Below are 72,089 nucleotides of genomic sequence, written 5' to 3' on the forward strand. Positions count from 1 at the left end.
TGCATGGTTATTCTCCAAGGGAGCTGCTTTAAAAATGTCTCAAGAAACATTCCTAGCAGTGCAAAATTTTCCTAAGTGGAGGAGAATTAACAAACCATAAAACCTTTTATTAAAAAAAATAATAATAAAAAATAACTGAGGTACTACAGGTGACTCAGGAGTGATTCAGCTGATTAAACGATTCCACTCCCAAAGGATCTCATGTCAGTCAAGCCAAGGTGTGCTCATTGGAGATAAACATATTTTATTCTGGAACAGCTGAGAGTGTTGGAAGATGTGCTCATTAAAACTCCATGCACAGATTGGATTACCTTGGAGGAACTTTAATGAGTCAACAGTAAAGGTTTTGTTAAAGAACTATTTCATCAAATGGAGGAAGCATCAGCAAAAAGTCAGCAATGGTTGTCACCAGGAGTACTAAACAAGAGTGTTTCAGTGGAGGAGGAAGCCCTCTTTCCTAAACTGTTGTAAACACTTGTCCCAGGGAGCCTGGAGTTTTGGATAGCCATAGCACTGATCTTCCTGAGTTTATGGTATCCAACAACCTAGAGGGCCTGGTGCCTTATTTTTCTATTTTTCATTTTTTTTTTTTTGGAATTTATAATGAGATCATCAGCCACAAGAAGCCAGAGTCTGGGGTGCCTCTGGCGTTTCTTATGTCTCTATTTCCTGTACTATAGGCCAACTTGTGCACCAATATGTCTTACCTGTGGAAGATGATCTCAGCTGTCCAGATAATCTCTTTTCCAAGATACTCAGGTTGCTATAAAAAGTGTGCTACATGAATATCTTGAGCATAAACCTTTGAAAGACTGTCTGATTATTTCTTTGGGATAAATTCTGAAAGAGGAATATCTGGTTAAAGGGCATTTACTGTTTGTTGCATAATTATGCCTGTATTTAAGACTCGTCATGCTGATGGTCAGATTATATTTGAGAAGCTATTCTAAGGGAGTTGGAGGGTGAGAGGTGAAGTGACCAGACTGACTTGGGAGTTAGTGGCAGTCAGATATGGAACACAGCCCTTAAAACTCCCATCCCAGCAGTCTTTGCTCTCCTGTCCCTTTGCTTCCTGTGGAAGCTGACAGCATGCTCAAGTTCCTTGTAGGAAAAAAACAGGCAGCTTATTGCATCCAGGGCTCAAAGTGGTTGGCAGTAATATAAGACATGGTTTCACAGGGTTCATATTTTCCCTTGTGATTAAAACATTTGCTGAGTGGCTGTTCAAGTCAGGACACTAAATACAGCGTGGTCTGAATGAGGACGGAATATGTCTTAAGCACACAGGTATGACATGGCAAGTACTGTGCCAGGTGCTCGTAGGGTATAAGATTGGTAGGATATAGATTGGGAGGAAATCTACAAAAAGAATGCTGATAGGAAGTAGACTGATGAAATGGCGTACACATAAACTGCTATTATATAGGTTTGCTAGGGAGGGAGACAACCTCTTCCTGGCAGTCTCAAGGAGGTCTATCATTTAGGATTTGGTTTGGCTGCATGTAACAGAACACACAGCTCAATGAAGGATTAAATAAGATAAAACTTATTCCTCTTGCACATAAAGTAGGTTCAGAGGCTGTGAGTAGAGTGCCTTACTGAAGTAATTTATTTTTGAAGAAGATTGATCTGGTAGTGGTGACAGATAGGTTCCAGCAGGGGAAACAGAGTTAGGGAGATTTCCTGAGGAAGCAGCTATTCAGTGAGATGTCAAGGGACTGAAATGAAAAAGACAGGATGAATGGGAGAGATAGTGGAGGGAAGAATCAGAAAATTGGTGTCAGAGTGGATAAGTAGGGCACGAGCAGAAAGGAGGCAAAGATGGTATCAAGGTTTGGGAAGGCCACATCTTGGAGGAAAGAAGTTTCCTTCAGTAAATTTCCTTTCAGGCACATATTGATTGTAGAGATGGCTTCCATCAGTGCCTTGTGAACTAAGCCTGGGCTGCTGGAGAAGTCACTCCAGGACAGTGTGGACTTTGTCTGATGTTCTAAAGTGTCAGCCTGATTATGCCACTCATGAAATGGTGTGTTGGTTCCCTTGGGAGGGCAAATATCTCAGCATTGATAAGATCAGTGGAATCAGGATGAGAAAGGTTGACCGAAAGATACTGAAACCTAAAACACTGATACTAAGAACCTGGTAGAGAGGCCTAGAAAGGTCGTTATGTGAGGATCGCTGAGGCCTGGAACAGGAACTGCTGGGTATTCTGCTCCAAGACCCAGTCAATGTACATTCATTACAAAAAAACAAAAACTGTTTTCTTCTTTTTAAATCAATGATGTTCCCTGTAAAAATAAAAGAGAAAAAAATATAAAAGTAGAAAAAATATAATACAGCAAAGCAGCAGCAGCAACTTCCTCATCTAGAGATAACACATTGATATATAATTTTCTATAACTTTGTGTGTGTATACTTATATATATAGATATGTATACATATATAATGTGAAAATTTAATATAGTATTATATAATTTTACATATCATATATATAAAATTATGCCAAACTGGGTATGATAATATTTTGTAACTTTTTTTTTCAATTTTTAAATACCATAGAAAAAAAACATTGTGAACATCGTTCCAGGTCATTCAGTATTTTTCTTTAATAGCATTTATAAAGATTGTATAATGTGCCATTACATATTTATAGCCTTATGATATTTAACGTGTTTGGGAAGTTCCCATTTTTTTTCTGTGATAAGCAACACTATCATATTCATTCCTGAAGTTAAATATGCACAAACTTTCCTCTCTAATGATTTCATTATCATAAATTCCTACAAATGGAATTGTTAGGTCAAAAGACACATACATTTTTAAGGTTTTTGATAAATATAACCAAATTTACCTCTAACGGCTTTTTCTTAAATGATAGTCCCACCAGGATCCTATGATAGTATCCATTTCTTTGCATCTTCACTAATATTAGGTATTATTAGTATTAAAACGTGTTGTCTATTTGTAAAATTAAAAATGGTATCTTGCTAACATTTAATTTTCCTATTTCTATGACTACTGAAAATATTTTTTTTACACTATTGGCTTTTTGGTTTTCTGTGAGGCCAATTGTTTACTAATAGCCCTGTCCCTTTATCTATGTGGATGTTTTAAAATAATTTATAAGAGCTTTTTATATATATGTATATTCCCTTTCTGCCTGTCCCAAATATCACAATTTTTTCCCCATTTTGCATTTACTATTTGTCTTGCTTCTGGTGATTTTATATATATATATATATATATATATATATATATATATTGATGTATATATGTATATATATGTGTGTATATATATATATATGCACACACACACACACACACCATATATATTAAACATATATACACATTTTAAAACATTTTAAGTGTGTTTTTTCTTTTATGATTTCTGCCTTTCGTGTAATGCTCAAAAGTCCTTTGCCAACAATAATATTGAGTACATAGTCACCTCTATGTTCTATTAGGTTGGTGCAAAAGTAATTGTGGTTTAGAAGATTAAAAATAATTGCAAAAACTGCAAGTACTTTTGCACCAACCTAATAGTAGTGCTTTTATGGAGTAGAGGAAATGCAGTGTAAGATAGACTCAGAGGACTCAGTCTGATGGGAAGTGTGGGTGATAAAGAGGGAGGAGTCAAGTAAGACTGAGTTTTCGGGCTCGGTAGACTTTGGTGAGGGTGGAACCACTGACTAAAACCAGGAATACAGGAAAAGGAACAAGTCTGTTAGGGTAGATAATGAGTTTAGTTTTGCACACTTTGCATTTGAAATGTCTGCCAGAAAGCCTGGTAGAAATGCCCAAAAGGCAGTTGGAACAAGGGTATAGAATGTGGCAGTAGGTTGGAGTTTTAAATACAGATACAGAAACATTCAGCAGACATTTGATAATGTAACATTTTCTTTTCAGTACAGGTCCTGGGCCAAACACTATTCTATAATAATAAGCACTTCCCTGCATTACGTCACTTAGGCTTCCTGACAACTTGAGAAGGTAGAATTATTATCTTCATTTTATACATGAAGAGACACGCTTACAGAAGTTAAATTCCTTTAGTAGGGTCTTACAGCTTATTAGTGGTGAAACTCAAAAGTGAAATCAAATAAGTCTGCCTGATTCCAAACTGGACTCTGTGGCCCAGTTTGTTCTGTTGCCACAGGAGTGGATGAGCTCAAGCAGGGAAAGTCAGAGTCTCCCAGGAAGGAGACTAGCACATTTTAGTGGTTGGGCAGCAGAGAAGGGAAGCGGCCAGTGAAGGGATCTGAAAGGAGGTAGCAGGGGAAGTAGAGGGCCATATGTATACATGCTGACTGATGCTTTAACCAGAAAGCAAACATTTTGATGGTAGAGGTTTATGCCTTATACATTGTTTTTCTGTTTTTTCCCCCTTCTTCCGCCTTCCCCTGCCTGACTCCAGTTCAAGCCATTGTTTCTCAGTCTAGTTGTGTAGGACACAGCTCCTTGGCCCATGCTGATATTATGAGCCTTGTGCACCCCCTAGCTGAGGCAGTCAGTCACCAGTTGATGGTTGGCTGCTCACAGCAGCCCACAGCAGTTCTCGCTGGCCACCGGCTGCTCATGGAAGTACACGGTAACCCACAGCAGCACACAGTAGCCCTTGCGCAGCTCACGCTGGCCTCTGGCTGCTCATGGCAGCCCAGCTCCAGGGAGAGCTGTTGTTCACAGTCTTAGCTGGAGAGGGGGTAGCTCACTGGCCCATGTGGGAATCAAACAAGTGACCTCGGCATTAGAACAGCGCTCCAACCACCTGAGCCACCGGGCCAGCCCATCTTGTACATTCTTGTAGCTAAATCCAAGACCCCACTCTTGACCTTGTTCCTCAAAAAAATTCTGTCACAGTGCTTAAATATTGCCCTTAAATATTTCTTGACTGATACCCTGTTGGTCTGTCAGTAATTTTCTTGAACTAGCCTCTGAGCTAAACCATACCAGTCCCTGTGTCTCCACTTTTTAGGGATTAGGGGCTCATTCACAGGAGAGCCTGAGTATATTGTTATTTTCTTCTCTGAGAGCAACAGAGTTAACTTCCTTGGTTTATGCTCTCTGCATATTAGGGTTAGATCACTCCCACAGATGAGCACCATGCCGTTTTTCCTTGCATTACCTTTTTGCCTGAGTTCTTGAGTGAATGTGCGATATTCTCTTTTATCTTTGAATCATAAAGTTTTCTTTTTTTCCTTTATTGGATGTTTCCCTATATCCTTAGGACTTTGTAAAATAGAAACATAATCAACCCCTTTTCTTTACAGGCTAAATATCTAGTAGAATAGTGGAAGCAAAGCTGGATTTTACCACATGCTAAAAGAGAGTGGCATAGTAGGAAAAGCATGGAATTAGGAATTAAGAGTTATAACTTTCCTTCTGTCATTTTGGGCAAATTACCAAAATTCTTTGAGCCCCATTCCCCTCATTATAAATTGGGGGTACCAACTAACAGGGTGGCTATGAGGGTTAAACTAATTAACCAAGATATAGGGCTTAGCCCATTGTAGGCACCTAATCTAAAGAAGTTGAAACTCTGAGTTCATAAAGAATCATTTTATTCCAATGTTCTCAGATGCTTGACTCTTGGCCATTCCATAGCTCATTTGCACTCATCCATGTTGGTGGGTTAGGAGGAAAATGAGTCCCAACTCAGCCATGTCTGTCTAATGCAAGTCTGATGTGTGAAGCTATGGCATATGATTTTAATTGGTAATAAATCTGCTGAAAATGGTTTAGGGCATAATCTGATTTTCTTGATCCAGACTAATGGTGGGTTCAAGAACTTACTTGCAATCAGGTTCTGATGATAATCAGTAAATATCCTATTACTGCTTTTCTTTCTGGGGAAGAAAATCCAACATCAAAATTCTCATGGACTGAAATGTGTTCATGTGAAATACTTCCCATTCAGGATTTACCTGGGCCTCTCTCCAAATATTCTAAAAATTGTTGCCTACTTCCAGACAATTATTGTTGTCCTGAATCAGTACTGGCTGTAACTCCCATTGCAAGTTAGCACAGGTTTCAGACAAGCCTGGTAGATAAAAGGGAAACTCTTTGAAGACAACAGAGAAAAGAGCCTTAGCCTTAACTTGACAGAACTATTTATTAAAATGGTGGTTTAGAAGATTTTTCAAATGCCACTCTTAGTTGTAGATCTCACTTGAGAACTCTAACCCTCTGCTTCAGCAATGAACAATCTTTAGGATAGCCCTGGCCCGTTCCTTGGTTTGATGTAATTATTAATAGCTCCCTCTTTCACTCTCAAGAGTCCCTGTTTGTATGATAAATTCTATGGTCATCCCTTACAGTCATTTAAGTATTTCTTCAGAGCAATAATGGAAAGCCACATAAGCTAATGACTTGTGCCCTATGGCTCTCTTACCGGTGAAAGCAAATAAGATAACATCATAGGGACTGACCTAATACAGCAGCCTTGGCAGGGAAACATGAGGGTTTCACGTTTATGTTTACAAAGCAATTTCCAATCATTTTAATTTAATTTCCAGTCATTTATAAGTACAAGAATATATACCCACATTGGACAGCAAAGGAATGGCGACTTAGGGAACTCAAGGGAATGGAGACTGGAATACTGTTCCACACTTGAATTCGGAGCACTTTGTGGTCTCACACCTTTTACAGACTCGAGTCTTCTGTCTCCCTGTTCTATAGGAGAAGCTGTGCTGTGGTTTAACAATGTGAGGGCAGTAAGATTGTCCGAACATCACCACAGATGCTCTGAGAGTTACTGTAGAAAACAGGCTTCCATGGTGTGACATGGCTGCCGTGCGGAGGAGCCTCATGGCACAACCCCAGCCATTGTCTCTGGAAGGAGGGAGAGCTGGCTTGTCAGGATAAAGCCAGGCATCCTCTTGGATAAGCCCAAGGAGTCTGAAGCAGATGTATTCACAGGTTGGGACAGATGGGTTCTTATGAAGCCTTATAATCTGGGGCAGAGAGAGAAAAGGAGGAAAGATACTCTACCTGTTTGCAAATGCCTTTTCATCTAAACAGCTCTAGCCTGAATGGAGTTTGTATTTTGTCCCCAGCTGCCTGGCTTCCTGTCTGCAGCCTAGTTCTGAGAGAATGAAAGAAGTTCAAAGCAACACAAGGGAGCACAGAAAGGTTTGCCCTCCAAAAAATTGTGCTTGCAGAGCCCTTCTCTTGTGGGAAAATGTACAGCAGCTGAGAAGCGAATGGAGCCACGAAAACAGAGGAGAACTATGGCATGTGTGTTTTGAAATGGCACTTTCACGGCCTTTCTCCAAAATCTCCTGCTGGGGGGCTGGGGGTGGAGGAATAGATGGAGTTCAGGATAGAAAACACCACCACTTAGGTAATGGTGCCACAGTGAGGGTGGATAGAATGGGCTGAGGTGTCACTCCTTCCAGAAGATGTCTAGAAGAGCCAGAATTCTGCAATTTTAGTTGAAAGTACTCCCCAGAGATCTTGCAACCCAACTCCCACATTTTACTCAGAGGATTTTCAGGTTCAGAAACCTTGAGTGACCTTTACAAAGATTTCACTGAACTACTAACCTGGGGTGTTCATCAAGCCACTGAAGTCTAAAAGATTTTAAAAACACAAACCAAAAATAATTTCTTCCTACTGTGAGTAATTGTCATGAGACCTAAAGGAATGACTCTGGAAACAAACTGCACATACATCCTGCCTAGCCAGGGAGCATGCTTGCCGTGGTTGCCTGCTGTCCCTGACAGAGGCAATGAGCTGAAGCTTCAGGACCCATTCCTTAAGGTTGTATTTTTTGCTTAAAGAGTCCTCCTCCCACCTTTTATAATCGTGAGGTCCCAGAAAACCTGGATCTTGGCAGGTTGATCTCACACAATTAATCTAACATCTGATGCTCCAATGTTCTGCTGATCAGAAGAGGAGACCAGGTGAGGCCGAGGATGACTCAGCCTGGACCTGCTGGGAAAACAGGCTGGGGCCTGTGAAGAAGTTGGGTCAGGTATAACATCGGAGGTTGGCTCACATTATGTCTCAAACGTCCTGCCACCCCCACCTTGTTTCTACCACCATTATCTCTTTGCCCAGACCAGACTTGTCTCTCAGCTCTCCAGAACCAGGATTTTCTATCTGGCAAGGGTCTTATTTTCTCATCATCCCTCATTTTGCAGGCTCTTATAATGGCTTAAGCACCTCAGGTTCCTGAATTCCCCTCCCTGCAAAGCCAAGCCACAGTGTTGGTCAATACTTTAAGCGTGTGGAAAGGTTGGCTCACTTGTTAGATATAATCTGCCTGGTGTGTCCCTGTGTGAGTAGCAATCAAAGGATGATGTCTACCTATTTAAGTACTCAATAAATACAAGCCAGTGCAACTCTAAACACCATCACTTAGTGCCTATTATGAGCAATGCTTCTGAGTAACCCTCCAAGGGAACAGAAAGCTGATAAGATATAATGCCTGTCCACAGTGTTTATATCAGAGAACATGGTATAAAAAGCTGTTCCCTTATTTGATATTAATAGCTGCCATTTATTCAGACCTACATAGGCTCCACACTTTATTATATGTATTATCTCTAGTCTTCTCAACAACTCTATAAGGCAGATATTACTCTCATTTTGTTGATGTGGAAACTGAGGCTCAAAGTGGTTATGTGATTTGTCCAGGTCAGGCATCTCAGGAACTCTTCTGCTTGTTGGTGGCTTGTGCAGGCTAAATGTCGGAGGAAGTCAGAAAGACAGTGGGTGCACCAAACCTTCCATTCTTAGTTTTACATGGGCCTGGATTTAAACCGAGTTCCAACACTTGTGTGGCCTTGGGAAAGCTGCTTTCTTTCTGTTCCTCATCTATAGATTAAACAAAATACTCCACTTCATAAGACAATTGGAAAGATGAAATGAGATAACGTGGACGTTGCTCATTCCCCAGCACATTCAGGCACAAAATGACTCATGTTGGTATAGAACGCTCATGCCCTAGATCCTCATGCCACTTCCTCACCAAATTCAGGTTTTTACCAAATTGTTACCTTCTCAGTGAGGCCTTCCTGAGTCACCTCATCTAAAAGCCAACCCCATTCCAACTTGTCTTATCCCTTCTGTACTTTATCACCAACTAATATATTAGAGATTATACTTACTTATTTTTGTTTGTCTTGTCTCTCTCCACCCATAACAAGGTTAAAGTTTTTGAGATCAGGAATCTTTGACTTATTTCTTTATCACCCCAAGTACAAATATATATTGGTTAAAAGAATGAATGAAAAAACATAAAACAAAACTCTTTGGCACCAAAAGATTTAGAGTTGAATTTGGCTTTTTCCTCACTACCTGTTTGACCCTGAGTACATTACTTACAATGCGTAGGCCTTGATTTCCTCATTTGTAAAATGTGAAGAATAATGATTTCTGTTTTTGAGACTGCAGAGATGATTAAGTGACATATGTACAAAAACTGGCACATAGCAAGTCATGGATAATAGCAAGGCTGCTATTATCATCACTTAAAATAATCTGACCAGTTGTTTAACCTCAATGCTGCAGCTCAGAGCTTTTAAGATACAAGGAGGCTAAAAACCAAGGATGCCCTCAGCAGTTTCAGCCCAATTATCCTCCTTGTTAGACTATTAACAGTTGACTAAGTATGAAATTGCTCAGTATTCACACTCCAACGATGCTGATAGGTCTGGATTACCACTACCAGGTCCCTGAGGAAGAAAGGAGGCTGGGGCAGCTCAAATGACTTGCCCAGAGTCACTGGCATCAAAAACCAGGGCATGCTGGAACTACACCTGCATGTCCTCCCTCCTGAAATTGTGTTATAAGCTGCCTCTCTTCCAAGTTCTGCGTGTGGGACGGTGGCATGTTCCCTGACCTCGGGAACCCAGCCTTCAGCTAGGCTTGTCAACGTCATCTCTTGCAATTCACATAAATTTTTTGACACTCAGTACTCTCGCGCTCAAGCATGGAAAATAAAAACACAACCCCTTACAGCTTTATGGCCAGTATTACAGGCGAGAAAAGCTCTTTGGAAGCTGTAAAGCACAGTATGCAGAATCTGTGCAACAGGCATTCACACGCGAGCCGCCTACTTCCCAGTCCCCAGGAATGGTTCCTATCTGCGCTCCGCTTTCAGGCCGCACCGTGCGGGGTAGGGAGGAGGATTAACCCCTGCTCGCCCGTCTGGGCGTTTCTCCAGGCGGCGGGGTGGAGTCCCGCCCCTCGGCTCCCGCCCCGCCGCCTTCTCTCCCCGGCGCCTTCACTCGTGCTCCCCGAGCCTCTTTCCCTCCCAGGCCTCGGCTGCGCTTCCCGGCCAGGCAGGCACCGCGCAGCACGACGGGCTGGCAATCAGGATGCAGATGCCTAACAAGGAGCACCTGTACAAACTGCTGGTGATCGGCGACCTGGGCGTGGGCAAGACCAGCATCATTAAGCGCTACGTGCACCAGAACTTCTCCTCGCACTACCGGGCCACCATCGGCGTGGACTTCGCGCTCAAGGTGCTCCACTGGGACCCAGAGACAGTGGTGCGCCTGCAGCTCTGGGACATTGCAGGTGAGCACCTCGGGAGGGGCCGCGGGAGCGCCTCGCAGCCGGTCTCCAGTCCTGGAGCGGAGGGTTGCGGCCAAATGGGAGAGCCTGGTGTTCCCCGGCGCTGCGCCGAATGAGACTTTTCCTGGTGCATTGGAAACTTGGTTTCAAAGAAAACAAAACAAAACAAAAGTTTCTCTCCCTCGCTGAAACTTCCAGCGCTTGGGGCTGTTGCTTTAACTCCCTTCCCTGGGATCTCTACACAGCATGGGCCTTCCCGGGGACTCAGAGGGAGACCCATCTGGAGTTGCATTCAGTTTTCGGCCTCCAGCTCATTTTCCGGGCGCGGACCATCCTGCTGGTGACGCGACCCTGAGTGTCGTGCCCGCCCTTCCGTGCCTCCGCCGACCGAGGGGAACCCGGTAGACGGGTTCACAGCGGGAACCGGGAGAGTTCCTGGGTTAAAGGAGTTTACCAATTCCTATCTTCAATCGCTTACTTTCTTCCAACTTTCTCCACCCCCCTTTCAGCCCTCAGTCAAGCGAGTTTGAGGTTCTGTTTTGAGGAAGCCAAAGACCTTTCCGTGTGCATATGGGAGCAAAGTGCTATTTCTCTTTATCTTTCTCCCTCTGCCTCTCTGTCGTCTATCAAAAGGAGTTTGTGTATCTATTTTAAGGCCAGTTTTGTGTAAAGGATTATGACATTAACCATAACATTTTTGATGTGGCGCTAAAGTTCTCATTGAGAGACCTGGAAAAGGAGAAGCTTCTTTACGGTGTTTGACGTCAGAATTAGATTCTGAGACTTTGTACCAGAAGCTAGGCCCCGTCAAATGTGAGGATGCGAAGTGTCTGCGTGAGTGAGTCCCTGGATTGAGGCTGGTTGCAACCTGGGCATGCCCGATCCCTCATTACAGATCTTGGCTCTGCCACTCACTAACCTGCTTAGTGGCTTCAGACAAGTCCCTTCAGCTCAGTGCATCCCTCGGAAGTGGAGAGCGGTTAGACAAAGACAGCTCAGAAATCGTCCTGCTGGGATTCTGGGATGAGCCCCTTCACCTCTGACTGTTTCATGGTCTGTGGCTCCAAGAACCTTTTTAAGTGCTGAACCCAAACTAGCTGGTTCTCTTTCAGAGAATAGGTTCTTTTTAGCTGGTGCGTTTGACTGGAAACACTTTATCATGGCTTGAAGCAAGAAGAAATGTGGACAATTTTTGAAAGGGCATTTCTGGTTCTGGGGACTCCAGTGCCTCTTTATTCATCAGCTGCCAGATCATATGATAACATTCTTGGCATGTGGCCAGATTCATGCATAGAGAGTCATCTTCAGCAGCTCTAGTAGCACAGGGGTTATCACAGACCAGAAAATGTCATCAGCCATAACGTGATTGGGCTTTTCATCTAGAAAATCCACTATGCGTCTGTGTACTTTGTTGCTGCATTTCAGGGTCTGCAAACTCTTTTGGATGAGTTAGAAGTCTCCCGAACTCAGGTCTAGCATTAGCTTACTGTTTGAAAGGGGCTGCAGCTGTAATTTAGACTTTTGTGTCAAATGCACGTCAGGATGTGACCTCAGACATGTTATATAATGTCCATGGATCTCGGTGTCCTCACCTAACAGAGAAGAATGAAAGCCTGATTAAGAGCCTGAATTCCAGAGTCACACTGCCTCCGTCTGAGTCCCTGTTTTAGTCCATATGTCATGGGTGATTTTAGGCAAACTTCCTAACCTGGTCTCAGTTACCTTATCTGTAAATAGATGGACTGCTTTCTCCCAACAAATGAGAGATGAGCAACCAATAAATGCTAGCTAAAGGCGATAGTCCCTACCATTTAGCAGAGCAGCAAGGATTATTGTTGTACACTAGCTACCACTTTTTTTTTTTGAGCATGTATAAATGCTAGGCAAGAAGGACATGCTATAAATGTGCTGATTAAATCCTAATAAATGATGATTTCCATATTGCATATATAATCTGTTCTAAAATACCAAGCACCATTTTTCAGCTTTATCCATGTTATAACACTGTCATGAGCAATTTAACTCCCAAGCTTAGAAATGCCTCCTGAGCCATGATTCTGGACTAAGGATGCTGTAGAGACTGTAGCCACAGAAGCTTGTGTAGATAAGAAATCTGAGGAGCCCTGGAAAGTCAGTTCTCCAGCTATGGTGTTGTGCAGCATCTCAGTAGGGGAGCTTCTTCGTCCCAGACCTCTGATGTTCTGTGATAACCTGTCTTTGGCAGCCTCCAGCCCAAAGGCCCTTTGGCTGAGCTAGACGTCGGGCAGCAGGCAGAGCTGGTTGGGGGAGGCTAAGTGTTTGTGGAAAGGATGTCTGGAGCATAGTACTGACATGTTTCAGGCTATATAGGTAGACCCGTGAAGAGTGAGTTCATATGAGAGCCAGCCTTAGCTGCCCACCCAGACTCCAGTCAGCTAAGCGTGCTTTATAATACCTTCAAATCTCGGCCTGTCTCTTCAAACATAGGAATGCCTCTCTTTCTCCTTTGTGCTCAACTCTGTTATACATCTGGAAAGAACAAGTAGTGAAGGCTAATGGGCCTCGCTGTGAGAGGGATGGGGATACAGATAGAGATCTGCCCTGTCCAGACAGGATATCAGATCCACCTGCTATAAATGAAATCTTTGCTGAGTCTTGATGTTCATTTGGTTCAGTGCCAAGTAGAGATCCATTTGTCCAACAAATTCCCATGATATATATCTCATAGCCACTTAGACTGGCAGTCTGATCTTGAAAGACTCCAGAAAGTGCATTTCAGCGCTGTGAACTTGGCCTTGAAACCAATGTGATGAATCCCACAAGGAACAGTCATCACCTCGAGTCCCAGTGGTTCCACCCTAGAGGAGCAACTGGGCTGGCTCTGGGTTCAAAAGCTCTTGATAGGATGAGAAAAATTGAGTCACTTTGCCCAAGGCCACCCAGCTAAGTGGAAAAGCCGGAGTTGACCTAGATCTACCTGGTTTGGAATCAAAGCCATATACTTTATGGCTACAGTATGAATGCCTGGTATACCGATGGCCTATAAGGGTTATGCCCTCTTCCCCTTTAAATGCATTTCTTCTTCAGTAGATGGGTTATCCTTACATTTTCCTTCCTATTTCTAACGGGTTTTTGGATATTATTCAATACCACTGTGCAGACAGTGAAAGGAAATGGAATGAACATGTATTTTTGAAAATTTGATTCTTGGTTGTAGGTTTGATTCTTTTTATAGATTTATTAGAAAAGAAGTAAACAAAAAATTCGTACTTGAGACTCTTTTTGTTCTACTCCTCTCTAAATGCTGATACTAGCATTACTCCATTAGCACTTTCAAAGAGAATTATACAATTTTCTCTAGAACTCTTGATGTTCTTTGGGACCTCACTGCAGGAATTGGGACAGTCAGAGTAATAGTAGCTAACATTTCTTAAGTATGTATTCTTACAATTGTCCACACATTTAATTTTTAATTTCCCAGTAAAATAGCTGTTTAAGTGGTAGTGCTGGAATTTAAAACATGGCCATTGAATCCAGCACCCAGGTTCCTAATAGCTTTGCTCTGCTTCCTACAATTTAGAAATGGAATGCTTTGGACATATTCTAAATATATTCTAAATTATAGATATTATAAACATATAATACCTAACATTGGGCAAGCCATGAAGCCTTGCTGGACTTCAGTTGTCCCATCTATAAAATGATGATTGTTTGATTTTCCTGTGATATCACATATTTGTACTGTTTATCTCTTCCCATCTCTATCAGTTTTAATATATTCTCACTGTGCCCAGGTAGTATGTGGTAGCTTATTCAAACTTCTTATTCCAAGCAACTTGGGCAAGTTACTTAACTTTTATGTCTTGGTTTCCTGTCTATAAATGGGGGACGATAACAGAATCTGCATCTTAGAATTGTTAAAAGAATGAAATGAATTAATTCATGTAAAGCTGTTCCTGACAGGTATTAAATGCTGAATAAATGTTAGCTATGACTATTGTTTTAAACTGGTTTCACATACATTTTCCTGCTTGATTTTCCCAGCATCATTGAGGGTCTAGAGAGAGCAGGTGGTGTTAAACCTATTTTATATTAGAAAAGATCAGGAATCGGAGAGGTAAAGGACTTGCCCAAGGTCACAAGAGCTAGCAAGTGGCAGAGGAGAACAGGAGTAGCAGGTCTATTTAACTCCAACATATATAGATAGATGATAGATAGATAGATAGATAGATAGATAGATAGATAGATAGATAATATACCTATAGATACAGATACATAGGTATAAATATAGATATGTATAAGAGAGAGATGACCAAGTCTGTTGTCTGTCAGAAAACCCAATTCTAGATTTAACAAATATGGTAGAAAATAAAGTTGGCAGGTAATTTAGAGAGTGCTTCTTCACCATGTAAAAGTTTCACTGCTAGTCTCTACTAAATAATCAATGCTTCTAAATATTTAAAGCAAGATCCAACTTATAAGAAAAATATTTCTCTGCAGGGCACATCTATACTAACTTTCCCAGCCTAAGCCGTGTGACACAGAAGCACTGGAGGACATTAACCATCCAACAGGCAGAGTGAAAGGGGGAGGCAGCCTGAGTGTAGAGTCAGGAGCCTCGGAACACGGACTCCCCACACTGGTGGCTGTGAGATTCCTCTGGGCCACAGTGGTGTGTTGTTTTAGAGGTGATGAAGTGCTTCCACATTGTGAAATTCAACCGAGGGAAGTGTTTGGACTTGACCATCTCTTCAGTATCTATTTCAAAATACTGTAATTCTCCAAGGAGTTTTAGAAGAAGAATCTTAAATATCAATGAAATAGATCTAGAAAAGTAGGAAGAGCTAAATCTGGCAACCACTATGTCAAGCAAAAGAAACGAAAAAACACGTTAAATTGCAGCCTTTTTCTGCTGGACAGTTGAGCAGTTTATTGCCTTGGTTCTTGCCTGGATAATTATAGATTTTCTAAGTATTATGTGGACTAACATACTATATGCTTACAGGTAAATAATATATACACTGAGCAAAACTGTGAACTTTCAAAGTGCGGTGAGGGATGTGTTGGGAAAGCACCTCCGGGCTTCTTGCAGGATAACCATTAAAACCTCCATCTGTCACAGACACATGTGCATTAGGCATGTGGGACATGTCCTCTCATCTAGGTTTTAGAGGACTAGTTCTGATAGGAGAGCACATAGCAGAGTGACCAAGAAACGCTGTCATTGGAGAGAAGGGCGTGGGGAGGAGAAGCACTTATGCGTTCAGTTGTTTCTTCAGCAAATATGTATATTAAATGCCTGGTATGTGTTAGGCCTGGTGCTAGGTGAGGGGAAAACAAGGAAGAAAAAAGAAGTGAACAAGACTTGGTTCTTGACTTCAAGAAGTTCACAGTTTAGTGGGCCTGACGGTACGAAAGCAAATCACTGTAACACTGAGCAAAGTTACATAGGTAACTTCAGAAATCTCTGGTGGTACAGAGGGGGTTCTCTCTACACCATCGTCATCCAGTCTCTGAGATTAAACGTGAGCTGGCTGGACAAAGCCTCTAGCTAGTGTGCTATTCCCTGTGCTCCTACTTCGCACAAGTTACTCCCTATGAGTGAACTCAGGGCTACACAACTTGAGACAGAAGTTCCTCCTCTGGCCCTCTTTAACTGTCTCCTTCTCTTGAGGATCTCATGCATTCCTATGGCTTTAAACTCTATGCTGATAACTCCAAAACTGTGCATATAGCCTGGACTTCTCACGCGCTTCAGACTTACCGTTCTGTCTTCTTGCTGGGCGTCTCCTTTATGATCTCACTTCTCTTGCAACATCACTATGTCATAGCAAAGTTGCATAAAAAAACAGGATTGCTGGGTGTTTTTTTTTTCTATTAATAAAGTAACATATGCTCAGTGTAGCAAAATTGGAAAGTACGAAAGGAAATAACAGCAACAAAGGAACACAAACAGAATATATCCACAATCAATCCTCTTAATGATAAAAATAGTAAAGGATGCTATTTGTAAGTTTAAGCTAGACATCTTCCCCACACACTGGACTTTCTTGTTTGTGTTAACTATGCTATCTTTTCTCCAATCACTTAGACTTGAAACCTCTGCCATCTTTTCTCCTTCTTCTTTGATCCTCACACACCATCCATCTCCTAGTCAGATAGTAATTATGCCTCTCCTGCCACTCAATTGCCTAGACCAGGGACAGCACTATTATTACTTAACTGTTCTGCTGTCATAGCCATCTGACTAGTTCTGGTCTCCTCTTCCTCTAGTTGCTTTGTGTACCAAGGTCAAGTTTATCTTCCCAGGATATAATTTGGTGGCTCCCAATTGCCTATAGATTATATATGTCATGATGAGAAGAATTAACATGGTGGGGATGAGGTGATAGGAGAGCTGATAACTCGAAAGACAAATTCTAAGTCATAAAGCTATTGAGAGAGGAGATTGTGGGGTTTTAGCCAGTAACAAGTGACTGGAGTCCTTGAGGCCTGGCCATGTCAAAAGGAAACCCAGGATCTGTCTCATTGTGGTCTTGTTGTCAGGAACACAGTTACTCTCATTGAGGGTCAAAGTGGTACTTAAATAATTTTTTTGTTTTACTGCATTATATTAAAGTAGTTTTAAAACTTGAGGATTTGAGAGGTATATCTTGCCTGGGAAAATTTATTTGATTGCTTGATAAGCAGAGGGACTTAAGGGAGAATGAAGTGGATCAATCTTTGCTCTAATGGAATCTGATAGTCTAATACCATGTTTCCCTGAAAATGAGACCTAGCCAGACAGTCAGCTCTAATGCATCTTTTGGAGCAAAAATTATTGTAAGACCTGGTCTTATTTTACTATAATATAATATAATATTTTCTATAATATGAGATCGGGTCTATAATATAATGTAATATAATATAATATAATACCCGGTCTTATATTAATTTTTGCTCCAAAAGACACATTAGAGCTGATTGTCCGGCTAGGTCTTATTTTTTGGGAAACACAGTAGGACATAAAGATATTAAAAGATAATCATGAAGATAATTATTTAATAACTGTTTTGATAAGCGCTTTGAACGGGAAGTGTCAGGTATGAAAGGAAAGTTTAAAAAGGTGGCCTACCCTAGTTATGGCATGGAGGTGAGGAAACACAGTGAGGATTGTGGGTAATCTGGCATTAGCTAGAGATTACAGAGTGTGTGGAGGGAGGTGGTGAAACAGAAGCAGCAAATTAGGAAAGAACATATATGCTAAACTGAAAGTTATGAGTGATAATTCCTTATGTTTATCAATTTGTCATAGCAATCTTTGCAGTTTAAACACCACAGTAATTCTGGCAATCAGGTCTTGCTATTTCCAGTTCTATAGGTGAGGAAACTGGGCCAAGTGTAAGTAGAACATGGTATGTGTTACACAGTAGTTGCTCAATAAAAGTGGTTTGGTGTTAAGCAGTCACTGAGTTGACATTAGAGTCATTGCTCACCTAAAAAAAAAAAAAAGAAAATTGGAAGTAGTTATGCTGTGGTATAAACCTACCTTTCTTCTCTTCTGATGATTAACTTTGGGGAATCCTGCAAAGCCTTCAAACCATTGAGAACCCTTTTTATTTCTTTCACTCTCTTTGATTCTGAGATGGACATTCTCAGGGGGATATGGTGGCCCTACCTCTTCTGGGGTAGAAAGAAGGTTTATTTCATCAAGGGAAGATTCTCAGGTTCTAGGTTGCTGTACTAGAGTAGTCTTCCTCAACTTGACAAGGTCATGTCTATGGCTGGAGCTTGGGGTTCCAAATTATTGAATTCTACTAATTTTTTTCAGCTGTTTGGGAATTTGGTTAAGAAGTTATATGATCTTAAATTACTCTTTGAAAATAATTTAGGTTTTAACTTCCACCATTGCCCACTAATACCTTTAGTTTCCCACACTCAGGTATTAATCAAATCCTATCTTTTCTACCTTGGAAATTAGCTCTTATTCCTCCTAGCCATGTCTTCTTCACAACTCATCTGAACTATTGTAGCAGCTTCCTAATACCCATGCCTTCCTCAAGCTTTACCCCCCCCCATCAGTTTGTAATCCACAGTGGTGAGACATCTCTGCAGGTATCATTCTCCAGTTAGATAGTCTCCAGTTTGCCACTCTGCTTACCCCAGATTAGAAGTCTTCTACTACTGCATTGGAATGTCTTTTCCCACCAAACTTTAACGTAAGTTCTAGCATAGTAGTTGGTGCTTAATTGGTGCTTATTTGTTCAATAAAAAGTTTTTCAGTCAACTATTTCATCATTGCTTTTATTCCAAGACATATCATTAATGTAAAACTTCGTTCAACAAAACAAAATTAATATACTTAATTTTGTTCATGCTTGAAAGACTTCATAATGTTATGAACATTAACATATACAAATGCATACATTTTGGAATCAATAAATATGGTAATCACTTTTCTTAAGGAGGCATTCTATTTTAGTTTTTCATCAAAAAAACTGGAGAGTAACCTTAAAGACCAATTCTTAAAAACTGTACTTCATTTAACAAAGTTTCATAATTTGGAGTGAAATGTCATTCATTTGGAGGTCAAATGATCAAACTGTATCTTTATAATTTTGGGATATAATTTTTGTACAGTAGATGAGCTTATTACTTCCTGAAAGGTCTTTGTCACAAAGTTAAAACCTTGAGGGCCTATCAATCCAAATCATTAATTTTACAGATAAAGAAGCTGTGCTTTGAATGGGGGGGTCACATTAGTTTCGCAAGCCCATAGACCTAGTTAATGGTAGAACTGGAACCAGAATCAAGCTTCTTTGGTTTATTAATAATGATATTTAAATAACTGAAAGCTATTTTTTAACACCAGATGTTTTGGTGTTGTCTTAAGCACCTGCACACAAAGATAATTGAATTTAGCAGGCACCCAGCCCTATGGGAGGTCATGTAATGAAAAAGAGAAGATGATGGTGTGGCATCGTGGACACCCAGAGTCATCCAGAGTCTGGCTTCAAATAACGTTCCTAATAGAATGTCCCCCACTCTCCATTATGAGGCTTAGAATTTGGCCATTTGAACTCCTGTTATTCCGTGTTCATACCCCAGGTTTCTCGCCTCTGCCTTTGCTGTTGCTCTTCTTGCTGGTTCACATGCCCTGCCCTTTATTTCCACACATCCAAATCCTACGTCCTGTTTAGGAAGGGCAGTTCCTCTGCAGAGACTTCCCTGATTCTCTCATTCCCGTGCAAACGTCTTCATCCCTTGAATCCCATGCAACTTTTCTTTATCCCCTTCTAGCACCATCCCTTTAGCAATTATTTGGTACTTCCCCAAATAGCCTTCATGATTTTTAGCAGACCTTGCCACAAGTTGTTTGTTACATAATTTAATGAAATAACTGTGGAGTCAGCAAAGAAGAGAAGGAGAAAACACCATGCAGGAGGAGAACCGAGCAAGGGCAGGTTTGAAAGCAAAGGGAAGAGAGTTTAAGAAGAGAGTAGTCAATTGTTTCAAATGTCCGAGGGAAATCAGAATTATTACTTTTTGCTGTGAGTCTCTACTTTTTGTATAGTCTGGTAGTGTTATCCTGAAACATTATTTAACCTTTCTTCCTCATCAGCCTTGCGTAAATCTGCTCTCTCAAGATGAATGATTGAAAACTTAGCTTCTTGTGTGATGGAGAAGCTCAGTTTCAGCTTCTGAATCTACCTACAATAGTTCCCCAGCTTAACGAGTTAGACAAAGAAATTATCTATAATGTGAGGGATTTAAACAAATTACAGTCTAATCTATAGGATGACGTTTAGAACAAATTAATTTAAATTACTTGTTGGGAGGACTGTTCTCTCCTACAAAAAAATGTTATTAATAGCCACCATTTATTGAGTGGCAGGCATGGTGTGTTGTGCATTTTCATGCATCATTTATTGTGCACAGTGAGCTTGTCTGGTAGGCACTGTTACTAACCTCATCATAGAGACACGAGAACTGTGCATAGACAGACTAGAAAACACACGCACGCACAAGGGAAAAAACACATGTAAAACTTTTCAAAGTCACATGGGTAGTAAGGGATAGTGCTGGGATATAAACAGATTTGTGTAGTTTCAAATCCTATTTTCTAATCAGCTTATTCTATTTCCTAATGGGTGATATGACAATGCAATGGTTTTCATGTGTCATAGATTGTTTAAGTTGCAATTAGAAAATGCACATTATTTATTTTAAAGGAATAATTTATTATTTTTTGAACCTTTACACTTTTAGATAGAACTAAGAATTGAATGAGCTGTAAAATTTGTACGTATCACGGCTGCAAACATGTAGTTTGTTTGGCTTAATAACAACCAACTTAATATACTATTTTTAGGCAGGAAAACAACAGTGACTGAAGGACACAAGTCTCTAGTTTGAGTATTAAAAATATGATGCTGGACAGTATTGGAATAAAAATGAAGTCTTATATGGGGTAGTGTGATATGTGTGTTTTTTTAAATTTAAAGAAAGCAATATTCTAGACGCTACCACCCTTCATTTCCTGTTTCACATTGATTTTCACATGACTCTTGCTTTGTATTACACAAACTGCGAAAACCCCTGTTTGAAAAAAAATATGATCACATCAAAAGGAATGGAACTCGATCTACTGTTAAAATTGCGAACTACCTCGAGCTAGTAGTTCCTGAGGTTTCTGATTGATCTTGAGCACCACTGTGTTTTCCTTGAAATTTTAAATTGTACACCTGTGAGTTCATAGAGGCACCCCAGAATAGTTTGGCATGCATCAAGAATAGCTTTTTATTGAATACATCTGTGCTTACATTTCAGTGGAGGTATTTTTAGGTTGTTGGTTAGGTATTTGTTTAGGTTGCAATTCGTTTATTTAAAAACACAAGATGCTAATTGTCTATCTCTTCTATCACTTGGTTTCATTCTCTCCATCCATCCAATATTGGACATTACTTCAGTATATGATTTTGTTTCTCTATCCAAGGGAGTTATTTCATTTAATGTGAGCATTGGACTCCAGTCAAAATCAATGTGACAAAAATATTCTGGGATACTGCGATACTCATACTCACACACACACACACACACACACACACACACACACACACACAGCTTTAAATCTAAACATAAATTCAGAATGTAATGAGAATATTTTTGAAATTTAACTTAAAATATAGATTCCTATATCCATCCTTCCTTTCTCTGATGCTATTGTTTATGAACACCTTAGAAACAATTGTTAACTTTTTATGTCATCTTTTTTTCTTACACACTTGAGCTTGATTCAATACTCTGCATCCAGCTTTCCCTTATTGAATAGAGGTGAGATTTACTTATAAGAGATGATGGCCAGTGGTAAGATGAAATGAGAGCCGTTACTTATGGTGGAACTAAAGAAACTGCACAAAGAACCTGGGTGGTTCTGAATTGGGTACAGAGAGTGGATCTTAAGAATGAGCAGGAGTTTAGTAGGCATGAAAAGTAAATGAGTTGGCTCAGAGACCTTGCTTTATTCAGTTTACTCCTCTCCCGGCTGGCATTCCCTCTCATAAGTAATAAATCAATATTAACTGTTATTTCATTAGGTAAAGAGTATTTGTATTACTAGTTCCATTCTATTTCGCAAGTCCATTGTGAGCGTAGACTAAGAGTCTCTCTGAGTGTGTGTGTTATGGAGACATACAGGGACAGTAATTGAGTAATTCCACGTGGGCTCAAGGAGTTGCAGTGTAATTGGGGATGCAGGCTGCAGAGGTTTGCAGCTCATAAAAATCAGTACAAGGCAAGGCAAGCAAGTGATAGTCAGTGCTGTGTGAGTATAGAGGAGGAAAGAATTAAATGTGGGGCCAAGTAGTCAGAAAAGACTCCAAAAGGAAGGGTTTGGTACGTTGAAGAATAGCTACAATTTAGTTAGGTAGAGAATATGGGAGAAGGTATGTTCTAGTGGGCGTGGGGGTGCCATGGAGTGAGTATGAATGAAAGCAAGAAGCAGAATTTAGCAGAGCCTAGCAAGGCATAGTTTTGGGCAGGACTGTGACCTCGGTCTGAAGACTAGCTTTTAACTTATAGATCAAGGTGTGCACTTTGAAAATCCCATAGGAGCCAAGAGGATAAAATAAATGAACTCTTTCTCTACCTGGCAAACACTTGTCCATCTTTCAGAAGCTTCTGAAAAATCTGTTCCCAATACTGGGCCACTGAAGCTACTGTTCCCTGTTTCCCTAGGAAATGGGAACAATGCTTCCCCATCATCCTGGCTCCCGTTTTGTTTCTCTACACAACTCCACGTACAGCTAGATGGATGTATTGGAACAAGGCCACATGTGTTAAAGAGTGTTTTAATGCAAAAAATAAAAACATAGAATTCTAGGTAATCATTTATTAGAGCCTTATAATAAGAAAAATGGATCAATAGCAATAATTTAAAAAATATGTAAATTGCATTGAATTGTATATATTTTGTTAGACTTATTTTTAATAAAATTGATATAAATACACAAATTTGAGGCAGTGAGTGTTTTTGTGTTATATAACAATGTGAAAGGAATAGCATCTGAGCAAATTTTCTTTTTTTTTTCTCCCCTTTAAAATTGGATGTTTGGTACTGGTCAGTTCAAATGAACTAATTTCTAAACATTATTCATATGATGTAGACTCTGTATTTCTGAACATTCTGAGTTTTCAAGATAGTCTAATATCTGTTTGATTAGAGATCTTCCAATTTATAATTCTTGGGAAATAGTTTAAATTGCTTTAAATCTCATGTGGGTGACATAACGTGTTAGCAGCACAAACTTCAGTTTTTGGCATCTGCTGTAGACAGTGGTGAATCCCTGAAAGTGTTTAATTAGGGAAATGATAGGGTGAAAACAGGACTTTGAAAGGTGTAACTGGCAGAGGTGTACAGAATTTAAAGTACAAGTTAAATCTCAGCCCTTATCACCCCTGGAAATTCAACCTCATATATACAGCTTCCTATTGAACCTATCTGCCTAACAGACATCTGAAACTTAGCATGTCAAAATTCTGATCTACAAAACCGTCACCTCCAAAAGTCTTCTCCATCTCAGGTAAAGTCAACTCCATACTTTCAATAAATCAGGGCAAAAGTTTGGGAGTCTTGCTTCAATCACATCATGATTTACATCCCATCTATCACCTCATCTCCAAATATATCTACAGAACAACCAATATTTCCCACCATCACTACTACCACTTTGGTCCAAACCATTATCTCTTGCCGGGATTCTTATCTCCCCAATTCCAACTTTGACTCCTATAAGTCATTCCTTAGTGCAGCAGCCAGAATTAACCATTTACTTCTGTCAGTTCATGTTCCTCATTTGTTCACAATCCTTCAGTGCTTTCCTCTCACCCAGAATAAAAGGCAGCATCTGTATAATGGCCCCAAACTGTGTACAGTCTGGACCCTGTGTGAGCTGCCTGCCTCATCTCACACCCGCTTCCCCTCGCTCAGTCCTCTCCAGCCAACAGTCTCCTTGCTGTTCTCCAAGCATTTCGCAGACACTTTTGTGCCTCAGCATTTTTGTACTTGCTGTTCCCTCTGGCTAAAACTCCTATCTCCTAAATATCCATATGGCTTGCTCCTTTACCTCTACTTGGTTTTTACTCAAATGACAGCTTCTCAGTGGGTCATCACTATCCATGCTGCTTAACTTTGCCCTCTCCACTCACATACCCTTTTCTCTTTTCATGCTTTATTTTTCTCCGTAGCACTTTTCAACAGATACTGTAATATTATATGTATCTTGCTTACTTTTTTATTTACTGTTTATCTTTTTTCACTAGAATGTAATGTTCATGTGGGCAAGGATTTTCAATTTTATTTTCCTAGTTGCTAGACCAGTGCTTGGAAAACAATAGACATTCAACATTTTTTTGTTAAATGAATGGATGAGATGAGATGAGACAATCCTAACTAGGGTGACATCAATGATGGCAGAAAGAAAGCGATGAATACAAGAGACATGACAGAGGATGGCTCTTAGAGACTCATTAAGCCTGCCAGTATCCACTGGGAATGGGTAAAGAATTATGCGTTATTCCTTCACTTAGCAAGGAGACTTTATTGAATGCTTACTGTACACAGTACAGCATCAGACATGGGAGCTACGGAAACTTGCTTCTGGCTAGGGAGAGGTGAGTAATTTTGAATGGGAAGATTATACAAGGTTAATTTCGGGATATACACCTAGGTGACTTGGAAGAATGGTGATTGATTGACACTTTTCTGACAATGATTTGGTAGAGCAAAGAAGTGAAGAAAGAATATGAAAAAGTTTCAGAACCATTGCTGAGGATCAGATGAGCTCTGAAAACCTGGAGAAAACCTCTCTCACCAAGATGTCAGCCTGACTCAGATCCTAGTGGGTTTTCCAGAGCCTTCAAAGCCAGTTTAAGCCATTGTTAGTTTAGTGGCCCTTGGATCATCCTGTAAACTGGATAGTTTTATTTTTTTCTCCAGATCCTTGTGCAAGGTCTATACTTAACTTTTGGTTTTATGTTCTGCTTTTCATACTATTACTCTCTGGAAATAAAGACCATATCTTGGTGACACTTTTGGCTCTACTGCTTGTGCCATGACCCCATATATATATGGAATAGAGTAAATTGATTTCAAGGGATTATTTCTTAAAAAGATGAGAATGATTGTGAAAAAAGTGACATTCCAGTCTGAAACTTGTTGCAACAGATGGGCACATAAACCTGTTAGAATAATGTTACTTTCTCCATCATTGAACATGTATTGATTATTTACTGGAAATGAAAGTACAATATAGAATAAATGCATTCATATGAAGCACTAGTTCATGAATACATTGCAATGTTGTATGTTAGAGGAAGAAGGAATCTTAATTTCAGTTTATTTCTGCCATAATATCTTGAGCTCTTACTATATCCAAAAGGTGAAGAAATAGGCCTCGGATTTGCAACATTAAAACATAACTACAGTCACCATGCTGTACATTAGATGCCTGGAACTTATTCATCTTAGAACTGAAAGTTTATACCCTTTGACTAACATCTCCCCATTCCCCCATCCTCAGCCCCTGGCAACCACCATTGTACTCGCCCTTTCTATGTGTTCGGCTTTCTTAGATTCCACATATAAGAAGTCATTACAGTATATGTTTTTCTCTTCCCGACTTATTTTTATAGCATAATGCTCTCATAGCATTGGCCCATGTTTTCATAAAAGGCAAGATTTCCTCCTTTTTTATGGCCCAGTAATACCATTGTCAATAATATTGCAATGACTGTGGGTGAGCAGATATCTCTTCCAGGTAGTGATTTCATTTCCTTTAGATAAATACCATCAGATGATTTCCTATGCTAGAGAATGGCACTTGTCTGAATACCTGTATTTATACAGAGAGTGCCAAAAAAAGGTATACACATCTTAAGAAAGGAAAACTGTATTAAAATTGTAATACTCAATATGTGTGCATAACAGAAGATGAACACAAGTCACTTTTGACTACTGCAATTACAAGAGGTGCTCAAAGTGGTTACTATCAGCATCCAGACACTTCTGATTATGACGATCTACTGCTTGAACTATGTTGACCAAAGTGTCTACCTGTATGCATTTTTTTTGGCACCCCTGGTATTTACTTTAAGGGAAAGTGGGAGGAGTTCTGGGAACTGAGATGCTGAGAGCCCCAGTTAGGGAGCTGTCAGAGGTCTAGGTGAGAAGCAGTGAGGGCCTGAACTGGAGTGCTGGCAATGCTGATGGAGAGGAGGGGGCAGGTGAAGAGCCACTTCTGAAATAGAAGTGTTGGTAGGACATTGGAGACCCTTTGGGTATGGGGGTGAGAAAGGAGTTGGAAGGTGACTCGAAGGTACCACTCTGGGGGACTGTGTGGATCTCTTCCCGGCAGTGATTTCATTTCCTTTGGATAAATACCCATCAGATGAGGATGATGGTGCTATGAACCAGACTGAGATACATGAGGGGAGTAAGAGGTGAGGATATAGAAGCCTACATCTGGGATGGGGGTGTGTTGTTCATTACAGGGGGTTGCCAGAGGCAATAATGAATTTAGTTTAGGCCATGCAATCCAGTTTCCTTATTTTACCAGTGAGGGAACTGAGGTTCTATATGGTAAAGTGACTAATACGAGGTCACAGAGCTAGTTGGTTAATCAAACACCTGACATATTTCCTCTTGTTTTGATGCCAGAAGATTCACTGCTTGGTTTTCTGCACTGAGAGCATCTATATAGTACTAATTACCAAATGAAAATATCATTAAATGCACAGTATGGCTTGTGTGTATTTTCAGCCGAGTCCGTGACACAAATCGATCATTTCAGGCAGGTGAGACAGAGACAAGGGTTGATTTAATGGAGATATCACAGGGCTAGCTAGAAGGCGTGAAAGCAGGAAGGCACCATAGAGATCAGTCAGAACCACTTCATTTTACAGATAAGAAAACTGAGTCTCAGGGAAAGAAATATATGTGTCTAAGGCTTCACTGGTGACCAGTGATTAAAATTAAGACCTGTATCTTCTGACCCTTTAAGTTAGTGGTTTCTGCAGTAAGGTATTCCAGATTGTTATTACAGCCCTTGTACGTGTTGAGATTCAGCTGAGTGCTTTGTTATTTACTCTCCCTCCAAGCTGAAAGATGCATCATCAGCCACATCCACATTGCTATGGAGTAGGTGTTTAGAGACTGAGAGAAGCAGGGACCTACATGGAGGATTGGATCATTTTCAGTGCGTGTGTCCACTGACGCTTCTTAGTTTAGAAGTGCCTCGAGATCAAAAACTATGTATTTGCAGCACAAAACACAGAGCCTAGACCATATTTGCCATACACTACGTGTCTGTTGAATGAGTGATTTAACCTCAAGGATGATTTTTGAATCATGGCTTTCTTTCTTTTTTTTTTAAAGTAAATTACCTATGATAAATTCATCAGGTCTCTACTTTGCCCACATGTAAGCACTCACTAAAAGTCACATGGTTCTCATCTTTTAATAAAAAACAGCAGGGAGTGCTGTCAGCTGACAGGATAGGAATGATAAAATGTGAATACTAGAAGTGCCCTGGTCTGAATGTGGCCTCTTGCTAGAACGCCAAAAATACAAACTGTTCAAGTCTGCCGGCCCAGTGACCTCAATAAACAAAGGTCTTTTCTTTCTAGAAACATACTTTTTTTCATCTTGTTTATCATCTGACACACATACCCTCACAAACTCAAACACATACACGCACATGCACACGCACGTGCACACACACACACACACACACATTTTCTTTTTTGAATTCTTATGAAGGTGCTAAACCTATATATTGCTGTTTTGCATAGTCTTGAAAATGACCCTTTGCCATATAGTCAAAATGTAAAATCTTTCTTCTTGAGGACAGCTTTACTCTGCTATGAAAGCCTCTGGACAAGTAGATTATTGAATAACCCATGACTTTGCCCTTCATCTGATTAGTTCCCTAAAAGAGATCATAAGACATCCTTCCAAAGCCTAGAGGCCTTCAGAGGCCTGAATCATCACAGAGGGCTTTCCTCCCTCCTCCCCCCCATCTTCCTGAAATGTCATGGCCACCGTGAGTGGTATCAAAGGAGATCACTGTTTGATTCAGAAACAAACAAACAAACAAACCCAAAATACAAAAGGAAGAAAGAAAATACATTTAAAACTCATTTGAGAAAAGGAAAGCTTACCTGTGGCTTTTGTCATATGAAGAGTATTATACCCCTTTCTTTTATTGACCGGACAACTGTGAGAATGAAAAATAAAAATGCCTCCATGGTATAACCCATATAAGAAATATTTTAGGATCATCATGTGCTGGTCCTGACAAAATGTTCTTTCCAGTGATACGTACTTGAGTACACAAGCTCACTCACATATTAGAAGCTCACTCACATACTAGGACAGGAACCCTTGACCTTCATACATTTCCACTAAGTGCTTATGGTTATGGATCATTTCTCTCTCACAATCTGCATTGCTGATGCTCATATGCACATAACAGCCTATAAAAGAGTTTGGAAACTTCAATTAAAACTTATCACAGAACCTCGTGCTCAAAGTTAAGTGTAAATTGTTCTTAGAGGTATATTGACCTATATGTTCTTAGAGCCATGCCAGTTTTAGCCGTTTATTCTTTTGAAGATAAGCTGGCTTATTGAATACATACTTAACTTTGTTTTAATTTGTTTAACTTTATAAGACTCTGAAGATAAATGCCCAAGTTAGAATAAAAGTCCTTTGTCTGGTCATACACTTCTGGAGATTTTTTATTCAGAAAATATAAACCCAGTCTCAGCCCTTGTCTTCAGCAATTACTAGTACACCAGAGTGACAAGCAATAGGGTTTTGTTCATTTTTGTTAATCAGCTGAATTACTTGTAATTTTTTATTATAAAGTCTGGTCTGGAATTATGATTTCACTACCTATATCATATTGTCTTTCATAATTTTTAACATGCTGGAGAAAGGGAGGGAAAACTCAAGTACCAGGTAGTTTTAAGGTATTCTGCTGGGTGCTTTACACATGTTAATTCATTTCATTCTCAGGACAACTCTTTGTGGTCAATATTGTTATTGCCATTTTACAGATGAGGAAAGCTCAACTTAGGGTGTTTAAGAAGTTTGCCAATATTCAGTTAGAAAATTTAGATCAGAACAAAACTAATTCTAGCGGATTGATCTAAATAAGACCAACCCCCTTTCTTGTTTATTTCCTTCCTCCCCCTTTTTCTCTTCTCCTCCTCCCACTCTTTCTGTAGCAGAAGGCTTTCCTCATCCAATAGATTGTAGACTATTTAAGGATACAGGTCATCTAGTTCACTGTTGTATTCCTAGCATGTCACCCAGAGACTGGCGTTGACACATAAGTATCTATTATCTGTTTAATTGAGTTGAATGGGACACTTCTGGTACATAAACCTGGAGAAGAGCTAGTACAAGACTATGGTTTCGTAGTTGAGAATGTTCAATGTTGGTAAATTGCTTTCAACTGTGGATTCAAAAAACTCTGATTTGAATTCTGACTTCCCAAGCTTATTAATCTGTATAATTTGAGCAAGTTACTTAACCTCACTAAGTCTAAATTTTCTTACTTTAAAATGGGGATAATGATTGTACCTTCATGATCATTTAGGTAAATCACATTTCTGATGATGAGTGAGCATACAACAAATGCTAGCTGTGTCTGTTTGACTGTTACCGTTAATTGGAGTTCACTGTGGCTACCTTTTTAACATACTGCATCATGTAGTTATTTATTGTGCTTATCATTTATAATCTATGGTTCCACTAAAATGTAAGCTCCATGACATGACAGTAGGGATTTTCATATTTTAATCTCATGTATTGAGAACACTGTTGTCCCACAGAACATTCTGCGATAATGGAAATTTTCAATATTGGAGTTATGTAATATTATAGCGCTAGCCACATGTGGTTATTGAACACTTGAAATGTAGCTACTTAATGTGACTGAGGAAGTGAATTTTAAATTTTAATTAGCTTTAAGGAATTTAAATGTAAGTAGCCATGTGTGGCTTGTAGGATACTGTATTAGCAGAGTCCTAGAACATTTTATGATACACAGAAGCTTCAATAAATACCTGTTAAATGAACGAATCCCCTCTGGACTCAAAGATCAAGAACAAAACTGCATGGGTGCATATTTAGCTCATTCTTTAAATATGAGCAATGAAGCACTTGACTGAGTGATCTGCTCATAATGGAGGCCTCATAAGGTTACAATATATGATTTGGTTTGCTATTGTAATAAGTTTTTGATTTCTATGTGTTTTTGGTGATAGGTCAAGAAAGATTTGGAAACATGACAAGGGTCTACTACCGAGAAGCCATGGGTGCATTTATTGTCTTCGATGTCACCAGGCCAGCCACGTTTGAAGCAGTAACAAAGTGGAAAAATGATTTGGACTCAAAGTTAAGTCTCCCTAATGGCAAACCAGTTTCAGTGGTTTTGTTGGCCAACAAATGTGACCAGGGGAAGGATATGCTCATGAACAATGGCCTCAAGATGGACCAATTCTGCAAGGAGCATGGTTTCGTAGGATGGTTTGAAACATCAGCAAAGGTAATGTGACCTTACAGGATAAACTTATTGTAGACAAGATCACAAAGAAAATGGCATGTAATCATTTTCATCATCATAATGATAATAATATGCGTTTGTCTAGTGATTTATAATTCCCAAACTGCTGTAAGCTCTTTCTCATCTCAAATGGATGAGTACGTGTGCAGGACAGGAATTATTATCCACCATTTATGATGATTGTGGCTAAGGGAGCAAAGTAACTGATACATGGTCATGTTGATAATAGTTAATAACTGTGCTCATTTATTGAGTGCTTATTATGTGTCAGGCACATGTTATCTCCATGCATTTCCTCATGCAGTCCTCACAACTACCCTATTAGGTAAGTATGATTTTAGAGTAACTGAAAGAAATGGGCCTCATGCTCAGTGTTTCTGCCTTATTCATGTATTAATTAATTTACTCCATCAGCATTTAATATGTTCTTCTGTACCAGGAATTGTGCTTTGCCCTGAAAATGAAAAGATGGCAAGAACACAGACTATCCCATTGGGAACACTAGAATAGTGGGTGGAGAGAGGAGATGGCAAGTAGAAATGTGAGGAACATAGTGTGGTTTGGCATTACTCACCTGGGTGGCAAGGAGTAGCAGGAAGTGAGGGCAGCGTCAGGTCGGGTCGATGAAGAATCTGATGTCGTATGGTGAGGGTGTTATACTTCCCATTATGTCCCACGCTGCTATCTGATTGGTTAGATGCATGGTTTTTACTCTACTCCCTTTTGATTTTGTTTATGTTGTTGTAGCTCAGTATCAGAGAGAAAAAAAAATAATTCATGGTAAATTTTGAAAATTAAAAAAACACAAAAATAAAATAAAAATAAATGTTTTGCTATATTTTCTGGTATTTTCTCTATGCATATAAATATGTGTGTGTGTGTGTGTGTGTGTGTGTGTGTGTGTGTGTGTGTGTGTGTGTTTTACATTCTTAGAATTGCATTCTGCATAGTTTTATATCATGATTTTTACACCTTTATGTATTAATGGAACACATATTAAATACTTGTGGAATATAGGAATTGTGTTAGTTGTTTGAGGTTCAGCTGTGAATAAGGCAGGCATTGTCTGTGTACTTATTGAATTTACGTTAGTCCTTTTTGTGAACATTTGTGCACATCATTAGGGAATGATTTGAAAATATAACTTGAATGGGCATCATTCTAATAGGCTGGGGAGGAGCCTCTGACTGGTTTTAGGTTGGAAAGTGGAATGGTCGGATTTGCCCTGGGGACTAGGGAAAGATAGCTTGGAAGCAGTAAACCTGGAGACAGTGACATGGTAAGTATTGCATTCCTATGGGAAAATGACAAGTCTTTGAACTAAGGTAATGGCTTTAGGGATATGAAAGAAAAACCTGATTTGAGACTATTGCTAAAGTGTCAACACCAGCAGGATTAAGCAACTGCTTGGATTGAGAGATGACAGGGAAAAGAGGGTGGTGGTGCCATTTTTTCTGTCATAGTTGGGACTTTGTTTTGTTTTCTTTTCTTTCTGCCATTTCATGGAGAGTCTTAATGCCTACGTTCTCTCTGTGCTGTCGCTAAGCTGGTCTTATGTTTAGAAGTTATTACAGCTCAGTTAATTGTCTTCCTGATTCGGGCCTCATTTCTTAGGGATTCTTCCTTTGATTCAGGACACAGTATCATTTTCTACTTTCTGGCTGTCACTGAACTTTTTTGGTTTGTTTGTTTGAAGAACTTATTGTAAAGAGAGGCAGGTAGAGCAAAATTCACAGGTATGGTTACGTTACACACAATTTAAGAAACATTATATTTTTTGTAGTCTGATTCTTGAATGTTAGTCTGGCTTTTTAAAAAATTTCCAAGTGTGGGTGAATTCCCCTATTCTCCTATTGCTTAGCCCCACACTCAAATTTCATTTCACCCCATAGCTCCTGCATCTTCATTCAAATTCATTTCTTTTGAGTCACTCTCCAGCCTGGAAGCCTCCAGGCACCAGGGTAAAAGACTAGGATTTTTGAGAACTACATTTCTCAGTTGATTACTTTATATTTGAAGAGCAAACTAGATTGAATGACTCATATTTGTATGGAAAGAGGAATCTTCCATCATTTATTCATTCAACAAATATTATTGAACACCTGTTATGTACCAGTCACTGGGAATAGAGGTATTTACAAAACAGAAAGAATCCTGACTTCATGTATAACAATAACAACAAAACATAAATAAAATGTATACTGAATACGTGCTAGCAAGAAAACAAAAAGAAAGGAAGAAGTTTATGAATTTGTGGGGAAAAAGCTCACTCTGACTTTTTCCTTGCTCCACCATTGCGGTGTCAAACTATGCTTATGGGTGTGATGTTCATTAACTTAAGGCCTGGCTGACCCACCATACTTACATACTAGATTTCTAATCCTGTAAATCTCTGCAAATGTAAACTTTGATGAGAAGCTTTGTACAGAGAAAGGGTGGAAGGAATTTCACAAGCCTAAAATGCACTCAACTATTAATATAACCAAGAGGGTACAAGGCCTCATTGTAAGAGGCAGAACCCACATTCAACATCTCTCTTCCCTCCAATTATATTGCTATTGAAATTCCTCTTCTGAATGTCTTTATAATGAAAATAGCTTCCTGGTGCTAGGTTAGTATTTAAAGTCAAGGCCTAGAAGCTCAGGAATAATACTGCAGCATTGACAAGCTGGAGAGTCAACTATTCAGTCTTTTTTAAAGCATCTGATAAAGCTCTGCTTACTTTCTGAGGATAGTGTTACCACATTTACAAAACAGAGGCCCGAATCTAACTGTCACCCTGAAGCTAAGATGGCAGCATTTGGAGACAGGTACCCATTCATTCTTTGATTACATTTGGGATCAGGGAAGTTTTCCCATAGAGATCTTTCTCTTAGAAAGTGAATCTACTAACAATTAGAGTCTTCTTGAGTGACGTCATAATCAACCCAGTGATAAACATCTGATTTCCTGCCCCCCTCCCCACCTTCTAAATTTCTGATGAGCCAAAGGCAGAAATCCTGTGGGATCACGATCCTCTTGGCCATCTCTGAAGCTGAAGCTTGCCAGGTATTAGAGGAGTTAGTTATTGAGACCCGCCTCCATCTTGTGGCTGACTGTACCGCTCAGGCAAATTTACGCTTTTGCTCTTCAGTCTTTTGGATTAATGTACCATGTAGGTTTTCGTACTTCTTGATGTTGCTGGGATAGTCATGGCAGCCTCTGGCTGTGGATTAAGAGAAAAAAATGAAATGTAAGCTAGCATCTAGGATTTTTCACATCATCTCTTTGAATATTAAAACCAAAGCAAATAAAATAAATACAGCCTCTTTTAAGTCAGGTTTGCTTTGGTTTTTCAACCACTGCATTCTTTCCCTTTCTCAGCCACCTTTACTTCCGCTCACCTGTGGAGTCACAAGGCCAGGTACTGTGTCACTGAGGTAATCATATATCCCATTTTCCTGGATCATTCCTAGCGTATGCCTACTGCCTTAGCATAATTATTAACAACACCCCCATTCCTGGTTTGTAACTTAAATTTTCATGGTCACCCTATAATTCAGGAATTCCAATACATCACCCTGCCCGCATCACACCTGAGCTCTATGAATGAATATTTTATTCATTCCTTGGCCTAAGCCCGGTCTTTAGAATATGCTTCGGTAGATTTAGCTCTTTAGAATGACGGCACTGGCCTGATCTTGTTAGGGCATCCTCAAAGTTGGGAGTCCTGTCCTCTGGGCCCATTTCAGTGACTGACGGACTTGCTACCTGCAGACTCATTTGCCTGGTGCATGTTGGTGACCGTTGTTTGAATCTCTACCAGTTCCTCCTTTTAGATTTACTCTCTGACCGTAGCCACCCACCCACCTTCTAGGGTTGTTGTGAGCAAGAAGTGACATAATGTATGTGGGGTTCCTAGATGTGTTATGTCTGATCACACACACACACACACACACACACACACACACACACACACACACACACACCATCATCATCAGCAGCAGCAGCAGCAGCAGCAGCAGCATTATCACCATCCCTATTATCTGTTCCCACAGCCCATCCACTGGTCTGGGTGTCACCATCTGTATCTGGCTCTGAAGCACATGAAAGCTACATCAGCATAAGGGTCTGTTTCTATCTCAGCCCTTTCCAAGCGGTTCCATCGTGCTTTTATGGTACAATGATTTGTGTGTGCTGTGTTCCGAAACAGGACACAGGAAAATGCCAGTGTAGATGGAGCAAGTGTTATCTATCCACTAGTCATGACAGGAACCAAAGTCACAGAAATAACTGCAGCACCCCACTCCTGGCAGATATCCTTGGCTGTTTCTGTCCTACTTAAAGTGACTGTTTAGGCCCACCCTCTTCTTAGAATGTTCTACGATCAATGGGTGCCCTAGGAAAGCTTTCTTACATTAAACTGCACTCAATTCTAGCTCTTCTGTGAAGCTAAAAAGAAAAATGTTGATGTGTGTCCTGCAGAGAGAAGGAATATATCCGATAGTGTTCTCTGTAGGAAGTTGCTAGATTTTTAGGCAGAGGAGTAGGCGTTTCACAGCGTAGTGGATATGTGTCGTGTGTTTTGGTTTTCCAGCAACGATTAGACACATTTGCTATCTTTGGGGAACTTTCAGTCATGGGAGGCTCACCTCCCCAGGAAGCACCCATACAACTTTCTTCTTTTTCTTTCTTTGCAGCGAGGGCACAGGCGCATAGCTTAGAGTTTACCAATCATTCTGATTCAGAAGTGAGCTGCTAGAAGAAGAAGGTATAATGCTGAATCCATGTTTTCTGGGGAGGGTCGTGGCTGAACAGACCCCCACCCTTATAGACAGCAGAGGTCGCAGACTCCTGTGCTTGACCCAGAAACAGATCACTGCTGGTCCCAGGAGCAGTTGCATTCTAGTGAGTTCCTCAGAGCGACTCAGATTACAGGACCTGGTCGTGCTCAGTGGTGGCTTCAGAGTGTCCTCATCAGGCCTGTTCTAGGAGAGGTTTGAGTTTCTGGATGCTTAGTTTCGAGCCTGTTTCTCTTGACAACTGAAGCTACTCAACATTCTTGAATAAACTATTTCATCATCAGCTTCTGTATCTTACAACTGAGAAGCCGGATTAATATACATGGTCAAACACATTTGAGAAAAACGACTTAAACAACCACTTCCCTTGCTGCAGAACTTTTCAGGACTTTGATGTTTTAATGGGTGTTCTCAATTTCCAGTAATAACAATGGCTATGTTTCTTGCTGTTTGCTGTATGTTAACTTTGTGCAGATATTTGTACGCATGTGAACTCTTTTGATCCTTAACACGATCCTATAAAGTAGGCTTTAATATTATGACTATTTTGAAGAAAAAAAAAGTTCAGACTTAGGTGACTTCCCTAAAGCTGTATACTTACTATCTTATTTCTTTGATTCAAGCATACACGTTTTGCCTCTTTATTTGATGACATTTCTAAATCAAGATATGTCCTTTGTCAGGGTGGATTTCTAAAGTGATGGCATATCATAAGCAGAATGTCTTTTTCATTATCTCCTCCACAAGGGGACTACACCACACAGCAGTTCCTAAATGTTTTTGGTCACAGAACACTTAACAAAATAGTGGAACATGTTTAGGGAATGCTGGCCTAGAAGTCTTGTGTCGAGGGAACATTTTCTTGAGTTTACCGAGCTTTCATTATTATTTTTAATTGCTCTGCAAGCTGAAATATATAGCAGTTAAGAAGTGGCTAGTTTTCTGGAAGCTACTTGAAGAGCACTATCACACACCATTTCTTTTTATAGGCTTCTAGAAAATATGCGCTTAGAAACATAATGTATATATACAAACTGGAAATGCACAGATAATTACACTTGGGTATGGGTAGATAGTTATTCTAATTCATTTTGTAATGGATGGAATATAGAACATAATTTTTTAAAATCTGTTTATTTTTAAGTTGAGTAGTGAACCATCTCTGATTATTCCCATTTTTTAAATGTCAGACTATGAAAAAATTCTAGGCAGTCACGGTGCATTCATCGATTCAACACAATTTGTATTGAATGTCCAGGTCTGTGCCGTGAACAATATGCATTAAGCCCTCTCTGAGTTCAGATCATGCTATTAGGTGCCAGTTCTTATCCTTAAAATGTCTTATTCTTAAAATTCCCTAGGGGAAGTAGGTATTCCAGGTTTTCGGCACCCATCACCAAAGAATTTAGATGAGGTTGTAGTCTGTACCTCCACTGGCTTAATTGGTCACAGGACATTTAACCCTGTATTTTTAGCTGATCTGATTAGAGCTGGTTATATGCTTCAGGACGTAAAAGGAAGGGCCCAATGTGAAATCTAAAATCAGCAAAGTTAGGAGGTATCATTTAATGGAAATGTTTAATAGTCATGATCATTTTATAGAGTGACCACTAGCCTGTAGTACAACTATTTGAATCATCGTTCTGAAAAATTCTTAATGTCTTACATGAAAAATGGAATTGTTTCTTGAAGTTGAGTGTAGCTTAAGTCCAAGAGTCTCAAACTGAAGTTACTCATCTGTTTAATAATCAGTAAAAAACTAATAATAACATTAAAGTTTTATCTTTAGTTAGTTCTCCAGAGGCTTTCTAGGTCTATGCTTTTAATTACTAGGTAATCTGTAATCCAACTGTGACTAAGACTTTGTAGGGAAATAGAAATGGGCCCTCAGTGGATCTAACCATAGCTCTGTGTGTGCAGGAGGGAACGTGTTACATATGTCATTCTCTCCTAGCTCCCCATTATAATTATTTCTGTAAAAGTGTTTTAAGGAAAAGACCCATGTGCATGTCTCTCCAAATTTCAAGGAGGAAGGATGCACCTGAGACTCTGTCCTATCTTGAGCTTAATCTGAAGCAGGGATGATCTGGTTGGGAAAGTGTAGGTGACGGGAGATAGCAAAAGCAGGGAGAGTCCCGGTGCCTTTGGGAATAAAAACATTGCCTGGGTGCAGTTGGGTGCAGACTACGACTGAATGTGGCACCTTGTCTTGACTAGTAGACCATGTCTTCTGTTCCCAAATCCATGGAATGATTAAATACAATCAGATTCTGCTTCTGGAGTCAGCTTTCCTCCTGGATCTCTATCTCCAGCCATGACTTTTTTCCCAAACTTCAGACTTCCATATCCCTCTGGATCTCTATCTGGACATCACCCACACAGCTCTTCCAATCTAACATGTCTGAAACTGAAGTCATCAGCCTTTCTGCAAATCAGATCATCTGACTGGGAGATGTCACATCCACCCAGACGTCCAAGCCATACACCCCTACACACAGTCACTCATCCTTCAGAAACCCCTTGTTCCTGATCATAGATAACCCAAAACGGAGGCTCTTTTCTGCCTTGCCTGGCCTATTTCTGGCTACTCCATCCTTCCATTTATCCTCCAGTGACATTAAACGTCAAGTTCCTGTTCACATCTCTGTATTCCCCCTGCCAGGAACATGCTTCTTTCAGTTATCCACCTGTATCACACTCTTTCTATGACTCGGCTCAAGTATCATCTGTTACTGAGCCTCAGGTAGTCTCTCCTGTCTCTTACCACATTGTGTTACACGTCTTTCTTTATGGGCCTGGCCCCTGCTCTGCGCTGGGAAATCCTGGTCACGTAGCAGCACAGTGGCTGACACAGGAGGGTGATTACTTGTTTAGTGTTTATTGGATGGAACAGAATTTTTTGTTGCACTGCTTCTCAGGAGCTCTTTTCAAAGTTTCTCTTATTGTATTATTCTTTTCCCTGCCCTTTGTGGGGGATTTCCATTCTTAGGGAACTGGGTAGAAGCAGAAACATTAATTTACTGCTGTATATCCTAGGAGGATTCCACATTATGTAACTCCTTTCATCCAGAAAGCTCTCGAGACACTTTGCACAGCAGGGAAAGTGTAGGGCCACACAGTGTACAGGGGGAATTGCAGAAGAAGGATTAAGGTGAGGGAAACAGTCCCCTTAATGCCTTGGGCCCTAGACCGGGAACGGCGAAATTCTTTGCATGGTAATACCACATAAAATCCTGCAAGAATCTACCATTAGCCTGTGGATCTTCTCCAACTTCTTCCTCCTTCACACGCCAGAACTGGAATTCAGCAGTTTTCTCCTCACTGAAATGCTCAGAGTCTTGTTTTACACATATCTCATTTGCTTCAGCTACTGTCATTTGAGCCACACACACACACACACACACACACACACACAAAATGGCTATCATATTTGTCTTTTTTACTAATAATGAAACAGAGATCCAGAGAGTCTTTTTCCTGACTTTCATTGGGGAAACCGGGCCTAGACTTTGGATCTACTCCAGAGCTCTATCCAGTGACTGATTCCTGAACAGAGTTGGACATCAGGAATACCTGAGGAGCTTGTTAAGATGGCAGATGCCTCGTCCCTGCTCTCAGAGACGTCTGGAGGGCCTGAGAATGTGCTTTTGGAAAACATTTTTTGGTGATTTTGATATGCTCCCGGGTTAAGATACATTGTGTTACCCTTTATTCATTCATTCATTCATTCATTCATTCATTCATTCATTCACTCATTCATTCAACCCTGAAATATTCCTTAAATAACTACTATGTATTCAGGCTGTCACTTCGCTAAGCACTGGAACACTGATGATAAAGGGTACAGTTTCTTCCCATTAAGAAGTGCCCCATCTCCTGGAAGAAAACCCAAGTAAATGAATAATTATAATACAGTATGAAGTTCCATAAAAACGGTTGGCCTCTATGATTGCTGCGAGCGCACTTGGAGGAGAAGCTCTTACCTCTACCTGAACGGGAGGCAGCTTCCCTGATGTTTGATTGTCTCTTTATTCCTAGTAACTGAAAGTCCACAGTGCTGTGTTCTATGTGAACCTTTGTTCATTTAATGTTCCGGGCCCTCTGGGAGCTCTTTCAACGTATGTTCTGAAAGATATTATTTCTTTGATAGCTTTCTCCCCTTTATTTACTTGGTTCTTTCTTTATGGAAGTCCGGGTTGGGGTAACCTCCTGCATTGAGTCTGTGAACCTAGTATGCTTTTTCCCTCCTCATATTTTCAGCACCTTGTCATTTTTATTTCAATTTCTATATTTCTTTGCCTTACTTTCCACTCTTTTATTATAATTGCTCATTTCAGCAATCATAGTTTTAATTTTGAAGAGCTTTTTCCTATTCTCTGATTATTCTTTTTTATAACATCCTGTTCTTCATTAAGAATGTAATCACTTCTTGTATTTGTGAAGTACTAATTAGTTTTGTAAAGTAGTTTTTTTTTCTGTTTCTTACATTAGATAATTTCATTAGAGTTATTTCTACAGTCCTTTTTTAAAAAATTCTACTTTATGTCGATTGTTCCTCTTCAACATCTGATGATCCTTGGCAGAACATTCATTTTTAGGAATAAGACCATCAAAAACAGACACCAAGTTCTGTGTGTATCTGTAGGCTTGTTGGTTAGTGACTGTGTTGACTGTTGACGAGTGGATTTCACTTTAGGTTGGCAGTCACTGGGGACTCTCAGATATCAGCTGTTGGAGGTCTTGTCTCCATGGAACTCTTGTCTCCTGCCAGTGGTAAAGGTGGCAGAGTTCTGTGAGGTGGCAGGGAAGTAGTAGTCCAGTTGCCATATCGTCAGGCTTTTAGTTGACACATTTTTCAGTTCCACATCACTTACATGGGAAAATTACTTGGTTTGTCTTGAGTCTCAAGTCTCTTTTCTATGGTTTATTCAGAGGATGAACCAGTATTTGACTAGGGGAATAGAGGCCTAGCTGCTGGTATTTTACATGGAAGAATGGGGAAAGGGTACAGTTGACATTCCCCATTCTAACCTTCAGTCATTCCCCTGGGTTCAGTCACTCTCAACATATGGGTCTTGGATTCTGTGGGAATTACTGAGCTCTCTAATTGTCCATATCTCCCTTCACATACCCTTCAGGTCATGCTGTATACACCCTAGTAAGTCTACTACTGTTCTCCATTTCTTTCAGATTTCTGAAAATGTGTTGCAATCTCTTGAATGCTGAATCACATTTTCTTATTAATTCTTGAGATTCTATTTTAAATATTTTGTTTCTTTGGAATCACATTTTTAGAGTTTTGGTAAGAAAAGGAAATAAACGTATTCCCTCTATGTCTAACTGGACGGTGCCCATGTCCTTTGATATTTTACTGATTGTCTATGTTAGACTCCAGGTTAGTCATTACATAATTTAATTCATTACAGTTTCTTTTAAAAGTAGGGTTAGTTTTTCATCATTTTATAATGTGGAAACTAAAGTCCAGCAGGATATAATTAACTTACCCAAAGTCACAACTAGTGAGTGTCAGTAGTAGGATTTAAACTCAGATCTGATTGACTCTGGATCGACTTGGTGCTTTCTATCTTAGCTTCTACTATTTAAAAGAAAAGAAAAGGAAAGGAAAATATAGGCAAAGGCTCTGTCTCTGTCAGAAGCTTCTGGAAAGGGTTGCTTCCTAGTTTCAGTAGGGGTTTTGTTACTAAGATATGTTTCACTTCTCCCTCCCTGTATTACTTCATATTTTTCAGTATTGATTTTGTTTTTCCCTGTTTTGTGGTCCTTTACCTTCTCTGATGTGTCTTGTTTGCCATCTTTGAAGTACCCTTAGATTTGCGGGTGACAACCCTCCTCTCTCCCAAGGTCTTCTGTTTCATCTCCGTCTGCTTCCCTGACTAGTGAGGTATTGATTCCTTGGGAAAGCCTGCAGGGATTGGGGGAAAAATCAATATCTCATTAGACATAAGTGAGAAGTTGCCGCCGCAGCAGCTCCTCAGCAGCCTGTTTGCTGACCTAACATGTTGGGGCATGGTGTAAAAACTAGGTTAGCCTGATGTGTCCGAGGATGTTCTGAAGAGATTAGATTGTTTTAGGAATATTATAGAAAATCCAATGACAGAAAAATTAAGAGCTGTAAATCCATTTCTTTGAACTAAATGAAGTGGAGTCATCTTTGCAGAATAATTTTGCCTGTCAAAAGTTGCTTCACAGGAAGGAAGTTCTCTGTTGAGAGCTTGTATAACTCTTGGTCACTTTGCATTTTCTAGTGTAGGCACAATCTTTGAGCACCATAAGGCAAGTCGTTTAGTGTTTATGTTCCATAGGGTTCCTAAAATGAAAGAGAGGGTGTCAGCAATCGAGTGCCTAGCGTTATCCATATGATAGGTTTCTGAAACACTGTGTATGAATCCCAATTTTTGATGCTGTCTCAAGAGGCTCATCAGGGCAGTTCTCCCTGGATGAGTCTCTTTGAAAAGGAAGAGTTCCTTGGAAAGAGAATAATAACCCATTTGTTTATCTGGTTATAAGTTTAAGTTTTTGTGTTCCAGATTTTTGTAAAGAAGGGCAGACATGAGGAGAAAAGTCAAATTATCAAAGTCTAAAGAGGTCTAGTGTTACCATAGTAATAGAAACCTATCTTTTACCCCCAAATTAGCATGTCATTGTCTTCTACCATTGCATGGAAACATGGGAAAATTATATTTGGATAGTACTTCAAAATCATCTTATGGTCTAACTACTTATTTTATACTTCAAATAATCATTGAGCTGCTCTCCTTTATGTGATAGGTACTCTTTTAGGCACCAGGGCTATCCAGTGGACAAAACAGATAGAATCCCTGCTTCTTGGAGCTTGTGTTGCAGTGGATGAGACAGGTTAAAAACAAAGTAAATATGTGCAATATATAGTTTGTCAGTGGAGTAGAAGTGCTAAGTTGAAAATTAAATCAGGGAAGGAGTCTAGAGCTTATGTGCCATATATGGGTGGGATGTAGGGAGCAGGTCAAAGAGAGGAAAGCAATTTTAGAGAGGTCACCAAGGAAGATTCACTGTGAAAGTTTTTATTATTTAGTTATTTTTAATTAAAGGTTGCAGGAGGGACAATATTGAGCCCTATAGATTCCTGGGAGGGGAATGGCCCAGGAAGAGGATGTAGCATGTGCAGAGGCACTGTGGCAGGAAGTGACAGCTGTGTTTTAATAGAAAGATAAAGATGAAGTCAGAGAGGTGATGGGGTCATGTTGAGCCCTTAGAGCATTGTAACAACTGTAGGTTTTGCCCTGTGTGAGATGGGAAGACATTGGGTTTGATCAGAGATGTCACACAATTTGATTTAAACAATTATGCTCGTGATTTTGTTGAGCCTGGATTGTACCGGGAAAGGTTGGAAGCAGATCAGCTAGGACTCTATTGCAGTATCTAAGAAAGAGAAATTGTGAGAAGTAGTCAAACTCTACATGTATTTTTGAACATAAAGCAGAGAGATTTCCTGACAATTTGGATGAAGATAATGAGAGAAAGATGGGATTTGGGGATGGCTCCACAGTTTTTGGCTTGAGCAACTGGAACATTAGAGTTGATGTTTTCTGAGATAGGGGTCCTGAGATGTGAAGTAGTCAGTGGGGAGATATATTCAAGACTGAGTTTTGTATACAGTAGTCCCCCGCTATTTGTAGGGGATACATTTCAAGACCCCCATTGGGTACTTGAAGCTGCAGATTGTACCGAACCCTGTATATCGGGGGTGCCAAAAAATGTATACACATTTTAAGAGCTATTATCTATGTATTACTTTTCAAAGTTGAATTGAATTATGGTAGCAATGTGTAGTATGACGTTCACTCAAAAAATGGCGTTAATCAAATGAACGCTGGTGTCACCATGCGACAGGCAGGACAAAGAAAATGGCAGAAGCATGGTCGTCGTTCAAGGAGCACCAGACTATTTTGAAGTAATATTTGAAATTTGAGAATGTTGTGGAAGTACAATGACAATGGATGCGTGAGCATGCAACAGAACCTCCAACATGCCTAGCAATTGCACACATTCGTGATAAGTTTAAGACTCATGGTACTATGTGTGATATGCACAAGGGAAGATCTACAAGGCCTCGCAACAAGTCCTGCTTCTTCTGCTATGGTGCTGGAACAGTTTACATGCTCGCCACAGACGTCTACCAAACAATGTTCGTCTGGACGCTGATGGAAACCACTTTGAGCACCTCTTGTAATTGCAGGAGTCAAACGTGACTTGTAGTCATCTTTTGTTATCAGTATATATTGAGTATTACAATTTTAATACAGCTTTTTCCTTTCTTAAAATGTGTATACATTTTTTTGGCACCCTTTGTATACCATTTTTTCTATGCCTACATACCTATGATAGTTTAATTTATAAATTGAGCACAGTAAGAGATCGACGAGAATAACTAATAGAACAATTATAACAATATATTAAAATAAAAGTTATGTGAATGTTGTCTCTCTCAAATATCTTATTGTACTGTACTTACCCTTCTTGTGATGATATGAAATAATACAGAGCCTATGTGATGAGTTGAAGTGAGGTGAACGATGTAGGCATTGCAATGTAGTGTTAGACTACTATACGGGTTACTTGTACATAAGCACTATGATACCATGGCAGTCACCTGATAACCAAGACAGTTACTAAGTGACTAACAGGCAGGTAACATATATACCGTGGGTGCACTAGACAAAGAGATGAATCATGTCCTGGGCAGAACGGCACGAAAATTAGAACTTACAAATTGTTTATTTCTGGAATTTTTCCATTTAATGTTTTTGGACAATGGCATACTGCAGGTCAGTGAACTGTGAAAAGCAAAATCATGGATAAATGGGGACTACTGTTATGTTAAAATCTAGAAGACAACTAAGAGCACATGAGATGTCAAGTAGGTAGTTGGTTGTCATTTTGGAGTTCAGGAGAAAAGTTCAGGCTAAAGATAAGAGGATCAAGGACTGAACCCTGTGCAGTCCCACATTTAGATGAGAAAATGAGGCCACACTGAGGGGAGATAGTAAAGGGCATAAGTAGTTTGACTTTATCCAAACGTCTGATAAAAATGAGGTTAGTTCCCATCAGAAGTTTGAGCTCTGTGCCACCACCTTAGAAATATTCTTCTTCTTTGATGTAATTAAATAGTAGCCCTTAGGCACCATTTGAGCCAATTAAATTTACTCATTTTACTTGGAGCCAACCCATAGCCACCCTGTCCGCAGGATGGTATGAGGGGCATTATATTGAAGACAAGATGTGAAAGGTAGTCTTCTGATTGCTCGATCTGCAATCTTTATTACAGGAGAAAATGGAATTAGTTTGTTGTGTTAACTCTGTGTTGTCTGTGACATCTGCTAACCTTGCAACATATTTTTCAAGCATTAGTCTGCCCCTCTGTGATAATACTTTTGCTCTGAATAATAACCACTACTCTCTTTTTCTGCCTGTAGTATTTTCTGGGGGCATGTCCTCGTACTGAGTTTGAACTTCCTGATCCTATTTGGATGAACTCAGACCACCCTTGAATCAGTTCTGAGTTCACTTCCCTTCTCCTTCTCCTTCTGTCTTTTGTATATGTTATTTTTAAACCTGATCTTACCTGAGCTGTTCTCGTAGTCAAACTGTATTCTCTTAGATCTCTTTCCTCTTCTTTGTTGGGTTACTCATCTGTTTTCCATCTGTGAGAAAAACCTACATAATTTTCCATTCATTCTTATACTATATTTCTATTCTACAGTTCATTAAATATTTATACATATGTTGTTTCCTTCCTGTTGAATGAGCTTGAGAGATCATATAAAGATATTAGGACTTCCTAAACTATTCATGGTTCAAAATTAATCACTCTTATTTTCTTTGTTCCACACCTTTGAATGTGAATATTAACATAGTACATATGACTTATGAATAACTTAGAAAATAATCAGAATTATAAAATAGAAGATTAAAATTATCTGTAATCAAACCACCAATTGATTTCACTGTTAACATTTTAGTCTGTTTCCTTCTAGTCAGGAATATGTGTATATTAAGAAGAACTCCATCCTATTCTTAAAGTGTCAACCCATCGAATTGACTTATTAGCTATAGACCTATAGCTATATATGCAAAGTACCAACAGAAAGAAAAAGAGAGAAAAAGTGAAAAGGTACCCAGGGTAAGCAAGAAAAGCTAAGTTGTCTTCTAAATAATATTTAATAATACAAGAAAGCATGTAATACATCTTAACTGGCTCTCAGGAACAAAGTTTATATTTTTAAAGTTCATATTTGAAGCAGAAATGTCCTTTATCTGGCAAAGTTAGTATTCTTTTGAATCTGTTAAATCAGATGGAATTCTGTAAAAACACCAGAAAATCAGAACTGAGGTTAAATGTTAAGCTCCAAGAAGCCTCTTTTATTCCTTTGTTTTCCCCCAGAAAAATTTATTAGACAACTACTTTATGCCTTTCTGAAGAGATACTTTGTTTCATATCATTTGTATTTCAACTTTATTTTACTTTTTTTTGCATGTCCAATATAAAAACCTCAATTGTCCATTTATTCTGCATATGTTAAAGTTATCAGAGGCTACTAGATATGTATCTATTTGATAGTGCACAACTTTATGAAAAACTATTTTTCCGTTTTTAAAATCATACATTGCTTATGTCTGTCTAAAATGTAAATACTTATGTCTACATCTGTGTAGACGATTGCAGATGTCCTTAAAGCAATATAATAAATACAGCTAAATACAGCTAATTCCTGATTTTGCATTGATTCCTCCATAGCCAGTTTTGTGCCCCTCCCCTCAGCCATTCCCTTTCAGCTCCCCCTGCAGGTTGTCCAAATGGAAGTTACCATCTCCTATGTACGCTATCGGGGCCCCTCCTGGTACTATTCTCTCCAAGACTCAGAGTTGCTCTCGTCTTAAGTGTGAACATGTGACTAAAGAAGCCAAACTCATCAGAGTCCTTACCCAGGATTTCTCCAAACGAATTTCTGGGTAGGAAACCTTTTCACTTGGGTGGAAAAGCTATAAGGATGTAAGCCCAGACGCTGATGGCAGCTATCTCCCTCTTATATTCAAAAAGCTGCTGGGCAGACAGAGAAAATGAAGATGACCTGATGGGGTTTCAGAGTCTAATTTCATTTCCTAAGGTTCTTGGAAAGGCCTGAATCTTTCAGCCATTCCATCACTCCTAGGAGCTACCCTCCAAATGACCTAGGGTATTCAGTAAGTTTCTGATATTTGCAACAAAAAGCTTGGAGCTAACCATGTTGATAGAGTACACTTGCTCTGGTAAATGATTGCCTAAATAAACGTCCTGTACTTAAACTCAATTTGAGAAATTTCTCCCATTAAGGGAACATTATTCTTAGGACTCCCACTCCAAGTTTAACTATATAAGTCAAGGGCTGGACATAGTCTCAAAAGTCACCTTCAATCCTATTTGGAAAAAGAGTATAAATTTTCTCCTTTCACAGCTGATGAAACTGATGCAGAGAGAAAACTTGATCTGTTTATAGTGACTAAGCTAGTTTGTAGCAACATCTGGGCTAAGACCCATGTCTATTAATTCTCTAAAGCTGCCCTGAATTTAAAAAAGAAAATAAAATTTCAGTATGATAAATTTTAACATACAGCAGCTCACACTATTTTTTTTAATGATTTTTAATTGGAATTAGTTCATGTTTCTTTCCCTTTTACAGGCCAGTTCATTCATAAATTACTTGAGCACGTACATGCCAACAGGCTCTGTGTAAGAAGCTGGTGACATTCCAAGTATATAAAAGTGCCACTTCTGCTCTCAAGAAGTTTACTATCTAGTGAGAAGGTAAATTTCCAAAAGTTATTGCAGTTTTGCATGATCACAGCTACTATAGGAGACTGCTATGGAAGCACCTGAGAGTTATCCAACCCAAATTAGCTCAGGTTCGAGGTGGGGCATTGGTCCGGGAAGACTCACCAGAGTGGATAATGGCAGGACTCTGTCATAACCAGTCAGGCCCATTGTTTCCAACTTTGTTATGAGCATTATCTCACTCTACTCTGTTAAAGTCATATTGAAAGAAACACATGAACTTTATTTTGGGCTAGGCTCAGAAAAATAGAGAAAGGCAAAATTGGGGGTAACACTACCTAGGTAAGGGTGAAAAAAACACAAGTATAATACAAAATCAGTTAATAAATGTATCTATCCCCCACCTTACCTCTGCCATCTACAGCCACCCCTATATGTACCACAACTACTCCTGATCAGTAGTTGCCAAATTGTGCAAAGAGGGACCCTGACCCTGTGAGACAGAGAGCAAGATAAGAGTTCTGTAATCAGAGAAGTTTATAAAACTCATTTTGTGCTTGGAGAGGAAAGAGGGAAAGGGGGATTGCTTGCTTCTCTCCAACTCTCCCATCCCAACCTAATCAGCCTTTTCTCAATTCTCAATACTGTTGTGGATCTTTACCCTCTGCTCCAAGTTCTGCCATGTTGCTTTGGTTCCCGTAATGTCCTCCCACCCACGATGCTAAAACTCTTCTCCATTTAATGCAAGAAGTTCAGTCACATGCTACATTCTGTTACTTTCTAGGGCTCTAAGGACTCCTGTTATAAAGAAACATTTTTGAATTATTTTTAACTTAACATTTCATAAAATTATTTAACCATAAGATGCTCTTTTCCCCTGTGCAACCTTATGAAACTTCAGAACCCACTTTGAGATATCTTACTCTAACAAAGAATTATGTTTGTCCCTCCAAACATTCTTACATGTAACTTAATAATATTAATGCAATGTTGTATCATTTCCCAAGTGTCAATATTTTATTTTCAGGCCTTATTGTATGCCTACACTATTGCTGAGTTATTTCACGTATCTCATCTCATTTTATACCCATCCTCAACAACTTTCTGAAGTGGGCATTTTTTTTTTTTTTTTTTAAATCACAGATTATAGGTAAAGTAACTGAGGCTTGGAGAGAGGTTATGGTGAAGTCCCTGAGGTAAAATAGCTAGTGATTGGTAGAGCTAGGATAGTTCTGAGTCCTTCTGCTAGACCTTTCCTTTTTTTTTTCATTTTTTTAAAATTAGTTTCAGGTGCACAAAACAATGTAATAGTTAGACATTTATCATTTATATCCCTCACACTGTGTGAACCCGCCCCCCATCCACTATACCTCTGACATCGCACATAGCCATTACGTTTCCACTGTCTCTATTCCTAATGCTGTACTCCGCTTCTTATAATTATATATATATTCATTATTGTTCAGCTTCAGCTTCAGGTGTACAGTGCAGTGATCAGAACTTTCCTCTTAAACAAATATACAAATAATAAAAATTCTAGATGACCAGAAGATTCTGAAACTGGGAAATGTACCTGAATTTCATTTAAAAATCCAAAGGAGAATAAAATGAAATCCTTGTGAATCAGCTAGATGTCAGCAGCTGCATACTTCCAAATGAGATATGTTTGCTCTGGATGGGCAGGGGATCTGCAGATAGGGGTGGAATAAGAATAACCCAAGCAAAGCGCATGAACAGAGTGGCCTGTGGTTTAGTTTAGTTGGAACCCAGCCAGGTAAGGGGAGCCAGTGGAGATGAGACAGGAGAGTGAAGTTCTGGCCTTATTGGTTGGCCCTGAGTTTGGTGGTCTGGACTGATTCTGCGTAGGCTGTATGAGCCAACAAAGTTTTTTTGAAGAGGGAGTTGGGAATGAGGTAAGACTATAACTAAACATTAATTAGAGTAGTCAGGAGACAGTCTGGAAGGAATATGTAAGACAATTGCCCTGGGAAGAAAATGGAAGCATATGATCAGAGAAGATCACACAGGGCCTGACCTAGGGTGAAGCAGAGGCGGAAGAGGCCTGGACTACTAATAAGATCATCACCTAAGTGTTGACTCCATCGCATATTGAAGAAAAGAGTACAAAGACTTTGATGAATAGTGCCTAGTTCACGGAAAGTGCTCAATGGTTATTTGCTGAATAATAAGTTATTTCATTTAGGAACTTCATGATAGGACTTCAAATGATGAAGTCCCTTTGCTATTACAAGTCTGTAGAATGAAGAAAGGGATAGTATTATTCCACATCAGGAAGAAGAAAATTATATAGCACATGCTAAGTGCTGCCTCAGAGAGGTTGCTAGGCTAAGAATGACTTGTTATCTAACTGTGGAAGTTAGGAGTTAGACATCAGGGATTCGGTAGGGAGAGGGAGACGGGAGGGCCTAGGGTTGAGGCCAGAGTTCTGGCAGTTAGGTAGGATCATGAGATTCCAAATACAAAAAGGTGATTAAAATATGGATTTCTTTAGTTTTATCAGCACCTCTACTTTTACACATCGTTCTTGTGCCTGTATGTTTTCATTCAAACATTATTCTAACAATGGTGGCAGAAAGAGTTTCATTTACGTTATCTGGAAAAGCAAGGGTTTCCAACTCTGTACTAAAGAGTTAGTTAAGTGATGGACAAAAGTGTTGTATACAAAAAAAAAAACAAAAAAACAACAACACACAGGTAAATTAGAGTCCTGCAAAGAAATTGTTAAGCTAGAATTGACCATTCAGTTTCATAAAAGTTCTCAAGAGGAGATGATATTAAAATAATTGTATATAGTATATTGTCATAAAATTATATCATGTTACCCAAATTCTATTTATCTGCAAATATAATGTTTCTAATCCTCATAATTCTATCATGTAGGTGCTATTATCTTTATATTATTAGGTGAGTCCCAAGAAAGGTGAGCATTTTGCCTAAATTCATCTGGTTGTTAAATAGCAGAAGTTACCTGAAACAGTTTTTGGGTTTTTTTTGGAACATCAGGGTCTAAAAAATTATTTTGAGAAGAGAAAAATGAGTACTGCAGTGTAGGTCTGCTCCACTGCAAAGTCTTTAGTAGTTCAGTTCAATTTTTGTTAAATGGTTCAGTCAGCCTTCCTTCCATTTCACCTAAAAGAATCATAACTGGAAAACAAGAACAGGCAGTTTGACTTGTTGGGTAAATTCTGTTGTGAATATGTTTTCTTTATCATTCCCTGTAGTAATCTCCCATCTAAAATTATTTTCAGGCTGAAACCTCAACTTGTTGCTCTTTTAAGGGCCTTGTTCATTTCTTTATTCATTTATTCATTCATTTGTTCATTCGTCCATTTACCCAGTATCTTCCTAGTACCTATGGTCTGCCAGCTCTAAACTAGACGCTAAAATATAGCAGTGAAGCTCGCTGGAATTCCCAGTGCAGTGGGAGATACAGGAGAACAAAACAAGCCATTACATATTGACCACTGACAGGTGCCAGAATTGAAGGGTGCGTGTCCCAGCCTGGGGAAGTCAGAGTCAACTACTTACAAGAGGGGATCACTGATGCATGACCTGAGGGGTGAAGATGAAGAGAAGCAGACACTAGAAGGGAGCTTGTATTTATCTGAGGACATATATGTAATGTCTAGGGGCTTCATCTAATTCTAAAGTTCTAACAAGAATCCTATGAAATGTGGTTATCATTAGCTTCAATTTACAGGTTACTCAGGGGAGGCTGAGGATTTGGACTTGCCATTGGCCTCAAGTAAGTGGCAAAACCAAGTTCGAAAACTTGAGTCCAACGCTGATCCTCTTTCCATTACATCCTGCTACTTCGGAAGACAAAAATGTTCCAGTCTCAGTTCTCAGACTTGGCACATGGAAGTGTCAGAATGAAAGCATTGAATCATGATAGAAATGAATTATAAAACAGACAATTTCTGCTCATAGTTAGCACACAGTAAATATGATTTTTAAATTGAATTGAGTAAGTCCAACAAACAATGTGGCTAAGTAGTTTATCCTACATGTCAGTAAAATCAGTTAGTGGTATATTCACCTCCCAGGGTGTATGAAGGGTTAAATGAGATTATATAAGAAGCATACATGGCGTAGTATCTGAGTAAGTGTTCAATAAATATTAGCAATTATTACTATTAATATTTTGTGTCTGGTGGCCCATTTATATTCTTAAACTGATGAAAGAGAAAGTATCTTAACTGAAGGCTGCTATGTTTTCATTAATGGGGTTTATTAAGTTTGGGCTAAATGATAGTTTTTACGCTTATGTTTATTCTTCTCTTACCAAGACCCATTATTGGGGGCTCTAGTACTGTTTAAGTATAAGACTCAATGAAGGAACTTAAAAAGCTCTATGTTAAAAACCAAATGTTAAGAGAGGTAAAATCTTTGAACGTTTTGATTCTTTCTGGTCATTAGTAGTCAGTCGTACATTACATACTGGCTTTGGCAATGTTACCGGAATGGTAAACTTTGCAAAAAGACCTTGGGAACTGTGTCTGCCTAGTATGAGTGTTGTCAGGCCTGGTGTGGGGAAAGGGGCAGGGATGGTGAGCTTGAATTGCTCCAGGAGCCAGCAACTTAACAAAAATGAGTACGGTAGGTGGAAAACTAGAGTGTATATGTGCCATTTAGACAGTTAAAATTAAGCGTAAATAAATAAACAGCTGTGGGCCAAACAAAACACATTGTGAACGTCTTGTTCATCATTTTCAAGATTCAAAAACAAAGCACTGGCCCTCCAGTTAGGGCACTTGAGTCTTCATTCCTTCAGCAGACCCTTACAGAGGAGTATGTCACAGTTGGTAAGTGCAGGGGCTCTGGGCTAGAGTCCGGCTTTGCCATTTACCAGTGTTGGAACTTTCAGGAGTCACATAAGTAGTGACTGAGCGTGGGCTGGAGAACCAGGTGCCAGAAGTTTGACTCACTGGCTGTGTGGCACTGGGACAGTTGTTTAACCTATCTATACCTCAGTTTCCTCACCTGAGTTTTTGTGAGGTTTCACTTACTTAATACAGGTAAAGTACTTAAATGGTCCCGAAAATATAATAAATTATCAATGGGTATCAGCTTATTTTGGTAATAGTATCTAGAGATCTTTTACGTGCCAGGCATTGTGCTGGAAGCCAGGAACCCAAATATAATATGATAAAATCCATGTCATTAAGGGCACCGACAACAGGCAGCTGTGAGTCATTGGTAAGTTCCAGGTACGTAGAAAGGGCCAGGGAACACTGAAGATACATTTCATAGTGCTGAGAAGAGGCTGCTCAGGAGAGATCATATTTCTAAAAATAAAGAGGTCTGTGAGCAGCAAGAGCAAAGAGGTAAGCTGTGTGATGCCAGGCAAGTCACTTTCCTTCTCTGTTGCCTTAATTGCCTAACGTGTCAAAGATAGCAGGTTGAATTAGTGCTATCTAATGTCCCTCCCTCTTTAATATTGGGTGGTTCTCTGTCAGCCTGGGCACAGGACATTTCCTGGCTGAAGTGGGGTTGCAGAGACTGCTAGAATGATGGGCGGGAGACAAGGGAAGAGAGCTATAAGGTCTGAGGCCCTGGGACCATAGGAAAGGAAGTGGGAGGGAGGAAGTGGGTTTGAAATGGACTTTGACGTCTAGTGCATAAAGGGCAGGAGCTGAGGTAAGGCGATAGTGGGGGTGGGAGAGGGATTGTGTCTGAAGGACACAATCTTTGGGGCTGATTGTATCTGAATGTTCCTCTTCTTTCCCTATGTCTCCATTGACAATGTGAACTCTGTCCTGTGTTGAAATCTGTGACAATATGGCTCAGTCTGTCCTTCCCAGTGCCCGTTAGATAGACTGAAGTCTGGGGACTTTCAGGCAATGGGGCATCCTTAGGACCTAGTTTGTCTGGATCACACTCTCCACTCACATATTTCTTTCATGGAGAGTGTGGCAAACGTAAAACCGTGGGCTTTGAGTTTAGGCAAACCATGGGCACTAACAAATTGCTGGTCATAGACTCTGAGAAGTCAGCAAGGAGAAGAGAAAGAATATAAAAAAGCTTTGAGGATTGGAGCTGGAAGCCAGATTCTACCCCTTATTGAGACCTTGCCTATGTCATTTAACCTCTCTGCACCTCACTTTCCTCATCTGTAAAATGAGGGCGGTACCTTCTACCTCAGTGTTATTGTAAAGACTACATGAAATGCCGCTTTCTGAGAACAATGTCTAAGATATAGGGCTCAGTTTGGTGGAGCCTCCATAGAAGCTCATGATTGTAGTGGAAGGAGGCAGTTATCCAAAGGAAATAGGGAGCGATATTCAGGATGAGGGATGAAAGAAGTACTGAGCAGACAAAAATACAGGCGCCCACTGTGCACACCCCATATTAGATAAGAACTAAAGTAAATGAAAGCTAGCAAAATGTTTGGCACTTATATGCTTAATAAACCAGTGCTGAATCTCAGAGAAAGGATTTAAAAACCCCTATTCTGTGTAAGACTTCTTACAGTGGTGTTATTATCCAGTGGGCCATCTGCTCTAATTAAAATTTCACAGGGCTGAGGAATTTAGTGCCCTAACCTTGGAGCTTCTGGTACACTTGGTGTTTTGTTTGAGGTTGATATATTTGGAAAGATTAGGGGAGGATGAATTCTTTGCCAGCTTCTAACTAGGCAGATGTGAAGGCTTTCTGCTAGAATATTTTTGCTCTCTGGCACTGGGGGTCAGAGATTAAATAATTTGCCACCAGGCAGATGTTCTGAAAAGCTAATTAAAATACTGACAAGTACCCAAGACCTCAGATAGTTAGATTTATATGCCTTCTTCTATAGGAAGATCAGAATCAGTGCAGCTTAAAATCACTGTATTAAATGATATTTCCAGAAAGTTCACTATTGAAATAAAAAGGAGTGGCTTTAAAGATATTCTTAATTATATGACTATGTCTCACCCTGGGTGCACATTTTAAAGAAGTGGAGAATCTTTTGTAAAACACCCATGCTGGGCCTGTCCCAGACCAATTATGTCAATGTTTGGGAGGAAGGACCTAGTAACATTTGTTTTTTAACTCTCTAAGTGATTTAAATATGTAGCCATGATTGAGAACTACTAATTTATAAATATAATGTATTTCAATATCTGTTTTAATTCTGGAAGACACTGTAAGATAACATATGGGAGCAGGATAGAAAGTGGAGTTAGGCCAGTTTTGGTTGGAATGACAAACAGACCGAGATCTGGTTCTGCTCTGTGTAAGTTACCTAATATTGTTAAAGGTTAAACTTTCCTTACCTTTAAAATACGGCTATTAGCTCTTTCACAGCTGTTTGTGGGGGTTGAATGTAAATGTCAGTTCATAAATTAAGAACCTGCTATATGCCCAGCGTAAATACGCAATAATGTTTCTGGTAGTTACCATTATTTGTTTTTACTAAGATGCTTTATTAGCTTGTGTCTCAGTCATACTTATTGATATAAATGAAAAGATTCTGAGCAGAGTCACAAAGATGAGCACATATCAACCTAAAGCAGGCAGCACAATAGACCATCGTGTCATGTTGCAAATACGTAAATAAATCACAGTCGGATTCAGTCTAAGAGTACGTGTTTTAGAAGTCATGGAATATATAAATTGCCCTGATAGCAAAAGACACTCCTGGATGTGTTGTTACCACTCTCTAGAATAAATGCAAATAAAAATGCCCAGGTAGCATTTTGTATTTACGCCAGCGGCTCTGTTTCTTCACAGTCACCTAGAAAACGTGAGGTTGGCTGTGTCTACTTGGATGCCAAGTAACTCAGTCAATTATAGTGCAAGATAATTGCCCAAAGGGTCTGAGCCTGTAGTCTGTCAGGCAGTGTTTGATGATCCATACTGACATTGGACAGAAGAGGATTGGGAAGGTCGCTCTGTATTGCTCTTCCTTCTCATAGTCTACCCTTGGCTGTGACGTTAGTGGTGTATAGAAAGGACCAGCAATACAAAGCAACTTTGCCTGAGGCCCTGACTGCATGTTCCTACCCTGTTTATGCTGGAAACATGTACCCAGCCCATGCTGTTCCTTTATTTTATTTGGAGAATATTTCCTCAAGAGAGCTGAGATAGGGTCTAGTTCAAAGCCTGTGCTCTCAATACCCCTTGGTTTTTGTAGTAGGCATACGGTAAATATTAGTGTTTACTGTTTTCACTGGACTCACACTTGGCCCTACCGCTTACTACTGTGTGTCTTTGAGCCAGCCACTTACCCTTATCAATCTCAGTGTCCTCAGCTGCAAAATGAAAGAATAGAATACACATATTATTGTGTTTTCCTGATGACTAAATGAGAGGAATATATAGATAACGTTTATTGAATGTGTACTCTATGCCCTTGTCTAAGTATTTGTCTAGTATTTCACATGATCTAAATATTAACATGTATTAACTTACAATCCTCTATAAAGTAGATATCTTATTTCCCTTTTTACAGATGAGGAAACTGAGGCAGGGAATGGTTAAAGTAATTCTTCTAAGGTCACACAAGCAGAAAGTGGGGGAGCTGAGACCAGAGTTTGGCTTTAAGCCTGTGCTCTAAACACTATACACCATGCCTTTTTGTAGTTTGTAGGTGGTAAATAATACAGTGTTTGCTCTTCTGCCCAACTTCCTCTTGAAATTCTAATCTGACATAGGTATGCCATGGTAATCCGCACCGTGGTACACATGATAGGTATTTACTGAATACTTACTGATAGATTGATTGATAAAACAGAGTACTGAGGGTCTGTATAGTTTTGTCTACCAATGGAGTTGTATTGTGTTTATTGACACTTCACATGCAAAACAACCTCCGTGACTCTACTTGGCCAACTTAGCATTCAAGCCTCTACAATGATCCGACTCAAGATGCCCTTTCCAACCTTATTATGCTCTTGCTGTTTACATAAACCTTACCAGTATGTAAGCTCAGTCAAGGATAGTACTTATTTTATTGTCTTTATCTTTGTATGCCTAGTACTTAGTGGGACTCTAAATAATATTGATTGAATGAATGAATGTGGCTCAGTCACCGTGAGCTGCCACTTTGTTCCTACATGGAATCTAAAAGCAGGCACTGCCCCTCCTCGGCTCCAATGGGACTAGACATGGTCCTATATCCTAGTCCTGACACCAGCTAACCTTTACTCTGTGTTTTCAACCTCACAAACAATTTCACCAGCCTTATCTTTTGCGAAAATGATCTGGCTAGGCTGGCACTAATTGGGCTTAGATTTTTGTTGTGTTTCTCATAATGATGATGAATTTTCATTGATTTGTCCATACTAGCATTTTCCTTACCGCATTAGTAGATTTTGCCAATTTGCATGTTAATGAAAGAAAACCCTGTTTAGCTGGCATGTTTATATGTGAGTGGAGATTTAAAAAAATACTACTGCCAAATCTAACTTACATTGTTCAGTTACTCTGATGCTTAAAACTAGATTTTCCTGTCATAGAAACATGTTTTTCTTTGAATGTATAAAGGAGAAAGGAACTAAGATTTATTTAGTATCTACTGGGCCTAATGCTGTGGTAAAAACTTTTGTTATTGCACTTGATCTTCAAAACAACCTTGAAAAGAAAGATAGCTTAGTAAGAGTGAGGCTTTGATGTGAAAACGCCTGGGTATGACTTCTGGCCCGCCAACCCACCTACTGCATGATCTTGGGGAAATCTCTTAATCTCTCTAAACATCAGTTTTCTTCTTTGCAAACAGATATGACGAAAGCCTATGTTTGGCATTTGGGGTGGGATTTTGTTGCTCCCTTCCCCAACACACAAGCAATATCCAAATGGGAACCAAAGTATTGGTTTAGTAATTGTTGGGCAAGCACCTCATAACCACCCAAATGTAGAGCTTATTTAGTGAGCTGTGCTGGCCCAGTAGGCCACGGCGTGGGAGGCTAACTGAGGCCAGCCATCCCCGTTTTCCTTGAATATGAGACATTAGAGGACCTGGACCTGGCTTCCAATTATTCACATAAACAAGTGGCTGGACTCAAGAGCAGAGCGTTGAGCTGAGTGTGTCCCTGCCTAGGTCAGATTACTGCCTAAAAACAGGGAGTTCAAGTGTGAAACCTGGGCATGACACCAGGAGGAGGAGGAGTGACAGAGCATGCCAACCATGGGCAGTGACCTGCAGGCATAGTAACCTGCACAGCAGAGAAGAGGGCAGAGCCAAGCTCTTCTCTATGGACTAGTTTTCACGGCATCAGGGAGATACTTGAGCTGAAGATAGCCTGGCCATTCCTACTGTACCCCAACAATAACCACAAAATCAGTAAGAACAAAAACGAATCCTGGGATTAAACAAAATTATGTATAGAAAGTGCCCAGCACTGTTCACATGGTAAAAGCACCAATGATGACTATACCTGGTGAAGAGAAGCAATTTTTTATTAGATAAGTATGATCATCGAGATGATTGTACAGATAACCAAAGGGAGGCTCAGCGACATGAATTCTGCTCTCCTATAAAAACCAATAACAATAACATCACAAACAAGCACAAAAGCAACCAGAACTTCATCTTGTTTTAGCTTTGTTAACCCCAGAAGCATTTTTATTAAGGTTCTGTAAATAGAAGAAAATGACCAAGCTGTTGTCTAGAACTTGAAAAGTTCCAACCATATGCTTTCAGAGCAGGTGAACTCAGGGCTGGACTTGAAGGATATGAATATTTACATCTAATGTAATTAGTCATTAGTCATAGATACCATTTAGAAACCATCATTATCTCTTATGTTTACCATGTAATATGATTTCATGCTTTGATCTTAAAATATATCAACAACTTTGACATACGTACAAAAATTAGGGATAAATAGTTACACTTCAGATTGGACAACAAGGTTTTGTAGTAAAACAATTTAATAAAGAAATCCTTATCTCTTTACATTGACTAGGAGGAGGCACATCAGAGAAGTTCTACAAATCGTAATAAAAACAGTCCTATTTGACTTTACTGGAGATCAAATTTTTTTCTGTTTAGTACACTGGTAGTAAATATTTTGTATTTTTCAGTTTTCTGACTATCAGATGGAAGGTAATTTAATCTATAGTAACAGAACAGTGTATTTTAGATTCAAGTGTTTGCTCCATATTTTCCCCAAATTTAAGTTTATCTTATTCTTGAAGCTAGACTCATATTTCTGACTTCATATTTTCCTTTAAAGAGTGTATGTATCTGGATTGTCCAGGTAACATCACAGTAATGAACAACCCCAAATCTCAGTGGCTTAAAACAACCAAGTTGTAATTCTCACTCATGCTACATGTACCATCATGGGATACTTGGCTGTTCTTGACCCTCATTTATAGACCTAGGCCAAGAGAATTTCCTTCTCTGTGCTGCCATGACTGCCGAAGCAGGGACAAAAGAACATGGTGGATTAAGCATGGGTTATTACTTCTATACAAAAGTGAGGCACATCCTTTCTCACATTTCATTGTCCAATGAAAGTAATATGTTCATGCCTAACTTCAAAGAGGTCAGAAGAGCACACTCCTACCATCTGGCCTGAAGGCAGAGACCCAGAAATACATGGAAACTCCTAATGACCACTCTAAGAGCTATCTCATTATTGTTTCATATCTAGGTCAGAAAAGTAGTATGTGCACAGGGCAATTACAAACCTCAGTTAAATCGAAGACTTACGTATCCTCTACAAGATTATGTTATAGTGTAATAGTATGGGAAAATAAGAAAATTGCCCTCTAACTTAAACTCAGCCTACTATGTGAGCCCATAAAACATTATTCCTCTTATGTGGCAAAACAAAATAAATATTTTCACCTTCATGAAGAACCGAAAAGTAAAGTTCTTTGAATTAATAAATGGGAGTGAGGGGAGTAGAAAGAAGATTCATGGATAGGATATAGGAAAGGATACTTAAAGGAATTGCAAAAATACGGCCCTTCTGTCACAAAGAGGTCCCTGCTCCAGCATTATTTTAGAATACTGAATTAAAAAGCTATTTTGTCTTTTTTTTTTACTCCTTAGGAAAATATAAACATCGATGAAGCCTCCAGATGCCTGGTGAAACATATACTTGCAAACGAGTGTGAGCTGATGGAGTCCATTGAGCCGGACATCGTAAAGCCCCATCTCACATCGCCCAAGGGTGTCAGTTGCTCCAGTTGCACCAAATCTTAGTAATAATTTCATCTTCTCACGAATTGTGCCTCAATTTTTTACCATGTTGTGTAAGTGTCATGATAGGGACACACGTGATAGGGCAAGCCAAAGATTTATGCTTGTGTCTTTCCTGTAAGAGAGAGAAATAGCAAATATTCTTTTTTATGTGTTTTTTTTTTTTTTTTTTTTTTTTCTCAGCATCAGCACAGTGTTTACAAGCTTTTAAAATATTTAGTCTGTTACAAATTTCCATCTTGTAGCTGACCACAGTTCTGCAGGGCCAGAGTGGTTCTTGTTATTTTCTTCTTTGAATCAGCCAAGGCCTCGGTCCTACAGAGAAAGGGGAGAAGAGCAAACTGGCTGTCAAGTTAAGCATTGGCTTTCGCTTTGCCCCGGGTATCTTTGTCTAGATTTCAATACATTCTCTGCTGCTCTGACAGACCTCTTAAGTAGATACAGTATTTTCTCCAGAGATGACCACAATTCTCAACAAACCTAAGAATTATCTCTGATTTAGCTCTTCAGAGTCATATACCCAGGCTTCCTGTGCTGATGTTGCTTTTATTGTCACTTTCCAACCCCTGAATGTTGGTTTAACTGAAAACTGTATGAAAAGATCTGCCCCCTGTATGTGCCTTTTTGTTAGGCTTCTCTGACTCAAGCTATGGGACTCGTCTGTACATGTAATATATATTATATATATATATGTATATGTATTTTCACAAGTGAAAAATAAAACATTAACAGATGCTGCTTCCTTATTTCTGAAAGTGCTTTAAGTTTCTTAGTATTGTGAGCTTTTTTTTTTTTTTTTTTTTTTTTACTTTGTATCTGTGATTCTCAAGACCCATTTCTAAAATTTTATTTCAAACAGGAGATGGGAAATATGCATTTATTTAAAGGAACTGCTGGGCACTTTTAAAACTGAGATGAGTCTATTCTATCTAGATCTGCTGGTCATATCGGCATTTAGGCCAAGAAAGTAATGAGTGTATACAAATATTTTTGGTTAAGCAGAGAAATATATCCTCATATATTCTGATCAAAAAAGGTGCCAGAGCAACCAACATATAAAATAACAACAACTAAAATATGCATGGTGGTATCTTGTTTTACACGATGGCTGTAGTACTGAAGTGCTGCAGGGAGCTGCTTCTTTTTAATGGCATTATTTTCCATTGATAGTCATAATACACTCACAGGAGCTTTATCTTTTGTAACAGATGTTTTGGTGTGTCCTCCCCATCTTATTTTGGAATTCACTGTTTCCATAAGTACCAACCACACAGATTCCTGTTATAAGTGTTCATGACATTTTCCTAGAGGGCATTCTCTGGCTTCTGGAGCACTTGACCTGTGAGACAAGCAGGCCAGAAGTGCCAGGGAGATAATGTCTCTAGGAGCAGCCCTCAACCAAGGATAACAGGAATTGGTGAATAAATACCTTGAGTTCTTTGTCTCTCTCAGGAAGGACAGTTCTCAGGCATGTGCTGTGCAGTGTCTCAGAACTTCCCAGTGGGATGAAGCCCCTCGTTCCCACAGGGGAAACCTTCCATGTGACTCATCCTTTATTGGCTTCCTCTCCTTTTTTCCTCACTTCACCACTCCTCTATTGGTGCTTCCTGGGTTCACTTTCTCAAGATAACTTCTTTCACTCCAATCCTTGTTTCAGGGACTTATGAGGGAACTCAAGCCCAGCCTAAGTTAGCTGGGACAAAGGTGGCCTAGGAAGCAATTCCTCAATACCAGCTTCTTGAAATGAATCATTCACCACCCAGGTGGTAGCAGGGACCCCCTTGCATCAGTGGTGGGGCTAATCCCTGGCAAGATGTAATATCATAATTACTAAGACTCATATCAGGTGGATTGGGATAGAATATAGATGGAAAATTCTATTGCTGTTATGTTTGAAAGACACGGGATTGTAGAGTTAGTTAACCTCCATAGGAATTCTGTAGGGGAGAAAAAACATGTACAGACTTGGGGCAGCCAACATTCAACTCAGGATTTGATGTGAAAGCTTAAAGACCTGCAAGCAACGGTGAAAATGGTCCTCCTTTAGCTGCAGGATAGACCGTGCCGAAAATGAGGCCTCAGATTTGATTTTAGGAGAAGCAGAGTTGTAAAGTGGACCACATTCACAGAGCTAGAAATCTCTTCCACTAAAATCAGGACCCGGATAGGAAAGGAGTCGCATACTGCAATATAGGAGGAGATATTTGGATAGATGCTCTTAAGAGTCTTGAACCCAGAGATTTTTTTGAAACTCTGGCCCAGAAAAAGATGCCCTTACCCTTTCCAGTGGGAAAATAGCCAATTGCCTCATAATAGCCCTACCTTAGTAGGATGTTTATAAGGTGATGCTGTCCCTTCTTAGTTCTGCTCCCATCTCCCCTCATTGCTGCTGGACAAATAACTAGGATCAAGTCTCAGTATGAAAGCAGAAAGGTATGACATTTGTTGCAGATGAAATAGATCGCTAATCAAATTAACTATAGAACCTGACTAGTAAGTACTAGTGGGACTGAGAAGATTCTGAGGAATTGGCCTTGAGATGCTAGATCAGAGAGGACAGAATGTAAGACCAAGTAATACATAATCTATTTCTATGAGAATGCTCTTTCATGAGTTAATTTATAGCATTCTGGCAAGTACGCCTGGAGCTAATCCCCATGTCCTACTGGAATAGCTATTTGAAGCCAGGAAACAATGTTGGCTTAAAATAAATGATGCAGTGATGCCAGAACTGCCTTGGCAAAGTATTAAAGAAGAGCTCCAAAGTCTTGGAGAGGTGGGCATGTTAGAATGTGTTATTTTGTGATGCCAGAGAAACTACCAGCTAATTGTGTACCCCAGGAGAGCCCGGAATATATTCTCTTTACTAAAGCAATAAGTAGTGTCTCCAAAAGAAGGACAATAGCACCAAGAGAAGCTCAGTGGTGTCTGTTCTCTGCAGACCAGGTTTGAGATTGTAAATATATTCCTGTGTTTCACTGGGAATGACACCCTACCTGGTTAAGGTTTAAGATGGGGTACTACCATTAAATGATAGGAGTATATTTAGCATTGTGTCTGGATAACTAGCTTCCAAAGGTGGAAGTAGGAGTGAAGCCTCCCACAATCACTTGGAATAATCCAAAGGAGAAAGTGAGCTTCCCCTTTTTAGAACTTCAGAATCTACAGAGTTAGAGGTTTTGGTACTTCTACCAGGGGACACAGTAAGTGTTCCACTAAATCTATAGCCTCAGCTGCTGCCTGATTATTTTTGGCTCTTCATACCCACAGGCCAGGAGTTAGAGAAGGCAGTTTACTCTGTAGGCAAGGGTAATTCATCCTGATTACCAAGAGGACATAGAACTGCTGCTAAATAATGGAGCAGGGAGGAAGGAGTATGTCTGAAAATCATGGGACTCAGTGGGGTGTCTCTGGATGCTTCCATGCCTGGTGAGAGGCAATTGCAGCAACATCTATGAAGATAAGTAATTGGGTTACAAGGACAAGTAACTTGAGACATACGCTCAAGGATAAAGTCTGAATTATTGCACCATGCAATGAACCTAGATGAGAAGCAGGTTGGTTAAGGGAATAGAAATGGTAAGAGAGGGAAATGAACATCAACTACGGTCTCAAGATTAAGTACCACAGTGGAGACTGTAGCTTGTCTCACCAAACCTCCACGTTCTCTCTCTCTTTCTGAATTATGACCAGTCACTTCCTTAAAAATATCAGTGAAAGCAGCACAGAATGAACTACTCCAAGGTGTGGACTAGACAATAGCAGAGGAAATGTCTGTATTCTCTCAGCACATGGCTTCCTATTGCAACCCCCTGCAGCTCTGCCTAAAAGCTTTCTCTGGATACATGGAGCCTATTCGTCTTGTCTGCTGGAAAGATCAGAGTGCTACAGAGTTTACAGCTTCAGGAGCAATCTCATCTAAGACTGACAAAAATTGGTAGATAAATACTCCAGTTACTTCACCCCTCAGGCAGGATAAATCAGAGGCTTGCTCTAGGCACTCTTTCAGAGGTCCCCAGTGGGACTGAGGCAAAGTTTCACACAGTGGTAACCTGCTCATTAGCACAATCTTTTCCGTTTCCTTTCCTTCCCAGTCTTACTTCTCTACTACTCTACCAGTGTTTCCAAGGATTATCTCCCAATTAAGAGATTTTCATTTTTGACTGAGCTTCAACTGCTAGTAGTACTTAAAAACATCAGAGCACCTGGACCATAACTTTCATTGTGATAAAATCTCTAATCCGCTGTTTTTCTTTCTAAACATCCACTGAAATGTGGTGTCTAAGATATGTATGGTAAGCTATGTATGGTAAGTGTCTTCTACTTTCATTGTTATTTATACAGTCTTCAAAATGAGTATTTATTGATTCATTCATCCCTTTACTCTTTCATCAAATATGTGTTGAATAATTCTCAACACTTGGCTAGGCACTGTTGTGGAGACACAAATGACTAAGTCCGTCTTAGGTCTTAAAGTGTTATCATCAGGTAGGGGACTCAAACATGTAATCAATTCACCACATTTCAAGAGAGAAGTCAAATGCCCAAACCAAGAGATAGCTTCTGAAAACATAATTTGTTTCTAAATGCAGAGACTGCAGCTCCAATCAGGTTTAAGGAAATAGAATATATGTTCCTACCATTCTCCTTCTACCATCCCAACACTGGGATCTAGCCACACTAGACTGGTTTGTTCAGCTAGCTCTTCTTGCTGTTTGTAATATTCTTTTCCTTTTTTTGTGGGAGGGGAGGGGCTGGAAATTCTACCCATTCTTCAAGGATCAGCAATCAGCATAATAGCACAGCCTTGTAGCCTTTCAATATCTGTGGGTAATTCCAATCACTTTCCACACTTGCATAGCTCTTGATTGAGTCCATCATCAAACACTCACATTCTGCATTCTAGTGATAGATCAACTGTTATTTCTAGAACACCTACTATGGGACAGTCATTGATAAGGAAATTTACTTTTATTATCGAATTTAATCCCCACAACCCTACATGAGAGTACTCATCTTCTCATTTTATAAGTAAGGAAATTGTGGTACAGATATATTGAGCAACTTGCCAAAGCTCATGCAACTGACAACAGTAAAGCAAGGATTCAAACCCAGGCAACCTAATTCAAATTTCCATGCTTCTAACCATTATGCTAGCCAGTCTCCTCTTAGATATCTGGAGGGGGCCATATTCTGAGTGCAGAGCACAATACTTAGCCCAGGAAATGATGACAGAGTTTACCACGTGCCATCCACTGCTAAGCGTTTCTCTTAACTACTGTGAGAAGTGGTGTTGTCATGAGATAATACAATAAAACATTTAACATAGCGCCTACAACATAGCAAGTAATTAGGAAATGTGGTTATGATGATATTATGCTGTCTGTTTAATTATAAAATTGAAGTAATGCAAACAAAACTATCAGGTGAAGATGGTACATATTTTTGGAGGTGTCAATAATGGGACCAAGGCAAATCCATTGAGACAGAAAGTAGATTAGTTAGTGCCCATGCTTGAGGGAATTGGAGGTGACAGCTAAAAGGTATGAGTTTTCTTTTGGGGGGGAGGGTGAAGAAAATGTTCTAAAATTGATTGTGGTGATTCTTGCTCAACTGTGACTATACTAAAATCCATTGAATGGTGTAGGTATATTTTAAGTGGGTGAAATGTATGGTGTGCAAATAACTAAGAAAGATGAGACAAGAAAAAAGTAACGCCGTAGGGAAAAATCAGTATTAGTTTTTTTGTTTCTCCCAATGCATTATTTTAGCCGCACTATGTAGTATAGTCCTGGTGTGATTCCCTAGAAAGGAATCTTAGCAGGTATCTTTTACCACTACTGTCATGTTCCCAGTTTGTCATCACTTCTGAGTTCTCAACTTGTTCTCAGATTTGGAACTAGCAGAGTGCATGTGTTTAAATTCAGCCACATCTGTGCTGTTACTGTATGAAAATATCCTTGGATTTCTGGGCTCTCCACACACCAGATAATGTCCCAATATTGGAAGAGAAAATAGCCTGAGAAATTCCATAAAAGGACAGAAGCACTGATGGACTAAGTCTAAGTAACTCTCAAAGATGAGGGAAAAATGCCTCTGGGAAGTGTGTACACACTATTTCACTGCATTGATGAGTCTGGAATTTTTTATTTCAACAAATCAAATTATTTTGTTCAATTTGATTGATTTTCAAAAGTAATATTAATTTTATTGATATTAATACCCATTCAGAGGCCTTGGCAATTCCTAAGTACAACGTACTCACTGAAAATGTAATGGTAGACATAAGATTCTAAAGTTTAGAATTCCAGCTGACCCAGATTATACTTTCTATTAGAACAAAATTTTCTTCCAAAAGAGCTTAAAGAAATCTTATGAAAGGTTCCAAATGTGACATATCAAAGAGTTGCCATTACTTGTAATACAATTCAATGTTTTCGGTTTTGTCTTGAATTGAACATGTAAGAAGTTACCTTATGCCAAATGTGTAACATCAATCAATTTATATTCACTGAACTTCTTAATCAAACAGCTATCAAGTGACAGCTCTGAGCAAATTGCTGTGTTTGGTGCATTAAATAGATCACATGTCAGGGTTTTCTACCAAAATGCATAGTGCATATATTATTTTGTTTCCTTTCTCTGTGATAGCTGTTGTCATGGAAACACGCAAAATAAAAGTCATGGATCCCTGCTCTTTAAGTTTGCTACTTCCTTGGGGAAAATGGTCGGGTGGGTGGGGAATGGGATGGGTTAACAAGACAGGCAAAAGATAATTATGGATCAAGAAAAGAGGTTTTTTTCTGTTTGTACTATATAACATTCTTCATTTTTATTTTATTATTATAATACATGTTAATAATTATTTTTTAACCAGGTCCTATATCAGATCTTTTCCATATATAATGGCATTTCATCACCACTACCACCCTATTGGGGGGTGATTTCACATTTCATGGATAAGAAAACAGGATAAAAGAAAATAGTGTCCAAATACATCATGTGATTCTGGCAGGATTTCTAAACACTGTATCGGCTCTTCTGGCCACAGTGGGCTAATCAGAGGACCTCATTCCTCCTGGTTAAAATAACAGATCTAGGATTGTGCTTGGGATCTAACTGAAACGTTCAGAGCTCTCTCTCCTTTGCCACCCCCACCCCCGCACCCCTCCCCCCAAAAAAAGCTTTCAGAAAGAGAGTCACAGGAAATGGCCATCATTTTCTTACTCCATGTGACATGTGGCAGTTAGGTGAGCACATACCAAAACACAGAGAGGTGAAGAATCAATAAATGAGAGAAAGGAGAGCAGGGAGAAATAAAAACTCCATTTGAGTCTCTTGGTCCAGCCGTGTATGAATCTTGATTTAACCTTTAACTTCCTAGTTATATGAGGCAATAAACTCTTCTTTGGGTTCTTTGTTCATCTGTTCAGGGTATATTGAGTTGATTTTCTGTCACTTGTGACTTAGACTCTCGTGACTAATACATTCACACAGCCATTAATAGTGCCGTTAGACTTGTATCCAGTATATCTGTAAACATGGTTCTCAAGGTACATGTTCTTGAGCATAATGTTTACTTACAGTAATATTATAGCTCCAACTTAAATGGTAGTATTTTATAGACACTGGAGGCTTTACTTCAAGTAGTCTACTAGTAAGGAAATATGTGAAGACATTGTTAATGGAAGACTTGGTGCTTTATGCTGATAATAACTAAATAGTATCCCAGAAATAAATGGGCAAGAGTAGCAATATCAGATGTTTACATAGCTTTTAGTCTGTGCCAGGCACAGTTCTGATTGCTCTACTTGTAGAAAAACATGCCTTGCACATAGTAAGCACAGATGTTTGTTATTTTCTCCATGATCCCCAGAAGAACCATTTCAATTTATATTTCATCTTTTCTTCTCTATCTGAATCTCACGGGAATTATAATTAACATTCAGAGTATCAAATTATTTTTATATGTGCAACAATACAAATATAAAAATAATATATAAATACAATAAAATAATTATAAATATGAATGTAAACCATATAATTTAAATAACCCAGTTATGTATATTATTAAATTTCTTTATTGGTCAGCTGGTAACCAGCTGTTGAAATATTAGCAAACTTGTATCAATGGGAGTCAAAAGAATTTTTATGGTACAAAAGAGCTGCAGTGTCTTTATAACATGTTTCCTCTTATAATAAATATTAAACACATATATTATAAAAAAATAAGTAACACGAATGTAAAAATTATGATTCCACTATCCAAAAGACCAGATTTTTCTCTGACTAAATGGATTTGTTTTGAACATGGTGTTTTGGGACCTAATTTTTTTCTCTTAATAATTGATAATGAACACCTTTCTAATTCATTAAATATTTTTATATAGCATAAATTTTGAGGGGGAGTAGAAATTCTGTTGTATGGCTATATACTATGGGTTTATTTTAACCAAACCACAAATGCTGGACATTTAAGATATTGCCAATAGTTTGCTTTTAACTAGTGCCACAAAGATAAATTTGTATGCACATCAATGATCAATTCTTTAGAATAAATTCTTAGTAATGAAATTATTGAATCAACAATTATGCAAAATTTTAAAGCAATCTGAAAATTACTTTTGGAACGCTTGTACCAATTTCCATTCTCGTCAGTGATGACTGAAAATATCCAAAGAGCACAGCAATTTATGATCATCTCTCCTGCATATACTCATAAAATTGCAGATCCCCTGCAGAGGATTTCCAGTGTGTGTGTTTGGGGAAGTGGGTGGTAAATACATGAGGAGAAGAGAAAGCTTTGAAGACACCAAAAACACGATGTCAGATTACTGCAATATCACTTTCAATTGGCGATCACATTAAATTCAGATTTTAGTCTCTTCTCTCTTCTTTTTCTGCAATACCCTTGGGGAAAATCAGTTTGCTCTTTAATAGTTGGGAGAAGTGCTATGGTAGTAAATAAAAAAAGAAGTTTAAGAGAAAACAGGGTTTCCTAAGAATTATTTTGTGTACTTAAAAGATGAAACCTGCCGGCTTTTAGCAAAACCTGCTTGCTCATAATATTACTAAAATTAATACAAGTAAGTCAATTCTTTGGGTTTTTTTGTTTGTTTGTTTGGTTTTTGGTTTTTTTTGTTTTTAAAGATTTTATTGGGGAAGGGGTACAGGACTTTATTGGGGAACAGTGTGTATTTCCAGGACTTTTTTTTCCAAGTCAAGTTGTCCTTTCAATCTTAGTTCTGGAGGCTGCCATTCATCTTCAAGTTGTTGTCCTTTCAGTCTTAGTTGTGGAGGGCGCAGCTCAGCTCCAGGTCCAGTTGCCGTTGCTAGTTGCAGAGGGCACAGCCCACCATCCCTTGCGGCAATCTTGTGGTTGAGAAGACGCGCTCCAACAAACTGAGCCATCTGGTAGCTCAGTGGCAGCTCAGCTCAAGGTGCCATGTTCAATCTTAGTTACAGGGGGCAGAGCCCACCATCCCTTGTGGGACTCCAGCAATTGAACTGGCACCCTTGTGGTTGAGAGCCCACTGGCCCATGTGGGATTCGAACTGGCAGCCTTCGGAGTTAGGAGCATGAACCACCTGAGCCTCCGGGCCAGCCCCCAATTCTTTGTTTTTTATAGTTAGTGTTATAGTGCATCTATTTTACCAAAAGTGTCATGACAAATTTGACTATTAAGATAATTATCTTACTTTGTTTTAAATCCATGGCAAAAAAATACTAAAATACTTCCCAAAATATCACTGAAGTTTACACCTTAACTTTGTGTAAACTAGAATAAATACGTATATGACTTTTTCTCCCAGAAAAATTGTCTTCTGTTTTTCAATAAAAAAGGGGACCAGGGTTTTTAATATATTCGATGGGTAGAATATAAAAAAATATCAAAGTCTATTGGACTATTGATTATAATTTTAACATGCTATTATAAAGTATTTTCTTGTATGATTTCCTTGTTGTTTTAAGGTTACACACCATCTCACCACCCCTTTCATTTGTTTTGTTCCTTCAGAAGAATGTTAAGCTCCCATAAAAGGGACATTTCATTAACGCTTTTCAATTTTCCTTAACTGACCTTGAATCAGAGTTTTTAACATCTGTCAATATTGTACAGTCATTCTTGGGGATTGGGTTAGACGATGGGATGGGGTTTTGACTTTTTACTTTGTGGTGTATGTGTGTGTGTGTGTGTGTGTGGTGTGTTATATTTATTGTTAAGGGAAGCCTCCAGAAGTTGCCCATGATTAAACACTTTCTGATGAAACTGTAAGAATTAAATTCCTAACCATTGAATTATTAAATGCATTAAATGAGATAATCAATTTGAAGCATTTAGAAGGGTCTCTGGAATCTTGAATTAAAGAAATGTTAACTGTTATTATTCTGATATTAATTAAAATTCAAATTATTACAAGGCAAAATTCCCCTGTGTGCAAAAGATCTGTTCTGTAGCAACCATATATCTAGATTTAAAGAGATTTGACCCAACACTTTCATCTTAGGAGAAAATCAAGCACTACAAGTGTTGGAGGAGGCTCATCTGGTGTGTCTTAACATATGCTCCCGTCATGTTATATGTTACATCCCTAGTACTTATTTATCTTATAACTAGAAGTTTGTATCTTATGACCACCTTCCTTCAATTTCCCCTTCCCTCCCTACCCCAGGTCTGGTAACCACAAATCTGATCTCTTTTTCTATGAATTTAATGGGGCTTTTTGTGTGTTTGTTTGTTTAGATTCCATATATGAGTGAAATCATATGGTGTGGGGACAGAGTCCCAGAGAGCAGTTTCTAGGCTCTCGGCCTCACGTGGAAAGGTGCTGGCTTGGTTATTAGATGGCCATCAGCTGTTACCAGTTAGCCATTAGCCACTGGTATTACTGCCATGGCTACTCTAGGGGGTTGGTTGGTTGGCAGAGAAGCAAATGGCAGATGGCGGATCGTGTGGATCCTACTTCCTGTATCTCCAACGCAGCTGCCAGCGAGAATGTAGTGGTATGAACCTCCTATCCATGGCTCCGTTGGTGTTCATTTTTGGCCTCACCATATTCTGTGTCCACCAACCAAGAGCGGAGCTGAAACCCTGCATTACATATGGTATTTGTCTTTCTCTAGCTGACTTATTTCACTTAGCATAATACACTCAAGGTTCATCATGTTGTCACAAAGGGTAAGATTTCCTCGTTTTTATGGCTCGGTAATATTCCAGTTCTGTGTCTATCCTGGAATAGGAGAGAATTGTGGTATATTGGACAAAATACTAAACCTGGCTTTAATTATTCAATCACTCATTCAGTCTCTATTGAGTCTCCAGTGTATCAGAGAGTGGAGATGTCAACGTGTATAAAATGCAGATTCTACTTCTACAGGGCTTTTGGCTAGTGGGAGAGACAAAAAATAGGTCATTAAAGCTATGTCTTATGTGATCCACTAGCTACGGAAGCAATAATACAAGAGTGGCTTGTTGTATTTGGGAGTTGGAGAAACCTTCTCAAGTATATGGCAAGGAGCCCTTTGAAGGATAAGTATATCTTTCAAGATAGAAGAAAAGGGTAGGACATCTCACAGAGACAAAGAATTATGAAAATGAAGTGAAAGGTGAGGGAAGAGTTAATTGGCAGTTGTGACAAGCTGATTCCTATGTAAGTACAGTAGTCCCCACTTGGTGCAGTTTCCCTTTCCAGGGATTTAGCTACTCCTGGACTATCATGGTCCAAAAATATTAAGTGGAAAATTCCAGAAACAAACAAGTTTTAAATTGTGCACTGTTCTGAGTAGTGTGATGAAATCTCGCGACATCCTGCTCTGCCTGGCCGGGACGTGAATCATCTCCTTTTCAAGCGTCTCCATGGAGTATCACAGTAAAAGCTCCCCACCTGTTAGTCATTTAGTAGCCATCTTGGTTAACAGATTGACTGTTGCTTGTTTTCAAGTAACCGTTATTTTACTTAATAATGGCCCCAAAGTGCAAGAGTAGTGATGCCGGCAATTCAGATATGCCAAAGAGAAGCCATAAAGTACTTTCTTTAAGCAAAAAGGTGAAGGTTCTCAACTTTAAAAAAGAAAAAAATCCTATGCTGAGGATGCTAAGATCGACAGTAAGAATGAATCTTCTACCTGTGAAATTGTGAAGGAAAAAGAAATCCATGCTAGATTGGCTGTCACACCTCAAACTGCAGAAGTTATGGGCATAGTGCGTGGTAAGTGCTTATTTAAGATGGAAATGGCATTAATTTTTTTGGTGGAACACATGACATGATGATAGTGATGGCATGCCTAGATGGTCCCCTTTCTGACAAGTTTTCAGAAGGTCAGTTGTCGCCTAACACTATGTCACTATGTCTACATCATTTTACTTGTCATCTCCTCATGTAGGTATTTGTATCATCTTCATCACAAGAAGGGTGAGTACAGCACAACAAGATATTTTGAGAGAGACCACATTCACATAAATTGTATTACAGTGTATTGTTATAATTGTTCTATTTTATTATTAGTTATTGTGGTGGGTCTCTTACTGTGCCTAAGTGATAAATTAAACTTTGTCATGGGTATGTATGTATAGGAAAAAACATAACATTTGTAAGGTTTGTTATTACCTGCAGTTTCAGGCATCCATTGAGGGTCTTGGAACGTATCCCCTGTGGAAAAGGAAACTACTGTAGTGTAGAAGCTATCAAGCTGGGAGTAAAACATGGGTTGAAACCACGGTAAGGATG

At 39.3% G+C, this 72,089-nt stretch overlaps 1 protein-coding gene across 1 annotated transcript; it reads left to right on the forward strand.

Annotated features, from left to right (window-relative positions):
- The first annotated feature begins 10,051 nt into the window (after positions 1-10,051).
- RAB38 (RAB38, member RAS oncogene family) lies at positions 10,052-60,116 on the forward strand. The gene is made up of 3 exons (XM_019739564.3): positions 10,052-10,527; positions 30,316-30,596; positions 59,212-60,116. The coding sequence occupies exons 1-3, from the start codon at positions 10,326-10,328 to the stop codon at positions 59,362-59,364; spliced, it is 636 nt and encodes a 211-aa protein (XP_019595123.2). The 5' UTR covers positions 10,052-10,325; the 3' UTR covers positions 59,365-60,116.
- Positions 60,117-72,089: the final 11,973 nt, after the last annotated feature.

This window comes from Rhinolophus sinicus, chromosome 14, assembly GCF_057876585.1.
Source record: "Rhinolophus sinicus isolate RSI-liver-muscle chromosome 14, RSI-T2T, whole genome shotgun sequence".
NCBI lineage: Eukaryota > Metazoa > Chordata > Mammalia > Chiroptera > Rhinolophidae > Rhinolophus > Rhinolophus sinicus.

What these genes read in the sequence shown, in the direction of transcription:
- RAB38 (XM_019739564.3), top strand. Translation starts at nt 10,326, where the DNA reads ATGCAGATGCCTAACAAGGAGCACCTGTACAAACTGCTGGTGATCGGC. An exon ending in GCAGCTCTGGGACATTGCAG is followed by an intron (nt 10,528 to 30,315) that starts GTGAGCACCTCG and finishes TTTTGGTGATAG; the next exon opens with GTCAAGAAAGATTTGGAAAC. An exon ending in GGTTTGAAACATCAGCAAAG is followed by an intron (nt 30,597 to 59,211) that starts GTAATGTGACCT and finishes TTTACTCCTTAG; the next exon opens with GAAAATATAAACATCGATGA.